The sequence below is a fragment of the Lycium barbarum genome, chromosome 10 (genome assembly GCF_019175385.1).
Source record: "Lycium barbarum isolate Lr01 chromosome 10, ASM1917538v2, whole genome shotgun sequence".
Taxonomy (NCBI): domain Eukaryota; kingdom Viridiplantae; phylum Streptophyta; class Magnoliopsida; order Solanales; family Solanaceae; genus Lycium; species Lycium barbarum.
Genome location: NC_083346.1, coordinates 112,087,854 through 112,149,007, shown reverse-complemented (window position 1 = coordinate 112,149,007; position 61,154 = coordinate 112,087,854). Strand labels below are relative to the sequence as shown.

The 61,154-nt window shown below is 35.5% G+C and overlaps 2 protein-coding genes across 3 annotated transcripts in view; one reads left to right on the top strand and one right to left on the bottom strand.

Annotated features, from left to right (window-relative positions):
* Nucleotides 1–1,204: 1,204 nt before the first annotated feature.
* Nucleotides 1,205–12,133, bottom strand: LOC132614027 (uncharacterized). The gene is made up of 14 exons (XM_060328369.1): nt 12,001–12,133; nt 11,810–11,911; nt 11,149–11,214; nt 10,951–11,015; nt 10,027–10,124; nt 9,877–9,928; nt 9,505–9,597; nt 4,964–5,074; nt 4,330–4,627; nt 3,606–4,063; nt 3,276–3,385; nt 2,436–2,494; nt 2,171–2,358; nt 1,205–1,572 (listed from the first exon to the last, which is right to left on the bottom strand). The coding sequence occupies exons 1-14, from the start codon at nt 12,050–12,052 to the stop codon at nt 1,384–1,386; spliced, it is 1,941 nt and encodes a 646-aa protein (XP_060184352.1). The 5' UTR covers nt 12,053–12,133; the 3' UTR covers nt 1,205–1,383.
* Nucleotides 12,134–60,564: 48,431 nt separating this feature from the next.
* The window catches only part of LOC132613953 (DNA-(apurinic or apyrimidinic site) endonuclease, chloroplastic-like), a 7,971-nt gene continuing 7,381 nt past the window's right edge, over nt 60,565–61,154 (top strand). For both annotated transcript variants that reach the window (XM_060328277.1, XM_060328276.1), the window contains exons 1-3: nt 60,565–60,721; nt 60,808–60,961; nt 61,065–61,153. In XM_060328277.1, coding sequence (XP_060184260.1) covers nt 60,672–60,721; nt 60,808–60,961; nt 61,065–61,153 — 293 coding nt within the window. In that variant the 5' untranslated portion in view covers nt 60,565–60,671. The remainder of the gene's footprint in view (nt 60,722–60,807; nt 60,962–61,064; nt 61,154) is intronic.

Below are 61,154 nucleotides of genomic sequence, written 5' to 3'. Positions count from 1 at the left end.
ATGGTTTGCTCATTTGTTAGATTGTATAAAAATTGAAAAAATCTGATAGTTTTCACAATTTGTGGATTTTCATGTTTATAAGAAAAATACAATTTAGGAAATATAAGTTACACGTTCAAACAAAACTTTCTAATGGGGACTTTTTTCCAAAATGTAAATGGAATTAGAGGGATCGAGTTAGGTAGAGAGGACAATGGAACACATGATAGATAGCGTAGACTTCAAAGTCAATTACACTAAATACTTCTATCTTGGATAGTAGTATTTCAAAGTCAAACACTTAACACTTCTAAAAAAGGACTGTCTGATGCACAAAACATTTCGTGTTAGCGAGGTGGAGTAATGGGCTCACCTCAAGGGCGTGATGTAGACAGTCTAATTTAATGCGAGCATTAGTGGCTACTTCCGCGGCTTGAATCTCTGACCCGTCACACTTATACTCTTAGGGGTCGTTTGATTTGAAGACACGTTATGGTGGGATTAGTTATGTCGAGATTAATTATGCTGAAATTAGTTATACTAGGGTTATTTCTTATTGATTGTTTGGTTTGTTATATAAAAAGTAACGTGTATTGCATAATTTCTAAGAAAAAATTATTTGTTTACAAAAACATCCTCCACCTTATTCAGTAGAAAAAAGATTTGAGGGACCTCAGGGCTACTTTTGACATTTTTGTTGTTTTATTGTAGGATAACTAATCCTGCAATTGTTATTTCACCCTCTGCTTGGGATAACTTATCCTGGTACTATTTTTAATCTTGGGATAACTTATCCCAATATTAGTAATCAAACAAGGGATAAGGCAGTATTAATTTTTAATCCCATAACTATTTTTCCTTACCCATCATACCAAACGACCCCTTGTACAATTAAAAAAAATATATATATTTCCACCCCTTACACCATATGAGGTATACTTGAAACTATAGCCAAACAATATTTGACAAATATTTTGAGAAACAGGGAAAAAAAATCTATCCAACCAGCTATATTGCAAGAGATGGTGCCCATAAAAGGTGTATAATCGTCCCTGAAGCAGGATGGGCTTATAGTATAATGTAAATTATAGAAATTTATGGAGAAAAACAAAGGCGGATCCAAGATTTTCTCACAATTGAACCCAATGCTCTTTTGCAATTATGGATTTAGGTATTTTCACATCTGTCTATGCTTTGTGCAAAAAATGATGGATTAGATCATATAGACAAGAATAGATTAGAATTTTGAAGAAATGAAAACTTCTGCTATGTTTCTCCTCAACTGTCAATAACAAACAGCATATATATACATTAATCCAAAGTTAATTCTCAAATTCCATTCTCAGAAATATTCACATTTTTTCATATTTATCAGATCAGTTTGCTCATGTTTTTATCTGTGCATTAGAGGGACTCTGCAAATTGAGGAGCTCCTAAGTCAAGCTCTTGTTTCATGACACAGTTCATAAACCAGTCACTGCTGAAAGTCCATATTCCCTTCTTTACTGCTGACAATGCTTCATCCATGTCTTCTTCACATGCGATGAATATGGTTTTAGATTCATCTTTCACTTGATCGAGTCCACATATAACCTGAGAATTTGATAAGAAATGCACGTCATAATATGGCAGAGGACTTTTTTTTTTTAATAAGGTAACATATTGCAGAGGAAATTAAACATGTCCATTGCGATAAATATTGTATATAACTAGAAGTGCCTATAAAAATAGATGCCCCATAAAGGGAAGTGTGATGCACTAAGCTCCCCCTATGCATGGTCCCGGGAGGGCCGGACCACATTGAGCCTTACGCACGCAACCTTACCTTGCATTTCTGCAAGAGACTGTTTCCATGACTTGAACATGTGACATCCTGGTCACAGTGGTCACAGGGACGCAACCTTTCCCCTTCTCCAATGGATGCTTAATGGAGCTATAAAATGTAAGGATGCCATAGAACAAAATTCTCCCAAGAAATTTGGCCAGTGTTCTTTCATTTCCTTTAGTTTCATTTTATCCTGCAGTGCTGGTGTTCTTTCAAGTTTGACATGATTTTGGAACATAAACATCATTTTTTACCAACTTTGTAAGTCCAGAACAAGTTGGGATCAGCTATATGAATCCAGAAAAAACATTTTGTATATTCTGAAAAATGCTATCTCATTAAGTAAATGTTAAGTTGTTAACTCACATTTCCTCCTGCAGATTTCACAATGGCTGATAAGGTACCAACTGGAGGAAGAACATGAGCTGCAAGACATATGTCATAACCCTTGAGTAGAGCTTGGGGATATGTTTTTGCTCTAGTAACTGCCCCTTTTAGCTCAGTTCTGTACTTCAGTTCATAGTCTTCATCCCTCAAAATAAATGGCATTTCATCTGAAAAAACCAGTGGGACTGATCAACAAATGTCAAAGGTATTCCAACTAAGGTCATAATTAGCAGTTTTGACTCACCTATAAATTTGCCAATCCGGAAGCTTTCTTTCAACCAACTTGGTGACAGTATCCAAGCTCTGATCACATTCTCACAAGACCAAGAACAAGAAAACAAGCAATCAAATTTAGAAGTCTAGCTACTTACAAGATACAAATTCGGGAAACCAAAAATAAAGCTGGAAGAACAAGAAATAGAAGTAAATAAATGAAGTATTGTCTATATATTAAAAAAAAGTAAAGACAGTAGGCCTGAGTTCAAAAATCCCAAGGACATTTGAATAGTATCTTAGCGTTTTGGCACCACTACGCCCCATTATTTCCAGCCATGATAATCAGATTTCACATAGGTTTGTATATGCATAAAATGCTCCCTAATTTCTTATTTGCATGTGCTGTGACAATTTTGTACACGCTCTTAAGATGTCCATCTTGGACAAAATATCCTTTTCATGAAGGAAAGCTGAAAGTAAACTTAAGAAAGAAATGCTCATCAATCAACCTGAAATAATCCAATAAATTACAATTTCATCTTTGATTTGATCGTTCCTCACTGACTGTAGTTCACATGGCCATGGCCAATATTGAGCTAGACTTAAAACCTGGACTTACTTCTGACTATTCTGAACTAGTACTTTAGCCTAATTAACAAAGCTCTATGCTTTTACCTTTCCTGGCTTTATTTTTCTTCCCCTCTCGATATTACTACTGATAAAGAAGGACAATAGGTGACCTAGCTGAAACAGTGGACAAAAGCAAAATAGGAAAACAACGAATCTCAATTTATAGATAGTCAAGAACTCAAGATAGATGAAAATGTCATTAAAGTTGCAGCAATCAGCATCTGGAGGAGAAACTGACCCTGAGCAGAGAGCAGAGCAAAAATTCAAGGTTTTCCTCACTTTGCCAGTGACTACGTGTGTGCTTAAACTTCCATCAGAAGTAACATCTCCACCAAGGTCGCCGATTATCTACATAAGCAGCATAAATGTGCATTAAAAGGAAGAATAAAACGAGAAAAATCCCTCAAATCAGTGACAAACATTGTTTACAAATTTATATTAGGAAAGAGGTTAAGCATCATCATCAAAAACATACCCAGTAAATTCCCACAAGTGTTGTCGGGGGAGGGTGGGGTGTACGTAGACCTTAGAACAGTACCCGGGAAAAAAGTCGGTAATTGGAGCATACCTTGTTTAAATTTGCCTTTTTACTATCATCAGCAATGTTCATCAGCATGATTCTGAAGTTTGTCCCTCTTGAAGAAATGCCTTTACTACAGTGACCTTCATTTGTCAAATTAACTGCTGTAGCTTCTTCAGCATTCTTTCCCAGAAAGTGGCTTGTCAAACTGTTGTTAGGAGTAATATCTACCTGACATTTGCTCTTAGAAACTGCACAAGAACTATTCCGCATAACACTTTCTAAACTAGTGTCATTAGCATGCAAGCGGCAGTCAGTTTGATGACCTCCCTTTATTTTTTTGGATTTAACAGAAGTGCATGAGGTTTCCCAAGTCCTCTTCTTTGATCCTGATGCTGAACAGGAACATCTCTTCAGAAAAGCTTGGCTTTCGCTTTCCTTGAAAGCCATGTGCCCGTGCTTGCTGCTCCCGACAGCACCATCTCCAGGTTGAAGGCCTTGGCAATCTTGAAAGAAATACAGAAATGAGAATAATGATACGCATGGATGGATTAGTCGTAATATTCTGTAGACTTAATTTCTATCTTTTAAATTCAAAAATTGCTAAAGCTAATGTTGATGTAGACAGAAATTTAAGGGTTATAAGATTACCAGTCACCATGGAGCTAGTAACTTGTTTTGATGTGTAACAAATAAGTAACAGTTGGAAGGATAAAAAAACTTGCCATGGAGTTGATACGGGATGAAAATTAAAGGTGATAGCTTCACTTACCATAGTAGTTAGATGTCGTGCTTTTAGTTGCCTGATTTCTGTGCTGGGAATGGTCATTTCCCTCAGACAGAGTATCCTTTTGCTCTTGGAGAACTGGAGATTGGCAATCCTCTTCTGAAGGCTTTAAGGGGAACTTCAGATTTAGATACACTGCAGATTTCTGTAAGTTATCCTTATTGAAATGAGAAATCATGAGATCTGAACCACCAGGGAAACACAATGCTTTCCGAATATCAGCCCTAATAGGGAGCCTGCGAGCTCGGCCTTTTGTGTCGACTTGACCAATAACTGAAAAGCCCTACACATATTGCTTAATATCATAAAGTGTAGTAACAACAGTGTAAGCATGTGCTCACCAGATGTGTAATTATTATCAGATGGCAGTACAGCCAGCATCTATGCACCTCTTTGATTTGTGTTATCACTTATCAGTATCAAACTATTCATGGGGAATGCAGAGGGATCTATCAGAGGGTAAATACCAGGATGCATTTTGATATATTTGGTTTCTGATTTGATAAAGTATCAAAAATATGAAACTTGTCTTATAAAGCATGCTTTTTGGGAGTCTTTTGTATTAAGAAAATACAAAAGATATTTCTCAATCTCATACAAGCATTCATTGAAGATTTACCTGCTTAAGCCAAAATCCTTCAGACTCCTTATCTCCCCAGCAAAGTATTGTTCGAACACCGACATGTTGCAATCTTTTCCTCAGCTCCAAATAGATTAAGTGACCAATCCCCTGCAAGCTCAAGGTGTTAATATTGTCCCAAGTTCCTATACCATTGAGCATTATCAATTATGGAATCAAAATTAATGCATGCAGTTGTTTAAAAGCATCAAAATGTTAAGGTTTTTGAACCTACAAAATAGTGCACCTTGTAAGAAATTCAGAATAGTTATGAAGGAATTCTTGAATGATGTATACGATGTTATCTAAAAGCTTAAACTGTTAATGATGGATAGTCTTATTTGGTTAATTTGGGTCTGTAATAGGCATCTCTCCTATAAAGGACAGAGAAGAGTAAATAAAGAAGAAAAAGTTTAACAAGTTTAAACAGAAAACTACATCTATGTTTGTCCCAAAGTTCACAGTTCTGACAGCAATATTTGCAATTTTGCATTCATAGCTCTTGAAAGCATGAGATAAATGACTACATTCTTAAGCCAGACTATGAATCAAAGCGACAATCACAAGTCAACATTAATCTATATATTATTAAAAGGAGAGGAAAAAGCCCTCTCCTTAAGCCAACTGGCATAACTATAAAAAGCCAAGAGGCATTATTAAGACAAAGCAAACTACCTTTCTAACTAATAAAACTTCTCAATTTTAAATTTTGAATTTTAAATTGATAACCTGGGAATTTAAATTAAAACATCTGAAAAAAAAACTACATAAACCATTTCGAGCGGTACACAAAATCGTGCATATAGTGACAGAAGCCCACCTTAAAATGTGGTAACTGTACTTAACCGTGCCTGCTTAAATGCCCTTTTCCAGAAGGACACGTCTAATTGTCTTTTAGTTTACTCAGTTGTCCTCTACATTTCACCATTGTAAGCTTCAAAAACTTCTTTTTCTTTGGTTATTCAACTTTATTTGCAGTCTTGCAGGAAATTGCATCCTTTTTGTTTGTGCAACAAAGTTAAGATTTTAAATCTCCTTAATACTTATTTGATTGCTTTCATACAATTTGACACCTTTTTGCTCCATGTTTTTGTCCATTCAGCAGATTATTGACGAATTGCCTTCCTTTTAGGACATCTTAGTTTCTTCCTAAAAATTTGAATTGGAAGAACAAAAAGAACTCAATGATAAGCATTATCCGGAATACACGGTAACAATATTACAATTATCTAGAAGATAAAAAAAAACTTAAAGCTGCTACGGCGCATTAGGGTTAGTATGATGAATGACAACCAAAATGGTTCCTTATCAAAATTTCATTATACGAGCCAGTGTACACATTTCCTTAACAAGAGAGACTTTAGTACTATATCCTTTCTAGTTCACATTCAGTAAAAGTAAAAATAGCTACCATTTCAAGCAGTTTATACGTATGTCTTATACATCATTACTAATCAAAGCACTCGCAACCATATAGACGTGACTATTAATTTCATTTACGCAATCTTTGTAGAAATATTATCAGTATGGATTTAGTTGTATGTTACTAAGAGAAAGGCTTCATATAATAGGTTTTAATGTTCCCCCAATTCAAATGCTACCCGACACTGTAATACCAGCTTGATGTGCTTGCCTTCTGCAGCACCATCGTCTGTATAGATAAAATGTTGGGCCATTTTGATTTGTTTAACCCTCTTTGTTTTGTAATACGTTAACGATCATCAACTTCTATTTGCAAGGAGGAAGTGCAGATATGTCCATTCGTCCTTCAAAATCATTCAAGGTGCAGTTTATATCTTTTCAGTTGAGGAGTTGAATTTTTTATTTTTTTTTGCGCCCTATGAGTCGTGCTTATTTTAATGGTCAACTTACTTGTATTAGCCGCTGGCAACACCTAACAAGGATGAAGTTTAGCCGCTGGCAACACCTAACAAGGATGAAGTATTTTCTTAAAAGTCGATGAAGGTGTTATTTGGGAAACAACTGAAAATCTTTTGATGGGAATGTCAATCTACCTGTTATCACATGGTACAAGTCTTTACGTTATCAAAACATAATATGGTTAACTTTTCTGTTCACAGCTACTAATTTCCGGCTGGAATCAAATTCACCCTGAATTCAAATCCAGATTTAAGTGTCCTATTATAGTGGAAGTATCCTATTATGGTGGAACCATACTTCCACAACATTCAGTTATTTCAATTTACATTTAAACAGGGATAAGATTTAAAAAAAAAAAAAAAAACTGATTTACAGATTTTTTACATTAACTTTTTAAACTTAAAAATAAGTTATAATTTTATGTAATTTGTGCGGTAGATGAAATCAGGGAGCCCTAGCCAGCAGTTGCTGGCAACACAATCAACAATTCAGGATTCGTTTACTAGGTGAATGAATGAAGGCAACTGATAAATGAAATTGCCGCTGCCAGTTCCCTTTCTTTTAGATCCAGAATTAAAAGGTTAAAAGTGATAAAACCTTATACTATCTACTAAAGTTGTTTGGCTTTAAATTTCCTCTTATTTTAACTGCATATTTTGTGGATTCTGCCTTCCTGAAATTTCTACTAGATGTGACCAGGTAAAGGCTCAGGACAACTTAGTGAAGCCTTTTCACTAGATGGTAGATTCTGTGCTGTCACTTCATTCTGTTTCTCAAGCATACTATTTGGAGACCCAAACTTAATTACCTGTATTCTTCTTACTTTAATTTTGTGTAGCTTTCAAGGAAGGACATGTAGCTACATCTAGAGGAAAGTTTGTTGATAGAATTGCATGTGAGAGCAGGATTCTTAATCCGTGTGCTTTGTTTACCATTAAACTATATCTGCGTGATTCGATGTTCCGTCTTTTTGCTGATTAGAATTGTTCCTTTGTTAGGCATGAGAGGAATTATCTGGTGAAAACATCTTGCAGATCAACTTCTTACTGCACCCAATCAACTTTCAATCCAGCAATAGGATATTATTGTTGCTATCCCGTCAACTGAGCTCTTATCAAGTAAAAAGTAGTGATGGTATGTTGAAAAATCAGAACATAAAATGTTTTCTTACAAGCTCCGGATCAGCATCCACGGAAGCCATGTGCACAGAATGAGAACCGGGGATACTGTAATCGACTGTGGAAGTTGGTTTGCTATGAGATAATATCTAATTTTTATACAGCATGGTCAAATTGTTCAAGAAAGATTCACGAGCTAGCTTTCTGGAAAAAGAAGTGGGAGTTCATCCAGCCAATGAGCTTAAGGGATTTAGAGACTGCAGTAAATTTGCAGGGAAGCAGAAGAGAGACACGACTACTTGGTCTGTACCGTTTGTGCATAGTTTAGATATTGGTGAAGTCTGAAAATTTCAATCTGTCCACCATGCATCCTTGGTAGCAGTTGAATTTAGTTTTTGAAAACTGTGCATAATTGGTAGCAGTTGAATTTAGTTTTTGAGAATACTGAAACTTGCGTAGAGACGCAAATGATTGTACTTTCATAAAGTGATATTTGATTCTAATACTTAACTGTGATCTTAGATAACTGTATGTGAACTTTTTGTGGACGGACATGTCTCCACACAGGGATATATTACCCAATTTTACTTGCTCACGTTGGGCCATTGAATGTGATCAATATATATGCTTTCTGAGTGTTAAGTGGGACAATATTATGTGGTATATGTTCACAAGTTCAAAAGTGATTAAGAGTTCTAAATTTGGTTTTGTTGAAATACACAACTAAACACAAACATGAATGAATAGGAGGTGGGAAAAGGTCTAATGTAAACTATGCTTCTTTTTGAACTATTGAGAAGAACGAAGGACAAAGAATAGAACTTGAAATCTGCATATGAATCATTTTTGCGTTTCGGAACTTTAGCTATTAAAATGCATATTGTTTACTCTTTCACACTTTTATGATCTATTTGGTTTTGTAATACTCAAGTTTGTATACTGTTACCCAATTATTTGGTATTGTTGTAAAGCAATTGTTGATAGAATACACCATAAGATATGTTGAAGATTAGTAAGGTATCATTTTGTATAAGTAAAGATCTTTTTTTCGTGACATAAACTTTTAATGCTATATAATTAAGATTTAAAACTAAAAGGTTTCCTTTTTAGAAGTTAAACTATAAGTCTTCATTTTCCTGATAACAATTGGTCTTTCCTTGCAAGATTTAAAATAAATGACTAATATTATTCCCAAGAAATTTTAATGTGATAGTGAAAAGAGATTAAGATCAAGAGCAGTATTCATATCTTTCTATTCAACAATCTGGATGAACTTTTTCTCTTATCCTGGTAAGTAATTTTATGGATTCATCAACATATATACTCTGACTATTAATTGCACATGGCACAGGATCTTACGACAATAAGAGGAGAAAATGGTTTCCTTCCAATCAATGATCATGGATCAAATGGTTTAAATTTTAAATAATATGATCAAGCAAATAAGATGATATTGTTTTATAATTTTTCTCTCTAACACTTTCCGCGTATCGCGCAGGTACTATACTAGTTCATATTAAAGCAAGGGAACAACTAGATGACCTTGAGTTGGTACACCGATTTAACAGCCGCAAGAGGAACCTCAGCAAATTGCATGTCAGCTGGGACTATTTGATAAGTGATTGCAGCAATGACCTTGACACAATGAAAAGAGAGAGAAAAAAAGATTAGATGTAGATTTCTGTTTAAGCAATGTGCAGTAGATCATAACTACTGATATAAGGGACAGACTATTGTATGAAACCAGCAAATCTTCACAAACACACTGACTTCTACACTAAAGTAGTAATGTTAGAACATAGAAATCATCTATATATATGCCATCAAGCTCGATGACCTGGAGGATGGAATTTTTTAATTCCATTTATCCCACCTAGCACATAAGTACAAGTGCAGCAATGCTTGAGTGTATACCTGCCCAGGGTCTATGTCATCCTTGGTTTTCAAAACTAGCGTGCAGTACTTCCTGCAAAAGCAATCAACATTCAAAATGCAGATTATAATTCGTCCTAAAATTTTGTGAAATCCAGCATACTTTGATAATTCTTATTGCAAAAATGATACCCATTTGATACACATCTTTCAAGGAATTGTGATTCTTTTCCTGTGTTTGCAGCATAGTTCATGGCTGGAAGTTCTTTTGAATAAAATTTCAATACTTCCTGCCACAACATAGACAGAAAACAAGTGAGGATTATAGAAGGAAAGAGCTCAGTGTAAGTAATTAGAATGGCCAATTTGTCTACAACTATTAAACTGGCTAAAAGACAAGCACAGCATCAGAGCAAGTAACACAACCTTCATCTGGCACACAACACATAATGTGCTATGTTCTTATTTTGTCAATCAATGGACATAGAAAGGGCAATTAATCGCAAAAGCACAGACATAACAGCTTTCCCCTATCACCCTATGCCACGCTTTTTCCCTATTACTGATGCATCTATTTGTCGATGCTCTACACAAACATATTAAATTATGGTCCGACGCACACTTAGAATGCCAGACACCATTTCCTGGCAGAACTCTGTTGAGACTTGAGTATTGACAGAGACAAGCAGGAAGTTATCTTCGCAATACAGAGCTAATATTAACCAAGCAATCATTTACTTCAGAGAATGGTACCACCAGATTTGCATAATGCTGGAAACAAAATTCCAATCAAATTCTTCTAATTCTTCTTATCAAATTACCATTTCATTTCTTAATTTACTCGACAAGTTCCAAGCACAAGAGCAAGACTCGTGAAAAAGTTGTGTCCAAGAACTAATCTAAAGGAAGTATCATACGTAGAACAATACACATTCACTACAAATAGTCTAATTATGGTGAACGAATCAAGCAAAACGAACGAAAAGAACTAATAAAACTAACCCGAACTAGGTTGGCATTAAGGATATTTAATTGAATTGAATATATAATTATACACTCCATACAAAATACCTATAAACAAACATAGGCATACACACACATAAAAGAAAGAATTACCTGAAGTAGAGACTTGGTTTTCCCATCATCATCTTTGGGATTAATGAGCACGAAACAGTAATTTCCTAATTGTCATGACCCCATAACCAAATTGATCATTTCACAAATCAAGAAAACCAGTAAATACAACAAACTCATTAAAAATGAAACAAAAAATGAAAGAAATTTATCCAAAGTAAAAGACTCCATGCTCCATACCATTTTCCTCATACCCAATATTTATAGGGCTTTTGGCTTCCTTTGAACAATTCCCATCATCCACAACTACAAACACATTAACATTAGCAACCACTCACTTTATAATACTACAGATACATTAAGGGTGTGTTGGGAATGACGGAAAATGTTCTCTTATTTTCTCTTGTTTGCTTGCACTAAATACCTCGGACAATGTTTTCCTCAAAATAGGAGAAAATGTTTCCTTAAAAATTTAAAAGAAAACATTTTTCGAATCAATAAAAACACGCCAATACATCCCCCAATCCACCTCCCGCACTATCCACCCCACCTGCACCTTTTCACCCACCCCCACAACCCCCCACCACCTCCCACCCCACCCCTTTCACCCACCTCCACCCACGACCCTGCAGCCTACCCCACTTCTCACCCTGCCTACTCCACCACCGGAAGTTGCACTCCAATTTCAAGAACCTCATCATGTTTTGCTTTGCTTTGAATATATACAAACGCTCTTAAAATGACATTTTTCTACCAAACACAAAGAAAAAGAGTTGGAAAATCACTTATTTCCCGAGAAAATATTTTTTTAGAAAACATTTTCGAGTCATACCAAACACACCCTAATTTAAGTATTACATCCAGATGGGTAGTAAACAAGAAGGAAAAAAAGGAATATTACCAGAGATTTTGATTTTGGAATTCTTTGACAAAGTGATAGTGAGACTATTTTCATTTAATTCTGAGGCAAACTTCCCAGATTCCACAACAACCTCACAATTTCCTTAAAATAACAAAAAAGAAAATGAAAATTAAAGATTTTATGAGAAAATAATTGAACTGTTTAACAGGATAATTTTGGTTCTTTCTTACCAATTGGAATGGGATTAGAAGATAAGCTAGAACATCGTTTTTTCGGTGCCATAGAAATATTTTTTAGCTAATCATTTGCCTTATTTTTTTTTTTTTATGAGTAATGGAGACAAATTATTGGTGGGAAATGCAAAGTTTCTATATTTATAAAAGGAGGAATTAAGCGGGAAAACAGAGTGATTTTTTAATTTTGTTCCCCATTTTATTTCTTTATCTGATTTTGACTTGACACGGATTTTTATAGCATGTTTGGAGCGAAAATAGAATGATGTTTCGTTGTTATAGTAAAAAAATGTATAAGATCAAGTTTTTCAGTTTTAATTACCAAATTTAAAGCTTAATCAAATTTTGTATAACGAAGGAAAAAAAAATTAATGATAAAAATACATATATTCGTATAATATTCTTAGTCATGAATAGTGTATTAAATGATCAAATATTTGATCAAAATCTCTACACTTATTATTGTAATCATAGATATTCTATTTTTATAAAGATGGTTAATTATTATATTACTAAAAAAGAAGATAACTGTTATATGGGGGTAATTTTACAAAGAGTATACTTTTATGAAGTTGGTTGTTGCTATTATATGTAAAATGTTATTATAGAAAAGTAAATTATAACATAAAAAATCGATTTCAAAAAAAACTTAGTTGTTATAGAGAGGTGATTGTTATATGCGGATGTAGTTATAGAGAGGTCTCACTGTCAGGGTGTATGTTGCCTTAAAGGTGGGGTTCAATTAAACCCCTAACTCTCGATGCAGAGCATAAATTTGTGTAAAAAATTATTAAAATTGTAATAAATTATTTTCTGAGAAAATATTTTCTAGCAAAACATTTTCCGTCATGCCAAACACACCCTTATTTTAAGTATTACATCCAAATGGATAGTAAACAAGAAAGAAAAAAAAAAAATATTACCAGAGATTTTGATTTTGGAATTCTTTGACAAAGTGATATTGAGGCTATTTTCATTTAATTCTGAGCTAAACTTCCCAGATTCCACAACAACCTCGTAATTTCCTTAAAATAACCAAAAAAAAAATGAAAATTAAAGAGTTTATGAGAAAATAATTGAACTGTTTAACAGAATAATTTTGGTTCTTTCTTACCAATTGGGATGCGATTAGAGGATAAGCTAGAACATGGTTTTTTCGGTGCCATAGAATATTTTTTAGCTTATTATTATTATTTGCTTTAGTTTTTTTTTTTTTTTTTTGAGAAATGAGAAAAATGGTGGGAAATGCAAAGTTTCTATATTTATAAAAAGGAGGAATTAAGCGGGAAAACAGAGTGATTTTTTAATTTCATTTTTACGTGGCACAGTTTGAATTTTAAAATTACCAGATTAATTTTGACGGTGAATTTGGGTACGAAATTTTTAAATTTCTTGAAAAAATTTAGAGATAAGGGTCAAAAGCATACCTTAACTTTCAGCTTTTTTTTTAGTTTCATACATAAACTATCATAAGGTTGAGAAAACTATCACTATCTAGTTTGCAAAACATACCTCAATTAAATATGTGAACTCAATCTCCAAAAGGCAAGTGAAGCTGAAATTTTCTCAAAAACAATTATCCACATGGCATAAGTAATGCTATAATAGCACCTATATGGAAATTAAAAAATAATATTTTTTTATGAAAAAACTATATATATATATATATATTTTTTAAAAGAATAAATTTGGATTTTAAAAAATGAAAAAAATTTATTTAAAAAGTGGAAAAGTTGATTCTTTTTTTTAAAAAAATGTGAAAGCTAAATAATCAGTTTTCTCATTATTTTTTTTTAAAATAGCTTTTCTATTTTTGAAACTATTTTTTTTATTTTCTATAATTCTTGTTATTTTTTTACAAATATTATTTTTCAGTTTGTTTTTAAAACAAATAGTTTTTTTTTATTTCCATGTAGGTGTCATTGTGACATTAGTTATCCATATGAACAACACTTGACAACATTTTTATATAAAATGGAGAGCGTAGATCACATGACATTCAAGAATAATTTGAGGTGTACTTTGCAAACCAGATAGTGATAGTTTAGGTAATTTTCTCAACTTTCTGATAGTTTAGATATAAAACTAATAAAAGGTGATAGTTAGGGTGTGTTTTTGACCCTTATCTCTAAAATTTACATATTTGGAAAATTGATAGAAAGTACTACTATAAGTGACACTAGTTAATAATTTAAGTTTTGTAAAGGGCATATGAATAAATCGCGATAAAAAAAAATTGACTCTCGAAAAATTTAAAATATTACATAAATTGGGACAAAGAAAATTGTATTTTTGGTCTCATGTTACTCGAATTTTAATTATACTTGTTGTGTATGAAGAAATACATTTATCCTTCAATTTATTAAAAATATGTTATATTTCGTCCCCTATTGGTTAGGCTTAGACTATTTTAAAATTATATTGGTCTCAATTTCAAATATGAAATTTAACAAGTAACACATTAACAGTCAAATGATGTAATAGCCTATTAAGTCATTATAGTTGTGAAGATTCATAAATAAGAGGAATTAAAAGTATATATATATTAATTAGTTAAAGATTAAAAGTGCCTAATTAGTAGATTGATTTATTACCAAAATTAGTTATTATAAAACAATAGAAAATTAGTTATCAGTTTTATCATATAACTAGTTTATGTGATTATTATAAAATCGGAAAAAGCCAAATATACCTCTATACTATTGAAAAAGGGCTAAATATACCCTTTGTTATATTTTAAATTCAAATATACTTTATTATTATATTATTAATTTAAGTATGTTCTTATTCCGTTAAAATTGTCCACCGAACATACTAAGGTGACAAAAATATTTAATGAAATGAATGCCCCGTGTCATTACCACTTCATCTTTAGGCCCTGCTTCCCTCTTCCCCCACTAGATTTCCACCTCCCTTACAGTCCTACAACCCTCAACCATCTTCTCCTTCTCCTTCATTTGAATCTCAGGGGCCTTACCAAAACCCAGTTCATTCTCAACCCCAACAGCCTTATTATCCAAGTCTAATTCTTTGTATCCTTCAGTTTATCCAATTTTTATAACCTTCGGACCTGACAGTTCATCATTTGAGCATTTAAATCAACTTCTTCCCCGAAGAAACATATCACTTGAAATTCATGCCACCCATAAAAAAAAAGACTTGAACAAGCAGGTCTTGAAATATGATGAGAAATAGGAAGGGAAATAAACTGATCAAGAACAGGGGAAGAAACCAGGGTATGTCCAGAACCCATTATTATGTGAAGCATAAGGAAGAACCTCATTACAAGAAGAACCCGAGGGATACAAACTAAAATTCCTTGTCATGTCAGCTGTATAATTTTGAGGAGATTGGATCAGGTTAAATAAATGGGTCGGGTGGGTTTCTAAAGAGGAACGGGTATTTTAAATTGGTGGCGGTGAAAAGGGGTGGAAATTTTAGCGGTGGAAGAGAGGAGAAATGACTTAGGGGTGATGGGGTTTGGCAGTATCACGTCACATTCACCTCATTAAATATCATTGTCAGTAAGATAGTATGTTCAAAGTGGACAATTTTAACGGAGAAATGATATATTTGAATCAATAGTATAACAGCAAAAATATATTTGAGCTCAAAGTATAATGAAGGGTATATTTAATTTTTTTTTCAATAGTATAGGGGAATATTTGACCCTTTTCCATTATAAAATTTGCTTGCATATGTCTTTCACCAATTAAGAGCCCGTTTGGATTGGTTTATAAGTTGCCTATAAGTTGTTTTAAGCTTTTTTGAGTGTTTGGCTGACCGGTTTAAAGTCATTTTGTGCATAAAATAAGCTCAAAAAAATAATTGGACCCTTTTGGCTTAGCTTATCTAAAGCAGCTCGTAAGCTGAAAACAGCTTATAAGTCCAAAAAAATAAGTTAGCCTACCTAATTTTTTTTTTTTAACTTATAAACTGCTTATTTTAAGCCCATTCAAACAAGCTCTAAGTAGTAGCATTCAACAATTACTGTACCCAAATCACTTGCCAGCATAAACACCAAAGCAAAAGAGGTGCCCAATAAATTCTAGGCAAAAGTGCAAATATAGCTTTTAAGTTTGTTATTTAGAGCAAATATACCATCATCGCACATATACAGTCAAGCCTCTCTATAATAGTATTGTTGGGTCCGAAATGGCTATTATAGAGATTGGATGTTATACACCTATAACAACATTGGCATTTAAATGATATTTGTTGTTATAGTAAAAAAAATGTGTAAAATCTAGTTTTGTAGTTTTAATTGTTAAATTCTAAACTTAATCACATTTTGTATAACGAAAAAAAATCTTTTTAATGATGAAAATACATATATTCATATAATATTCTTAGTCATAAATAGTGTATTAAATGATCAAATATTTGATGAAAATCTCTATACTTATTATTGTAATCATAGATATTCTATTTTTTATAAAGATAGTTAATTATTATATCACTAAAAAAAAAAGAAAATAACTATTATATGGGGTAATTTTACAAAGAGCATATTGTAATAAAGTTAGTTGTTACTATTATATGTAAAATGTTGTTATATAGATTAAAATATAACATAAATAATAGGTTCTGAAAAAACTTGATTGTTATAGAGAAGTGTTGTTATATGCGGATGCTGTTATAGAGAGGTCTGACTATATACCCCTGGCGTTACACAAGTGGCGCAAAAATACCTTTTCCGCTCACCTTTAAAAAAAAAAACGTTTAGCTTATTTGTTAATTAAAAAAATATCACGTGGCTTATAAAAAAAAAGCAGGGGAAAGGACATAAAGAGTTGTTCGACCCAAACTATTCCCACCGGATGGCCCAAGTTTCTCCAAACCTAAAGTGTAGCAAGCGCGACCTTTTGTGGCGACATTTATTTTTTTTACAAGAAAAAAAATAACTGTATCATTCTTGTATAGAAAGTGTATATATAATTCCAGCATATGTATATAAACTGTATCATTCTTGTATAGAAAGTGTATATAAACTGTATCATTCTTGTATAGAAAGTGTATATAAACTGTATCATTCTTGTATAGAAAGTGTATATATAATTCCAGCATATTTATATAAACTGTATCATTCTTATATAGAAAGTGTATATAAACTATATCATTCTTATATAGAAATTGTATATATAATTCAAGCATATGTATATAAACTGTATCATTCTTGTATAAAAAGTGTATTATACGTATAAAAATATATCATACACATATGTATACGTATAGAAACTATATCATTGTTGTATAGAATATGTATCGCTACTGTATATGTATAGAAAATGTATCATACGTATAGAAACTGCATAATTATTGTATAATATGTGTATAATAAATATATAATTAATGTATAATTAATGTATAATTTATGTTTAATAAATGTATAATTAATGTATACTTACTAATTTTATTGGTTTGTAGTTGATATATTTTAATTTGTTAAGTTTTCGATGATGGTTACTTTAGTATATAAAATGTATTATTGTTGTATAGAATATGTATCCCTATTGTATATGTATAGAAAATGTATCATAAGTATTATTATGCATGTTTTGAGATATTTCTCGAAGGCTCAATCAACGTATAAATATACACATATTATAAATGTTTTGAAATATTTTTTTAAAGTTCAATCACTGTATAAGTATACACATATTATACATGTTTCGAAACATTTGTTGAAGGTTCAATATGAACTTTAACTTTTAGTCGAGACTTTTTCAATTGCCACTTAAAAAAAAAGTTGATCTTTAGTGGTGATTACAGTCGCTAGAAATAGTCCCTTTGTTTTAAGCGGACTTTTAGTGGCGAAAGTCTTTTTTTTTTTAAGGCGTTTGGGCTGCTGGACTGGCCAGCAATTGGGAATAGTTTGGGCCGGCCAGCTCACAATATTAGGTCCAAATTTGGGCTAAATGTGGGATTACTTTAGCCTATTGGTCATTGTATGTCTTTTTCCTAAAAAAAAAACAAGTCTATCCATTTTTTAGTAGACTTATATTCTGAAAGACATGTGACAATAGTTTTTTAGTGGCGTCTGGTTCATTTAAAATGTTTTATCTTCATGCCTTTAAAAAAAATCTACTCATTTTTAAACGAACCAAACCTGATCCACAAAAAAAAAATTATCATGTGGCTATAAAAAAAATAAGTATACTAAAAAAATGAATAGACTTATTTCTTTAAAGTTACGTGACATTTTTTTAACGAGGGGTATACTGTTCTAAATTGCAAAATTGATGCGTATATTTGCACCTTTCTCTAAATTCTAAAATTGGGTTCACATAAAATACTTTTTAAAATTCAAATAATTCGAATCCTTCAAATTTATTAAGTGATTGTATTTTAAAATAAATACACTTAATATTTGAATTTACTATAACAATAACAACATATTCAATACAGTCTCATAAGTGAGGTATGAGGAAAGTGATGTTAAGGTAGAGGGACTATTTCTAATTGACTCTCGACTCAAGTAAAATATACCAGAATAAATCCCTAAAGTGAAATTAACACCTCTATTCTTTTCCCCCTCAAATATCCCTAACGAAAAATATTTAATTAAAGGCAGAAGAATCTTATTCACTCTGGTCCATTTTACTTGTCATTCTAATTAAAAATAGATGGTCTAAAATAGTTGTACATTTAAGGAATCAAGGTATAATTAGTAGTTGTTTGCGTTCATCTTACCCTTATTCAAATTATCCTCTAGTTAATATTTTTCCTAATAGATGTGAAAAAAAAATGACAAATAAAATGGACAGGAGAGAGTAATATTTATGGCCCACCTAAAGGCTGTGTTCGGTATGGAGGAATTTTTTTTCCTGGAAAACGTGTTCTTGTAAAATAAGTGAATTTTTACTTGTTTTCTCATGTTCGGTTGGGTAATGGAAATTAACTGAATTTCTTATTCATTTTTCTCATGTTCGGTTGGTTGGTAGCAAACATTTTTCGGAAAAATACCACCCATGCCCCACCCCAACCCCACAAGCCCATACCACACCAACCCCCACACCCACCACCCTCTAGTCACTTCATCTTCACCCGCCCTACCCCCACACCACCACCCTCCAACCACTTCATCTCCAACCACCCCTATCCCACACCATCACTTTATCTAACCCTCCCAAATTTTCTATTTCATATGTTTTATTTAACTTTTATAAAAGATGGGAAATTTTTTCTTATCCACTCCACCACCACGCACCCCCACTCCACACCAAATTTAACCACTCAAACTTTTCATTTTTTTACATTTTTTATAAAGGTAAAATTAAATATGAAGTAGAAAATTCGGGAGGGGTAAGGGGTGCTGGCTGGGGGTGAGGCTGTAGAAAATCAAAAAAGAATTTTTTTTCAAAACTTTTTTTTTTTGAAGGGCTGGTGGGGTAATAAGGGGGTGTCGTGGGGGTGGGTGGTGTAAAAAACCAACCAAAAAAACTTTTTAAAACTTTTTTTGAGATTTTTTTTTTTGGAGAGGGGTGGGGGGAGGGCAGTGTAGGAAACCCAAAAAAAAATGTTGGTGGTGGGGGAGGGGGGTTGGGGTTGGGGTTGGGGAGGTGCGTGGGATTGTGGGAGTTATTGGACTTTGGTGGTTGGAGGTGGGTTGGGTGGTAGTAGGGTGGTTAGTGAAATGTCAATTGTGGACTTGTTTTTCCTATTTTGATTAGAGAAATCATTTGCCCCATTTTGAAGGAGCTTGTTTTCCTAAATAAAATGTTTTTCAAAATTTTGACCAAACGAACATGAAAAAATTGAAAAACATTTTCCTTCGTACTGAGCACACCCACAGAGAAACAACTTTTCCAAAGAAGGCGACCTATTAAAACCAGGGACGATTGTGAGTTATTGGTCATATTTATGCTTGAGGAGTGCAATAGCTTGTTTAGCCAAGTTTTAAAATCAACATATTTTGAAAAATACTTTTTTAGAAATAATATATTTGGTCAGAACCAGTTTGACTAATTAATCTATATATAATATAAAGCTAGACATAGACAAGATGATGTGGCACATCTCTATGGCCTAGAAAACTATTTATCCTTTTTCTCCTCTTTTTGAATTTTTCCTCATTTTAAAATTAATAAAAGTGTTGTATATTAAATAATTCAAAAGCCACTCTCGAAATTCTCTTAATTACACCTCTTAATTTTCTTAATTACACATTTCCTCCCTGGTTTAATATCGGTACTTAAAATTACAGTTAGTGATGAACCTAATCAAGGTATAGGGTCAGTAAAATAAAGCTTAAAATTCGAGGGGCACGCTAAAATCCATCTTATGATAATTACCAATTTACCATCCATTATTATAATAATTTGTAATGCACTGAATATTACTCCTACAGATTATGTTACTAGCAATACCAAAAGTCACTTTCTTAATCTCCTAAATTACTCTTAATTACACTATTTCCACTCCATTTCTTTTCAATTTAATGTATATTGAATGTGGTATTCATCTGGAATGTGAAGTGCTTAATCTTTGTATATATTAACCAAACAAGACAACATGAATTGGGCATTCACTTTTGCAATTTTTTTTTGTTGTACCTTTGACAGTATTTGATCTTTTAGCTTTCTCAATTCCGACCTTTTTTAATTTCTTCTTGACATAATTGTGTTTCTTCATTAAAAGCCTTTATCTTGCTCAATCTCTATCGCCTTATTTTTGACTTCTCATATTACCTCAGTAATAATATTTGTAAATTTTCTTATCTAGGTGAATTTGAAGAAAGGCTAGTTGCTCGACACAACAACAACATTAGAAATGACTATGATTGGTACACAAGGTAAAAAGAGAATTGTAGCTTTAATTCTTTGTTTCCCAATTTCATTTTTCTTCTTATTTGTATTTTTTTCTTCCTACAAAGATTATTCTTTTGGAAGAATACAAGGAGGCTCCGATTAATGAAAAATGATGTGAGGTAATTTGATCTGACGGATTGCTTTTTCAATTCATTAGGTGTACATATGCTGGCATGCATTTTGTGTTCTTTGCATACGTTGTCTTTGTAAATGTGAATAGAATTTAACATTGAAATTCTAGTCTTGTATTTGCAGTTCTCTTTAAAATATTTTCTTACATTTTTCATCACTAATCATATATTTTTCTCACTCCTCCTTTTATAATATTTCATTTTACATACATTATTTACGTAAATATGAAAAGAATTTTTGTTATTATGTTTTAACTCTTACGAGATGAATAAAATTTAGTTTACTTCTACGTTATGTGTTTAGGTTTTGAAAAGAAATAATTTATGGAAAGTAAGGTGACACGGATGGTGAAAAAAACGGATGCAAAAAACTACTACTATTCTCGCGTGATTGTAATTTTAGGTTACATTACAGACGTCCAAAGTAACAAGTCTACCTAAATTGTATAAATCACGCCTTTCGGTTAGCGTATGTAACCATTATGCTAATCATGTTTATACAATAGTTCTGAGGGAAATTCGCTCTATATATCTTTAAAAATAACTAATGAATATATCCGTGCTTCGCGCGACTGAGAAGAAAAGTTACTCATATTGTTAAATAATCTATGTAATGAAGCAACTTTAATTTAAAAAAAGTTTTTCTTTCAAAAAGACTTCTTATTACACAAAGTGGTGAGTAAAACCATTTTTTTTTCTTGGTGACAAAAATGACAAGTAATCAAATAAGCAGAGCCTAATTGAGAAAAAAAATACACTAAGTTGTAAATTCATGATCTTGAGATTGAACATGTAATAGCACAACTTCCTAACAAATACTTAACTTTAATAGAAGAGTCGGTTGGAGCAAGGATCGTCGTCTGTCCTTGGAATCCGCGACTTAAGTAGTACAAAAAAAGAAAAGTTGAACCAAACTAGTACCGAAAAAAAAAGGATATTAATAGGTTTTACGCACGAATTTCGTGCGTGAAAGGACCAAACTGCAAAAATGCACATTTCACGCACGAAATTCGTGCGTGAAAGGAGTAACTTGCAAATATATAGTTGCCAGCTTTCAAAAATATACTTGGCACCTTTCACGCATGAAATTCGTGCGTGAAAGACCAAATACCATTTTTGCCATTCACGCACGAATTTAGTGCGTGAATGGGAGCAACATAAACCCGTCTCCTCCTTCCCCACCACAGAACCCGACAGTTCGCCCCACCCACCGCCATTAAAGCCGAATTTCGGTGGTCCCCAACCCCAAAAACGTTATTTTCTTGTTTTTTTCAATCCAAAACTCAATATTCTTGGTATATTGAAGTGTAGGACCAAGTTTCTAAGGTTAGATTTTGGAATAGAGCGGCGCAGAGGTCATTTTGAAAACTCAAAAAAACCTTCAATCTAGGTATTTCACTACAAACTTTTTATTACATTGCTAAATATATTATTACCCTAGCGATTGTGGAAGTGGATCTGGCGTTTTACACAATTTTTTTGTGCGTTTTTGGGCAGTGCCCACGCACTGTTGGGACTGCCCTTTATTTTTTATTTTTTTAATTTGTTTATGTATTGTTAATTAGTTAATTATTTAGTAATTGTTTATTTAGTATTTATTAATTGTTTGATTAGCGACTTAAGTATTTATTAATTGTTATACTAGCTATTTTAATTGTTAGACTAGCTAATTATTTATTGAGTTTTTGTTAAGCCAATTGTTTATTTGCTAATAAATTCTTAATTGTTTCATTAGTTAATTAATTGTTTATTTGTTAAATATATTATAATAATTTATTAATATTTTGATTAGTTTCTTAATTGTTTATTTATTAAATATATGATAATAACTTGTCAATTATTTGATTAGTTAGTTAATTGTTTATTTATTTATTTATTTATTTATTATTTACACTAATTGTACGCTAACTAATTGGTAATTATTTGACTTATTAATTTTTAATCTTTATATTTTAGGATTGAAAACCTTTAGTTTAGGATTTATAACCCGTATCTTAGGATTGAAAACCCTAAATATAATTTTCGATAAAAGATTACATAACTAATATTACTTGTTAGTGATTGATTTAAAATACGTAAAATAGATGGATCACCACCCTCTTGATCCGGGGCCTTTCGACCGAGAGTTACTGTATCTTCAGCCCGAGCATAGGTCGCAACATATATGGACATCCGACCTGCAGCCTGAGTCTCAGGTTCGTACCCGGTTAGGAGACTCAGCATGGGAGATCTTAGCTGCTCACCCCCCACATCCTCGTGTCCTAGATATACTACGTCGGCGCAGATGGTATGTTCATATTTTAGATCCACACGCTAGACCACATAGCTACTATTTTAGTCTTTTATTGTTAACTAGTTCAATTCTTTTTACATGCTTTTATATGGACGTCGTATGATCATATTTTGGATCATCTGTCGGCGTTTTGTAGGGCTGGTCAGCACATGTGGATGTCGCGGTGTCCATTGATACATATGGATATCGTTGAGTATCACGCGCCCGACCGCGTGTTACGGCAGTTTGGGTATGTACAAAATATACCCGCGACTACGGTTTGGGAGCATGACCACCATGCTAGGGACGAGCGTGCCGGCGTCGATGATGCATGGCGACTATATATGCAGCAGCAGGTCCAGAGTTGGGATGTGAGGATGACGAGCCTAGCGGTGGTTGGACATGACACTCCGTTGCTGCATTATTTGATCGCTTTAACACGACTTGTATTGCGCACCATTTTAATGCGCAATGTCAATTTCAAGTGCTCTATTTAACTTGAAGGCTTGACGAGTGAAAAACTCATCAACTTCTAAGTCTTACAAGTCATTAAAAAAAAATCAAACTTCATAGAAAAAATGTCTCAAAATGCTTCAACTGTTAAGGTTTCACTATTTTGGGATGGAGATATCATCGAGGACAATTACTCCATTCGTTATAGTATCAAACCAAAAGCCCATGTTAAATTTTCAACAACTTTAAATTATGAAACACTAGTTAGTTACATGCACAAAAGAATGAAAACTACACCCACTGAGTTTGGAATCTCAATAACTGGCAGATATCCACAAACAATATCAAACGGTGTAGTGCGTTATGGCATGCACAATATCAACGATGATGAATCTTTGAGTGATTATTTGAGATCGCCGGAAGAATATCGTGGTTTAGTATTCATTAATGTTCTTGAGATGTATGTTGAAAAGATACCTCGAGAAGAAGTCCCTCAAGTTCAGCCTATTCATGGTAACACTTATGGGGACTTTAGTTCTTATGGAGACATTTTGAGTGGTCAAGTGCCGCTGGAAAATCTAAGCCAGCAATTTAATCAAGCTTACAATGAAAATTGGTAAATATGAATTTTTCATATTATAGCACGTGTTTGTTGCATGAATTGGTCAATAACCAGTTTTCAAATCTTTATAGGAACTATTCTCAAAATTCTCCAGTGATACCAAATATGGATGTTGGTCAATTCTCTCAGTTCGGTGGAGTTGATCATTCTCCACACTATGACAGTGCTTGTGAACGACAATAAGTTCATCACCTTGATATTAAATTATCTGTATATATATATATATATGATGTTGGTATTTAAAATATGTTACTTTTCGTGTAGGAGGATGAATGCACTTGATAATGAAGATTTTCCTAATTATTATGAGTCATCATCAAGTGATGACGATGAAATAGCTAATAATGCAGAGGTAACTGATGATGAAGATGATGATGATGTTCAAGTTGGTATGACCAATAATATTCGTCAAAGCCAAAACCAACAAGAAACAATGCACCACCACGTACCACCACCGATGGCTGAAAACCCAACTTCTGAAAGCCCAATTCAGTGGTATTCTAACAATATCCCTTATCTTGACAGCCTGCAGGGTCGTGATGATGCATTTGTCTTCACAAGAGAATATGATGATAGTCGCCAAAAAACCTGGATTGAACCAAAGGATCTCAACAAAGATCGATGCTACCTTGCAAAGGGAATGTTGTTCGCATCCAAAAAGGCGTTGCAACGGGCTGTCAAAATTTATTGTTTTAAGGACATGATGGAGTTTAAGGTTGATCAGTCAAATACAAAGATATGGAGACTAGTTTGTAAACGACGGTATCAAGGCTGTGAGTGGTTGCTTCGGGGAATTGTTAAGCCTGATAGTATGTGGGCTATCACAAAATTCCGCGAAAGACATACTTGTGATATGGAAGAAAATCGAGCAGATCATTATAATTTAGATACAAACATGATTGCTCAAGTATTACTTAAAGACGTTGCTGAAACGCCAAGGTAACTTATCCTACCTAGTACATTATATGTCTTATATTGATTAAAAGATCGATTACTAAATGTTGTTTGTTTAAACTTGTGCAGGATCCCCATCAAATATTGTATTCGAAACGTTCAAACCGTATATAGTAAAACTATAAGCAACAGAAAGGGATTTCTCGGGTGTAGACGCGCTTTTGAGATGGTCTTTGGAAATTGGCATACTTTTTTTCAATCGCTGCCAAGGTATATGGCAGCTCTACAACATTTTAATAATGGTACTGTTGTAGAGTGGCGGCTTATAGAGGGTAAAATCTTCAACTTCGTATTTTGGACATTCAAACCATGCATTGATGGTTTTGCTCACTGCCGACCAGTGATATCCATAGATGGTACGCATGTATATGGTGCCTACGACATCAAGCTCCTAATTGCAATAGAAATGGATGCCAATGGGTCAATATTTCCTCTTGCTTTCGCAATTGCCGCTAACGAGAGCAACGACACATGGGGGATATTTTTGACCCATTTGAAAACTCATGTTATTAAGGATCGTACCGGAATATGCGTGTTGTCTGATCGTCATAAAGGCATATTGCACAATATGGCTAATTTACCGGGGTGGCAGCCTCCTTTTGTTTACCATCGCTATTGTTTAAGGCACTTGAAGGCAAATTTGCAATCAACGTTGCACAATGGCACTCTAAACAAATTAATGTGGGGGGCTGCGATGGAGCATCAACAACGAAAATGGGCTGCAAAAATGGATCTGATCAAGGCAGTGAGTGAACCCGCATATGTTTGGTTGATGAAGCTCGAAATGGACGCTTTATGCTGATGGAGGCAAAAGATGGGGCATGCTCACAACAAACAACTCAGAATTTTTCAATGGCTTGCTGAAATCTGCTCGAGGACTACCTGTCACCGCAATGGTGAGAATGACTTTCAAGCAGGTTGTGGAGCGATTTGTTGTTAGGACAAGGCAGGCTAGAGCGATATTAGCCGACGGCGGGACATGGATGCCAAAGCCCTTCAAAATTATGGAGCATTATAGAAAAAAATGTGAGCATTACCAAATGACCGAGTATGACCCAATTCAACATGTGTATGAAGTTAGGACGGGTTATCGCAACGGTAAGGGTGGAAACGTGCATACCGTTTATGAGGCAATTTTCGGATAATTTAAGGAAACATTTTCGGATGATCTGACTTCTAGGGGCAAAAACGGCATTATAAGTTTGGAATTTGGGAAAACCCCCAGAAATAAAAGTTGTAGATAATTGAATTAGCTTTCCAACCATAGGTCGTGGGCCCTCATACGATATCGGGATTAAGAGTTATGACCGTTTTACTGAACGAAGGTCCAGGCAGAAAAACAGTGCTAGCGCGAACGCGCCAGAAGGCAGCGCGAACGCGCTGAACACTTTTCCAGCTGCTTCTGACAGCTTCTAAAACGTAATAAAAAGGGGGAAACCCCCTCATTTTCAGTTGGAAACCCACGAAAAACACCCCAAAAATCCCAGAAAATTTCCCAACTTTCCACCACCAAATTTTAGCCCAAACCAGGTATAATTTTCCAATTTCAGTCCGGATAGCGTATAGTTTTCACTGCAGAATCGTATGGCAGTGCGTTGTGGCATAAAACTAAGGTGAAAAAGGGAAGATACAACAATATTATAAGGAGAAAGGTATGAATCTCTTCCTATTTGTGTTAATACTAGTTTATTTACGAAGAAGGCGCGATTAAATAATTTTATACTGAGTTAATTACTTATAAAAGTTGGAAAACAGTGTGTGGGCTGTTTTATGGAATATGTTGATATGGAAAAGGATATTATTGATGTTGGTATTGTTGTTGTGTTGTTGGTTGCTGAATTAAAAATTCGGGCTAGGCATATAAACAGGGGAGATGCTGCCCAAATTTTTGTAGAAAGGTGTTAACTTAAGATTCAATTCCTAAGGGCTTATAATTAATACTTGGTAATTGTGACCATTTGTAGATTTTGGAGAGTTTGGGATTTGAATTTGGAGTAGCGTAAGAAGCGGAAAAGGTATGTAAGGCTTTACTTTTCCTTCTTTTGGCATGTCTTAGACCTATTAGGTTTGGATACGAGCCTCGGGGGCGATCATATTCCTAGAAATCCGAGTTTGAATTTACCCCTTTTTTAATCAGTAGAATTGATCTAAGTTTGGCATATATTGATAAATCAATTGCGCAAACATCTATAATCTGCCCGAATGATACTAGAACTATTATAAGTGACTCCGTAAGGCTTAAGGTATGTAATTTGTGTACGCCACCTCGACTTGACCCGAGGCGGGCCCACAATCCTCGAGACTTATTTGTGTTGTTCTAGTTGACTCATTTCCATACAATAATTAAGGAAAACGTTTGGTTACTATTCCTAGTTGCTGTGATTCGCATATATCCTCTGAAATAAGTATCTAGAAACTCTGATACGAATATTCTGAGTTGAACATCCAGATACAGATAATCCGTTAGGAGTATCCTTTGAACCCTTCGATGTCTCGCTTTTCAGGTAATAGTATGTCCGATCATTTCATCGAACCTTGTAAACGTTTCACGATTAAGTAACGAGATAAGTAAGAAAATTGTGTTTCTAAAAGAATTTGGTAAGTCTTAATGTCCTTAACCTTCATGAAAATGTTATAATAGGAGTCTGTAAGTATAATAGCACGTTTGAAGATATGATATGATATGATAAGATATGATATGAGATGATATGACGGTATGTATATAATATGTATGGATCGGGCTGCACGTTCCGCAGCAATATGTTATTTTACTTATGGACCGGGCCGAACGTTCCTCGGCAGTGTACGTGGTATTATGGATCGGGCCGTACGTTCCACGGCAGTAAATGTTATATTATGGATCGGGCCGAACGTTCCTCGGCAGAGTATTCTATATTATGGATCGGGCCGAACGTTTCTCGGCAGAGTATTCTATATTATGGATCGGGCCGTACGTTCCACGGTAATATGGTATGTATATATGGATCGGGCCGTACGTTCCACGGCAGTATATAATATGTATATATATATGGATTGGTTGTATGGATATGTATATGGAGACATAGGACGCCAACACGTAAGGTTTGTGTTCGGGAAGTAATCATTTCGGTATTCTAGATGATTTATTCATTTTTGGTACTTTTCCAACTTTTCTTTTTTTATACTACTTAAGTCGCGGATTCCTGTCCTTACTACAACATTGGGTGTAGGTCCCACCTCAATTTCCTATGCACTTGCAAGATTTTTGAACTAACCAATTTACTTTTGTAAAAATGTGGGCCCACTAAATTTATTTAAATATTAATATGTCTTGGTTTTTCTTAATAAGCTTTTTGTTCAATTTATTGTTAATAGTATTTATTTAATTGAGTGAGAAAAGTTCTGTTCTATAGCTTTTTGTTATTTTTTAAAGTAGGAGCTCTATTTAATTATCAATATGTCATGGTTTTGCTTAATAAGCTTTTTGTTCAATTTACTATTAATAGTATTTATTTAACTGAGTGAGAAATTAGATAAAAAGAAGGATAAAAAGTTTTATAAGCATACAAATATAGTGACATATTTACAATTGCAAGTTTTAAAAATATTAAAAAACCACACACTCGAAATTTATACTTCTTTTACTAAATAAGGATTATCTTATATTATCAATTCAAAATCCGTTAAAAACTTAATCATTGATTTATCAATATTTTTACATGTGTTGGGACCATGCATAGCAAGGGATTTTTTATTTTATTATAACTAGAAACATGAGTTTCAAAAGTGGATCGTCGACATGACTGCTTGCACAGAGGGGCAGTTTTGGTATTTCATATTTTTTATTTTATTTTAGAGTATTGTACTCAATTGTTTATGTATGTACTTTTTCTATCTTGGACAATTAAGTGCCTACTAGGTGACTTTAGTGAAAGCGTGGGTCCGCCTTGGATTTCGAAGCCACGCGCTTTATTTGTACACTTCTCAAATGACTCTTTTGCATCATTTATACATTTAAGTGACAATCTGGATTTGCATCTTTTACTTCTTTCTTTCTCCATAGCTTTTTTAGTAAGTATATATCCTACCTATAGTTAATATGTTAAATAGGTAGAGAAACACCGGTTAGAATTATTTTATAAAATTAATTTTTAGTTTGAAATAAATATTTTGTTAACAAACTTAATTTTTAAAAGTTACAATTGGTTAAAAGGTGTGATGAATAAGGAATAATATATGAAAAAACAAGTATAATTAGGTGACAGGACTAACTGTAGTATTGTAATAAAACTAATTAAATATGTTTATGAAATAAATTACTATGTTCTTATTGCAATGTTTAATATTCCGAAAATAAACTAATATAAGTAGAAATTTTCCAATGTATTAAGTTTCTAATTATAAAGCATCAAAATAGCCAATATAATTTATTAGTAAATACATAATTATGATAGTTCGCGTAAAAATAAAGATTCAGAAAGTATCTTATACCACACATATAATTATATGTCTGTGTTATATCATACAATAGAGACATATAATTACCATACATATATGTAAAGTTTTAAAGATTATCACGTTTTAGTCTAGGTGTAGGGTTGTTAAAATGATGTTTACTGATTTTGAAAAGTAATTAAAATTCAATTAGTCTTGAAATGGTGGTTAAGATTTGATTAGCAGTTTAAAATGACGGTTTAAACTGATTATTAGCACATATCTTCCAAAAAAAAGTAAAAAAATAAGGTCACATAACTTGAAACAAAGAAAATATGCTATAACACAAATTATTGAACTCTTGCTCCTAAACTTTTATTTTTCCATATGTAATTTTCAAAAAACATCATAAAATATGTTGAAGGAGTTATTATTTCATAAAAATAAAATAATTAACATATATTGGGCCTGTGCTAGCACGGGTTCCAGTATCTAGTGAAAACTATAAATAGTAAAGCTACCTTAATTGTTATAAAGAAGATCGAAGTTATATTTAACCTCTTAACACTTCCACATTCGCAAACAAACAAAGTAATAAAGGATATTGAGAAATAGAGAAGATCATGCAAATAAACATTCAACAATGTTCAAATCCGCACATTCCATGGCAAAGTGAAGATATCTGTATTTGTAAGCAAAGTTAATTACATCTTAAATTGTAAAGAAATTTAAATGTAAACTATTAAGTAAGCAAAAATGAATAAGGAGATAATGGGGGACTATATCACGAAAAAACTATTATTATGAACAATATATTTAATTTAAACATCTATGTTGGAAATTGGATTTGGGCTACTCATGTGGTCTACCCGGATTCACATCCACATAAATAAATATCTAATGCGTTATCTATTATTATATGATTATAATAAAAGAAAAGAGGAAAAGACACAACTAGTAGAAATTTATTTCAACAGTTGTATCCTTTCATAATTAATAGAATATAAGTATGTTTCTATTGAAGAAACCAATAGATCTTTTTCCTCTAATGCACAAAAGACAAAAACTCTTTTCTTTGTAGAAAAGAACTTCTGTGAAAGATTCCAGCATTGTTCGTGGAGCGATGTTCTTTTTTGAAATTCAGGTACATCATAGACTGTGAAACTTTACGGTGTAATTTGTGTTCAATAAATATGTGATTACACCGTCCACTAGTGAAACAAATATTGAAGAATCTTGGGGGAACCATGTGTTCTTGTAGATTGTGTATTTTTCTTCATTGGCATCAGAGCAAGGTTTTATTTGTTTCCTAGTCACAATCTTCTTCCTTATAAAGCCAATGATGTGGGAGAAGTATTTGTTACTTTTTTTGTTATACGAAACCGCACAATTTTGCGATGTGCCGCAGAATTTAGACGCTGAAATTTGTACATCGTAGTGTTGTGTAAGACTGATCGATGGGCACCGTCTGACTATGTTGATTGCCTCCATGGCAAGTACCATTCTAATCCTCAATTAGTTTTTGGATGGACTAAGTTTCTGATTAAAATGTGATTTGGTGAATAAACCAAATACTATGATTTCTTTGGCTTTGATGTCTTTTAAATGAATCTCATGGTCTGATTGTCGTACAAAAATGTGTAGTTGACCGAATTTATAAACAAATGGCTGTTTTGCTTAAATCAGAAAATTTATTTTAAGACCCATGGAACAAGAGAAAATTAGTTTCTTTTAGTTTTACTAATTCAACGTATTGCTGGATCTATTGAAAAAAAAAAGAGTTTTTTTTTGGAAAGAAGGCACCGGTTACAAGGGGTATGAACACATTGGACTGAAGAGTCCATTAGTATTTAATCGTATGGCTTCAATTTGACAACATTTACACAGACAAGATCAAGTAGATTTTTTGTTTCCACTCCTGTGGACTTTTGTTTCTGGCATTTTTTCCCCCTTACTTTTGAAGTGTAGTGATGCACTCATTGTAAGTGTCAAATCACTCAAAATTCTAAAAAAAGTTTACTTTGGGAGTTAGATATATGCGACGAGAGTTCGTTGGTTTAATTTCTGGGTTCAAAGCAAATCGAGGATTATTTTGTCATCAAACTGTTGACTGGCTTCTGATTTTGATTAATGAGATTTATATATGGATCTTTTTTTTTATTTTTTTAAAACCCCTTCCCCTAGAGCTTCCCTTTTTTGTTCCCTTGGTGACCTAGAATTTCCTTATGCAAAAGTGAACCATAAAGAAAGCAAACGAATCTTGAAAACACAGCAGATATTGCTTATGGTAAAGTTTTGGTAAGGGGAAAAATTAATTCATTCACCTACTGATGAACATGAAAGCTTCTAAGCTTCTCGTTGCCCATAACTGAAGCTCCAGTCTTTAACATATTTTTAGCCTGGTAATAGGCTACTTAAATCCTACATTGCTTGTAATTCACTTCACTCTTCACTTGTTGACTGAGCTTTATGTGTTCTCCATTCAAAACGTCGACTTCAAATGTAAATAACTAGATTCTAAATTTAATATGTAAATAACTGGATTCTAAATTTAGTATGTGTATATAATTAAGAACTTTTTCTGTACTAATACACTATTTGAACAAAAAAAAAATTGAATTAAGCAAAATCCGCAGTCGGGCTTCCTCTAGAATCTATGTTAATAATGGACGAGAGTTCGTTGGTTTAATTTCTGGGTTCAAAGCAAGTCGAATATTATTTTTGTCCTCAAACCGTTGACTGGTTTCTGACTTTGATTAATGAGATTCATATATGGATCTCTTTTTTTTTTTTTTTGGTTTTAAACCCCTCCCCCAGAGCTCCCCCTTTATTCCCTTGGTGACTCGAACTCGCAACCTTCCGGTTGAAAGTGGAGGGCGTTTATCATCTGAGCAATCCCCTCTTATCATATATGGATCTTCCAATTCAGTCATCACAATTATTTTCTTGTTTTTCAATTCTGGCATTTTCTTTTGTATATGTTACAAAAATAAAATTATTAGGACAAGGTACATTGAATTACTTTCAAATTTTCCGCTAAAATTCTAACGTCACGATTATAACCTTAGTTCTAAGATACGGGATATAACACTAAATATAAAATCTACCTAAAATAAAGAAAGTAGGAAAAGAAGCAAAGAAAGAGCAGATAACAATAAACCACAATTCGAGAAAGCTGCAGACTTTTAAGAAAAATGGGAAATGGATCCGTAACTTTTACTTGAAGAGGGGAAGGTTATAACTTATCAGAGTTATAGTATTTGGGTCTGAAGGTTACAAAAGATATTTAATGTGTAATTACTTATGAATGAAAGGGGCAGCTGCTTAAAATAATAAGGCAACTGATGGGATTTCTGTTTTTAAAAATGAACGAGGCTCAAAATATAGACACCAAAAAAAAAAAAAAGATAAATAGGAATGGTCACCATAAAGAGGTGTCACATCACCTTATCTATGCCTAAATTTATATTATATATAGATGTCAGCACCTTCTTTATAAGGTCATGGTATCTTTTAAGAATTTAAGGACAAAAAATTTTCTGTCCATACTTTTGCCTTTTCAATTTCTACATTTCAAATCATTATACGAATGAATTGATTGTTTCATAATAATTATAATTAGTACATAATATTGCTATTTGTTATAAAATAAAGATTATAAAGTAAATACACCAAATAGAAGTATATAAAATGAGATTGATATATTATTCAACTTTTAACTTAAGAGAGATTTCATTATATAAAATCATATCTTACAAATGAACCTCTTATTTATAGGAGGAAAAATACTTGATGGCCAAGTAATTAGGGAAATGGCTTGTTGGCCAAGCTATCCTGGTGACCAAGCAATTGTCTTGTTCTCCAAGTTATCAAATGGACATACATAAATATTTACAACACTCCCTTTTGGATGTCCATTAATTAGATGATGTATATCGTTAAAACCTTATTAGGAAAAGCCCTGTGAAAAAAATCCTACTGAAGGAAAAAGAGTACGCATATCTAGTCATACGCTTTAAGAGATGCCTCATTAAAAACCTTATCGAGAAAACCAAATGGGATAAAATCTTGGTTAAGGGAAAAAGAGCACAAGACATATTTACTACCCCTGATTAAAGAATCATATAATTATTGAAGATGATGTACTCCAATCTTGTATATCAACTTATTATATTTTGAGGTTGGTAGAGCCTTGATCAGATCTGTCAAATGGTTATTTGACGAACTGGTTAATCATCTACATCTTCATTCCTGAGATAGAGTTGCATCATCACCACATAATATTGCTGCAATCACGCCAAATACATTCTTGACTTGCTTCATAATATGTTGTTGTATTTCTATGATTTGATTGTCATGTAAAACAACATGATATGACAGTAGTCCTTTGTGGAAATAATAACACATGTGAATCAAACTCTTATGTCAATCAGATGAATGTCCTATATAATCAAACACTTGACAATGTTTGTTACGATAAATACATTCATGTCAGGGATTCCATTTGCAATATGCAATTGATCTATTTCAGTATCTCCATGTAGGAGTAAAACTATATCATGCTCGTAGTTATAGCAAGATATATAAATGCGTCAATTGCATAAATATAGGGTACTTCAAGACCCATTCAATTTTCTCATGTGAACCTCTTTTAGCAGATAATTTAATGCGTTTGGAAACTCTTCAAGAGTTCCAATAATATACAAGTCATCAACTTGCACAATAATATGAACGATTATGATTATCATAAAGAGACAAGGGTAAACATGGTCATCTTTGTACCCTTCGTCAATGGATATTTACTAAGGTGATTAAATCTTATTCACCTTACCTGATTTAATACATATAAAGATTATAAACAAGTTCTCCAATAACTTGTTTCAGGCATTTTGAATCTTTTAGAAATTTTTGAATTTTATCAAGTAAGATATATAGACTCTGACAACATCCATTTAGTTGTTAAATGGTATGACATCATCTGATGTCTGGACTGCAAGTCAATAAGCTTTACGCTTACAAAGATGCATCATATCATTTGGTAATTATTTCTACGTCAGCATGCTTTAAGAAACGTCGAATTCAGATCCTCATAATCTTATACAATATTGCGCACTATATTGTATCAAAGATATCGTCGACAATATATTATTTTGTATCGGTTCACAATTCGACATAACTTACTGAGATCTCATCACTTCATTATTCTCAGGTACCTGAACCTCCTATATAGTTTCATGAAGTGTTATGTCGTAGGCTCTTCAAGAACACATTGCCTTCTTATTATGATCATTTTGGTAATTTTCTCCTCCCTCTTTTTTAAGAATTATTACATTTGGAACCGATTGTTCTACCATGCTCTATGCATGTTGTCGATGTAACAGCCCAGGCCACCGCTTGTAGAAATTGTTCGCTTTGGGGCCTTCGCCCCTCACGGTTTTAAAACGCGTCTACAAGGGAGAGGTATCCAAGCACTTATAAAGCACTCTTCGTTCTCCTTCCCAACCGATATGGGATTCGCCTAAACCGATGTGGGATTCGCCTAAGGCAAGCCTTACACTTACCTCCCCTTGGGACTCAGCGTCTTCGCTGAGGTTTGCCCCACTACCGGCTCTGATACCAATTGTAACAGCCCAGGCCACCGCTTGTAGAAATTGTCCGCTTTGGGGACTTCGCCCCTCACAGTTTTAAAACGCGTCTACAAGGGAGAGGTATCCAAGCACTTATAAAGCACTCTTCGTTCTCCTCCCCAACCGATGTGGGATTCGCCTAAACTGATGTGGGATTCGCCTAAGGCAAGCCTTACACTATTGTAACACCTCGTATCTTTAACGTAAGCTTTGACCATGATCCTAGACTTAGAAAATCAGATAAAGAATGTAGGAATTAGAATTTTCCTGTTCAGTTGTAAGATGGGGGTTTACGCCTATGAACAGTGACCGTATTTCAGTATACAGTCCGTAATTGAAGTCGTAAACTGGTACCAAGGATTTCTGAGCATTCTGAAATTTGGCATTTGGATGTCAAATGGTTAAATACGGACCGTATTTTAAAATATGGCCTGTATTTCAAAAGAAATTTAGAATTTGAGAAAACTTCCTTGATAAAAGTTGTAGATCTTTGAAATACCTTTCTAACGGTATATTATGGGGGTCAAACGGACATCTGTGCAAAGAGTTATGCCCATTTTACTGAAGAGACGCAGTGCAGTCCGTATTTCAAAATACGGCCAGTATTTAACTGGGGAAAAATTTAATTTTTTCAGAACAGTATATATTCGTCCGTATCAGTTCACATCATTTTTTTTCATTCCTTCAAGCCCTAGAACGACCTCCTACCCCCTTCCATCATCAAGAACACCAAGGTAAGCCTACTCTAATTATTCCAACTCAATTCTAACATATACCCTAATAATCTAAGCAAGAAATCATTGTTCATAAACTAGGATTTTCAAGAAAACCCATCTCAAGGTTCAAGAATTCAAGATTTTGGAAATCTTCTTCAAAGTTAAAATCTTTAATTCAAGTTTGGAGCATTACCAGGTATGTAGAGTTACTATCTACGTGTGGGAATATCATTGTTCTTCCCCACGCCTCATAATCCATAAATTATGATTCTTTACGAAAACTAGGGTTTCTATACCATGCTCATGATAACCCTAGGTCCATGTCCATGATTATATTTATCCATGAATTGTTATAATTCCATCATTGAGTTCTTAGTATTTATTTATGATTATTAAGAATCTGTCCGTAATCTATGAAAAACCCATATATCTCATTCCATGGGTTCATGCATGCTAGTTTATGATATATTATGCTATTTCAAGAAAATACTATACATGTTTTACAAGTTCATGCAAGCAAGCTATAGTTCATGATATCCATGTACAAGCAAGTTATATTCATGAAAACCATGGGCAGCAAGTGCCACTTATTTTACATATTCATATTTTTTGGAGTTGCTTTAATTACCGATGAGGGCTTCAGATAGCTTGAAACTACGTAGCTACCGTAGGATGAGGATCGCTCCACCCATGTCCCGGACGATCTCTCATAATGACTGGATCCTTTCATATTTTATTAAATCTCATGTTCCCTGGCAAGGACTGAGTATTCTGCTGGCGGGACGCAAGCACCAGACCATGGATCGGTTATAAGTTATGGCTCTCCCTACTTATGATATTTTTACCATGTTATATATATGTGTGTGTGTTCATGTTCATGACCAGGTTTCAGTTCCTATCATTATTACTTCATGTCCCATGTTATTTCTTTCAGTTGCTTTAGTTACCTGTACATTTAATGTGTTGACGTCCCCTTTTATTGCCCGGGGGCTTGTATTTCATGATGCAAGTACGGATTTACAGGACGACGCCTTTGCTCATTAGGATCTGCACGTACCATCTTATTGGTGAGCCCCATCTCATTCGGGGTTTAGACATTGTCTTTTTTTTATTTAGTTTTGCATCTAAAGGTATGCTGGGGGCCTTGTCCCAGCAAGTATGTTACGTGTTTCAGACTCATATTAGAGGTTTCATAGACAAGACAAGTGTTATGTTAGACTTCCAGGGTTGGTTAGCCGGTTTGGCTCATTTATAATATTGTCCGCATTCATGACTTAACCAAGTACTTATGTTTAATATTATGACTTACTATGTTTTATAAAACCTTATCATGCACTTCGCGTTATATTTCCGCTCATGTATGCCCCATGATGATTTAGCAAGCCATGTGGTTCGCTCGGTCATATGCAGTCAGGCACCGAGTGCCGTGTTACGCCCAGGCCATGATTCGGGGCGTGACAAAACTTGGTATCAGAGCCTAGGTTCAAGTGTCTTTAGGGAGTCTATGAAACCGTGTCTAGTGGGGTCACTTTTATATGTGTGAGGGCCCGATACATATACATAGTTGACCACTATGACATTCAAGATTGTCTCACTTCTTTCATACTCTAGATCGTGCAGTTAGAGCAGTACTTCAGGAATCCTTCTAACTCGTGCGAATTTCGTATTTCAGAAAATGCCTGCAAAAAGGAAGTACACCAGAAAAGCCACAGCCACCAGCCAAAGGGCTACTGCAGAGGCAACTCGTGAAGAGACTGTTCCGACTGAGAGAGCAGCCCCTACTGCTCCTACAGCTACACCTCCTAACACTTCGAACATGGATGTTAGAGGAGCCATCCAGCTGCTTACTCAGATCGTTTCCAACCAGGCGCAGCGACAAGGATTAGCCCCTAGCTTAGATGCTAGTGGTGGGTCAAACAGTTCAAGAACTCAGGAATTCGCGGATGAAATCTCCAACTATCACAGGGATTAAGGCTGAGGAGGATCCGCAGAACTATATTGATGGCCTACAGAAAGTGTTTTGTATTATGCATATCACTGAGACTGAGGCAGAAAAGTTTGGTGCTTTTCAGCTACAAGATGTTGCTCATATTTGGTGTGAGACATGGGAATAATCTCGAGGGGAGGATGCATCTTCTGCTACTTGGGACGAGTTCGTTGACGCTTTCCTTGGCCACTTCATGCCTATCGAGGTCCGGGAAGCAAAGGCTATGGAATTTGAGAGGTTGAGGCTGGGTGGCTTGATCGTTCAAGAGTACTATCTCAAATTTATTTCGTTGTCCAGATATGCTCCTCACATGGTTCCCGACATGAGGGCAACGGTTAGAAGATTTGTATTGGGGTTGAAACCCGAATTGTATAGAGATGCCAAGACTGCTGCTTAGAATGATAAGATGACTATCTCTAAGATCTTGGCATTTGTGCAAGGTAATGAAGCTGAACTGAAGGAAGAGGAAGCTCTGCAGAAACAAAAGGATAAAGAATTCAACAAGAGGGCTAAATCTTCAGGTAACTTTAGTCAGGGAAGAGGTAGGCAGTTCCTTAAGAACAGGTTAGCAGGACCCGCTCCATCTACAGGTAGTGCCCCAGTCCCTAATTTCAGAAATGATTAGAAGCAGAACTTTAGACCATCTAGTTCTTATTCTCAGGCTAGTGTGGGTCAGTCAGCCTATACTATTCTAGCTTGTAGCAAGTGTAGCAAGAGACACTTAAGTGAGTGTCGTATGGGTACAAATGCGTGCTATGGTTGCGGCCAGAAGGGCCACATTCAGAAGGACTGTCCATCAGCAAGACAAGATATCGGAGGTAATGTGACGCAGTCCATAAATTCAGCAGCTTCTCGTTACAATCAGGCCCAGCAGGGTCTGGCAATACAGGCGGTGGTCAGAACCGTTTGTATGCATTGATAGGTCGTCAAGATATAGAGTCTAGAGCAGATTTTGTCACAGGTACACTTACAGTTTTCACTTTTGAAGTATATGCCCTTATTGACCCAGGATCCACCTTATCTTATGTAACCCCTTTTGTTGCTAAAAAGTTTGGTATTGAACCTGAAAAATTGCATGAACCCTTTGAGGTATCCACCCCAGTTGGGGAATCAGTCATAGCTAGACGTATTTATAGGGGTTGTCCAGTTTTAGTCTATCACCGCAGAACCATAGTTGATTTAGCGGAATTAGAAATGGTAGACTTCGATGTGATCATGGGTATGGACTGGTTAGCTTCATCTTATGCCACAGTATGTTGTAGAACTAAAGTGGTAAGATTCGAGTTTCTTAATGAGCCAGTCATAGAATGGGAGGGTAATTCAGTAGTACCCAGGGATAGATTTGTTTATTATCTAAAAGCCAGAAAAATGATTTCCAAGGGTTATATCTATCACCTAGTTCGAGTTAAGGATTCAGATGCCCAGACTCCAACTCTCCAGTCCGTACCAGTTGTAAATGAATTTCCAGATGTCTTTCCCGAAGATCTTCCAGGAGTCCCTATTGACAGGGAGATTGAATTTGGAATTGATCTACTTTCCGATACTCAGCCGATATCTATTCCACCATACAGAATGGCTCCAACAGAGTTAAAAGAGTTAAAAGCCCAATTGAAAGATCTTCTTGACGAGAGGTTTATTAGGCCCAGTGTTTCGCCTTGGGGTGCGCCAGCCTTATTTGTCCGAAAGTAGGATGGTTCCTTACGTATGTGTATAGGCTACAGTCAGTTGAACAAGGTCACCATTAAGAACAGGTACCCTCTTCCTAGAATAGATGACTTATTCGAACAATTTCAGGGCGCCCAATGCTATTCCAAGATTGATCTTTGATCAGGCTATCATCAGTTAAAGAAAGGAAGTTGATATTCCGAAGACCGCTTTCAGAACCCATTATGGCCATTTTGAATTTCTTGTTATGTCATTTGGGTTGACAAATGCGCCAGCTGCTTTCATGGATCTTATGAATAGGGTCTTCAAACCTTATCTCAATTTATTCGTCATTGTCTTCATTGATGATATTTTGGTGTATTCCCGTAATGAGGCTGATCATGCCGAACATCTCAGAATAGTGTTGCAGACCCTTAAAGATCGCGAACTTTTTGCAAAATTCTCAAAGTGTGAGTTTTGGCTTAAGTCAGTTGCGTTCTTAGGCCATGTGATCTCAGGTGAAGGTGTTAAAGTTGATTCTTAGAAGATTGATGCCATAAGGAGTTGGCCCAGACCCACCTCAGTTTCTGATATAAGAAGTTTCTTGGGTCTGGCAGGCTATTATTGACGCTTCATAGAAGGATTTTCTTCTATCTCTGCTCCGTTGACTAAGTTGACTCAGAAGAAAGTTAAGTTGTAATGGTCAGATGTTTGTGAGCGAAGTTTTGAAGAGTTGAAGAAGAGATTGACTTCTGCCCCAGTTTTGACGCTACTAGAGGGAATCGAAGGGTTCGTAGTTTATTCTGATGATTCGGGAGTTGGTCTCGGATGTGTCTTAATGCAGCATGGCAAAGTTGTACCTTATGCATCTCGTCAGCTCAAGGTTGACGAAAAGAATTATTCGACTCATGACCTAGAGTTGGCAGCTGTAGTTTTTGCACTTAAGATATGGCGTCATTATTTGTATGGAGTGCATGTCGATATTTTCACTGATCATAAAAGCCTGCAGTATATCTTCAAGCAAAGGGAGCTAAATCTTAGGCAGATGAGATGGCTCGAATTGCTTAAAGATTATGATGTGGATATCCTCTATCATCCGGGAAAAGTGAATGTTGTAGCTGATGCTCTTAGTAGGCATTCCATGGGAAGTTTAGCCCACGTAGATTCAGATAAAAGAGTGATGACCAGGGAAGTTCACCGTTTGGCCAGTCTTGGAGTTCGACTTTTGGACTCCAAAGATGGTAGTATAGTTGTTCAGAATAGAGCTCTTTCCTCTTTAGTCGTTGAAGTTAAAGAGAAACAATATACGGATCCCTACTTGTTGCAGCTGAAGGAGGGGATTCACAAACATAAAATAACGGCTTTTGAACAAAGGGAAGATGATGGTATCTTGAGGTATCGAGGCAGATTATGTGTTCCAGATGTAGATGGGCTCAGAGAGCGAATCATGGCAGAAGCTCACAACTCCAGGTATTCCATTCACCCAGGTTCCACGAAGATGTACCATGATCTTAAGGAGATTTATTGGTGGAATGATATGAAGAGGAATGTAGCAGATTTTGTAGCTAAGTGTCCGAATTGTCAGCAAGTGAAAGCCGAACACCAGAGGCCTGGTGGCTTAGCTCAGAATATTGATATTCCTGTATGGAAATAGGAAATGATCAATATGGACTTTGTATCAGGTCTACCTCGTTCAGCCAGGAGACATGACTCTATTTGGGTGATCGTTGACATGCTTACTAAGTCGACACACTTTTTGCCAGTCAAGACCACAGATTCAGCAGAAGATTATGCCAAGCTGTATGTTAATGAGATTGTCAGATTGCATGAGACCCCAGTGTCCATTATTTCAGATCGTGGTGCTCAGTTCACAGCGAACTTCTGGAAATCCTTCCAGAAAGGATTGGGTACCAAGGTGAACCTTAGCACAGCTTTTCATCCGCAGACAGATGGCCAGGCAGAGCATACTATTCAGACTCTGGAGGACATGTTGAGAGCATGCGTCTTGGATTTCAAAAGTAATTGGGATGATCACTTGCCTCTTATCGAGTTGTCCTATAGTAACAGTTATCATGCTAGCATTGGGATGGCACCGTTTGAAGCTTTGTATGGGCGAAGGTGTAGATCACCAATTGGTTGGTTCGAAGTTGGTAAAGCAGAGTTGTTAGGACCAGATTTAGTTTATCAGGCTATGGAGAAAGTCAAGTTAATACAGGAGCATTTGAAAACGGCTCAGAGTCGCCAGAAGTCTTATACAGATGTGAGGCGAAGGCACTTAGAATTTTCAGTTGATGATTGAGTGTTCCTTAAAGTCTCACCCATGAAGGGTGTTATGAGATTTGGCAAGAAAGGGAAGCTAAGTCCTAGATATATTGGACCTTACAGAATTCTACGAAAGGTCGGTCTAATAGCTTATGAACTTGAGTTGCTACAAGATTTGGCTGCTGTATATCCCGTGTTTCATGTGTCCATGTTGAGGAAGTGTGTAGGAGACCCGTCGTTAGTTGTTCCTGCTGATACTATAACAGTTAAGGATGGGATGACTTATGAGGAGATCCTTATAGCCATTCTTGACCGTCAGGTTCGTAAGTTGAGAACTAAGGAAGTAGCCTCAGTGAAAGTCTTGTGGAGGAGCCAGAAGGTTGAGAAAGCTACATGGGAAGCCGAAGAGGATATGAAATCGAAGTACCCATTTTTGTTTGAACAGCAAGCAGAGAACTCTCAAGGTAACTTTTCATAGCCCATGTCATGTTATGTCTCATGTTTCACGCTCATGTCATGTATCCAGCGCTCATGTTTCATGTCTCATGCTCCAGTATCCATGTTTTCATGTAATCACATCCGTTCATGTCTCATGTTTCATGTCATGTTTTCTTCACATTCATGTATTCAAGCCATGCTCAGCCATATTCTTAACCATGACCCATCATTCGAGGACGAATGATCCTAAGGGGAAGATATTGTAACACCTCGTACCTTTAACGTAAGCTTTGACCATGATCTTAGACTTAGAAAATCAGATAAATAATGTGGGAATTGGAATTTCCCTGTTCAGTTGTAAGATGGGGGTTTACGCCCATGAACAGTGATTGTATTTCAGTATACAGTCCGTAATTGAAGTCGTAAACTGGTACCAAGGATTTCTGAGCATTCTGAAATTTGGCATTTGGATGTCAAATGGTTAAATACGGACCGTATTTTAAAATATGGCCTGTATTTCAAAAGAAATTTAGAATTTGAGAAAACTTCCTTGATAAAAGTTGTAGATCTTTGAAATACCTTTCTAACGGTATATTATGGGGGTCAAACGGACATCTGTGCAAAGAGTTATGCCCATTTTACTGAAGAGACGCAGTGCAGTCCGTATTTCAAAATACGGCCAGTATTTAACTGGGGAAAAATTTAATTTTTTCAGAACAGTATATATTCGTCCGTATCAGTTCACATCATTTTTTTTCATTCCTTCAAGCCCTAGAACGACCTCCTACCCCCTTCCATCATCAAGAACACCAAGGTAAGCCTACTCTAATTATTCCAACTCAATTCTAACATATACCCTAATAATCTAAGCAAGAAATCATTGTTCATAAACTAGGATTTTCAAGAAAACCCATCTCAAGGTTCAAGAATTCAAGATTTTGGAAATCTTCTTCAAAGTTAAAATCTTTAATTCAAGTTTGGAGCATTACCAGGTATGTAGAGTTACTATCTACGTGTGGGAATATCATTGTTCTTCCCCACGCCTCATAATCCATAAATTATGATTCTTTACGAAAACTAGGGTTTCTATACCATGCTCATGATAACCCTAGGTCCATGTCCATGATTATATTTATCCATGAATTGTTATAATTCCATCATTGAGTTCTTAGTATTTCTTTATGATTATTAAGAATCTGTCCGTAATCTATGAAAAAACCCATATATCTCATTCCATGGGTTCATGCATGCTAGTTTATGATATATTATACTATTTCAAGAAAATACTATACATGTTTTACAAGTTCATGCAAGCAAGCTATAATTCATGATATCCATGTACAAGCAAGTTATATTCATGAAAACCATGGGCAGCAAGTGCCACTTATGTTACATGTTCATGTTTTTGGGAGTTGCTTTAATTACCGATGAGGGCTTCAGATAGCCTGAAACTACGTAGCTACCGTAGGATGAGGATCGCTCCACCCATGTCCCGGACGATCTCTCATAATGACTGGATCCTTTCATATTTTATTAAATCTCATGTTCCCTGGCAAGGACTGAGTGTTCTGCTGGCGGGACGCAAGCACCAGACCATGGATCGGTTATAAGTTATGGCTCTCCCTACTTATGATATTTTTACCATGTTATATATATGTGTGTGTGTTCATGTTCATGACCAGGTTTCAGTTCCTATCATTATTACTTCATGTCCCATGTTATTTCTTTCAGTTGCTTTAGTTACCTGTACATTCAATGTGTTGACGTCCCCTTTTATTGCCCGGGGGCTTGTATTTCACGATGCAAGTACGGATTTACAGGACGACGCCTCTGCTCATTAGGATCTGCACGTACTAGCTTATTGGTGAGCCCCATCTCATTCGGGGTTTAGACATTGTCTTTCTTTATTTAGTTTTGCATCTAAAGGTATGCTGGGGGCCTTGTCCGAGCAAGTATGTCACGTGTTTCAGACTCATGTTCGAGGTTTCATAGACAAGACAAGTGTTATGTTAGACTTCCAGAGTTGGTTAGCCGGTTTGTCTCATTTATAATATTGTCCGCATTCATGACTTAACCAAGTACTTATGTTTAATATTATGACTTACTATGTTTTATAAAAGCTCATCATGCACTTCACGTTATATTTCTGCTCATTATGCCCCATGATGATTTAGTAAACCATGTGGTTCGCTCTGTCACATGCAATCAGGTACCGAGTGCCGTGTTACGCCCAGGCCATGGTTCGGGGCGTGACAGTCAACTCTGTCCTTCAGGGACATTAGGAGCATTTTATAGATGAAATGTGAAATAGTTGGGTCGGCAAATGCTTCCAGCATCTGACTTGAATTATCTGAGTAGCATAGTGATGATAATTCACAACATATTTCTTAGCTACATATTCTCTCCCCCTTATGTTAGAAAAACTAACATATCCTCATTTTCTTTGGAAAATTCATTCGTGTGCATCATGGTATATTCATTAATCATATACTACACATCAAAAGCTATAAGATGGAAATATCTAGTTCCTAACTCTGAACCAATTATGAGGGGAGAATTTATCATAATTTATTGGTCTGAAGCATACAAGTGTCGTTGTATGCAATATATTATACCTCAAACCAACATCTGAAGCTCTGTTCTCTTAAGCAATGGTTTAGCTATATTATAGAGGCATCCAATGCTAAACCAGCTTTGATATAAATGAGCATTATCAAGATGAATTGTCTTGGTTACATATTCTGAAAAATTGTGCTTCCAACTCAATTATTTTTTAGCAAACAACTTCGTAAATATCAAATTGCCAGTTGACAATAAACTTACATGTGACCGTCTTATAGATATATCTATTCAAGACATCAGATATGTAGGTGAAGGGCCCCACATTCACCTTTTATATTTTCCAGAATTTCGAGGATTCATGTCTCAACATTAGCTGGTGTTATCAACTTATCAAGAGAACAAGCAACACAAAGAAATTCTTGAAGAATCTTCTAGTTCTTCAAAATGTTTCGAATACTCAATTAGCACAACAGATTTAAATTAGGATGACCAAAATGGTCTTGTTAACTAATGAAATTATATGTACCTGTAAACTTCAAGTTTACCATGATGAGTGCTATTTATTTTAGTAAACTTCTTGATGCAAGCCCACTTGCCTCAAGGCCATTTACAAGGAGCCAAGCCCCGCCATTCATGAAGCGGGAGGCTCTTGAGTATACTTTTGATGAGCACCTTGGATCCCAAGTGCGTTTGTTGATGAAGATTGCTTGGGGAGAAGAAGAGGAAATGGGAAGTTACCACAATGGCTAGAAGATGAAGAGTTGGCTATTCTTGCAAAGGAGATTTCAAGATTTTGAAGAAAGAAGAATAGCCAAACAAGGTCCTTGTCTCATTAAGGGTGTTTATGTCATTTGGCTATTTTTTATTTCTAGCATAGTATAAATAGTTCTCTTCTTCTTCATGGAAGACTTAGACTATTTTGAATATTGATATTTGGTATTGTAAAACTCTTGAGAGTTGAGAGCTTGTGAAGCCTTGGATTGTGTACTTGTTGAGAGGAAAGGTTGCTTGGGGTTCAAATCCCTTGAGGTCTTCCTAGGAATTTGGTGTTTCCTTTGTTCTTAATTTAGAGGTCTTAGTTTTCTATAACTTTGGTTGCTAAATTAAGTCTTAAGTTGTGTCAAATTATCTATCCCTTTTGTTTCTTGCTTTTTATTTCTATTTTCGTTCTTAATCTTGCATCACTTCTGGTTTACTATTGCATGAGATTTTATGTCATAAAACTTTGGTTTGTTGTGACACATGATCCCATCATGCTCGGGTAACGTATCACATGCGAATTTCTTACACGGTAACTTAGAGATATTTAATCTTCCAATCACTTGTAGTCTCAATATGATAACCATTTGTCTCCATTGTAAACTTCAGGTTTAATACAACTTATTTTTCCATCATAACAATTACGATCTAGGATCAAGAGTGCTATCATATATAATCTCTTTGAGAGATTTTAGTTTCAGATATCTACTACTTCAGGAGTAGATTTCAAGAGTTCTACTACTTTGGGAGTAGAATTCAGAATCTTACTACTTCGGGGAGCAAGTTGGAAGCTTTCCTACTTCGGGAGTAAACTGCAGAGTAATTACTTCTTCAGAAGAAAATTTTAAAGCCTTACTATTTCAGGAGTAAAGCATAAAATATTCATAATATTTCTTTTCAAATATTCTACCTCTTCTAGAGGTGGGTCATGATATCTTTACAACGAAGTGCACGTCAGTATTGATAAGATTTATTATTATCACATTCACTTTGGGGAATAGATCTATATTTATAGCTTTTATCAAAAGCTCTCATTCTTCAAGAATGGAATACAATCATCTGAACGTGCCTTAAGCATATTAAATCGTGATAGCTTAGAACCTCTTTTAAGATATTGCTACTTCAGTAGAAAATCGAGGCATACATATGATGTAAATAATTTTCCTCTAACACATGATTAACTGTAATCACAACAAGCCTATGTAAATATTACAACTCTAGATAATTATTGGCATATTAGCAACAACAAGGAAATATTGTCACTTTTGATGACCACACATTTCTTACAAGTTCTTATTTAGCCATTAAGGGATATGAAATTAACATCATAATCCCTCTTAACAACATTGTTCTTTAGGAATAACTTTGAGGCATAAATGGTCTTGAACCAAGTAGGTTCCCTCAGATCCAATCAAAATGTGCTTGTGGAAGAATGACCATCTTTTAGGTGGTCATATCCATCTTCCAAATTATTCCATAGCATAAGAGGATCTTTAATAGTGAATTATTTCAATTTCAAGCCCTCGTCAAGGGGTGAGAAATATCACTGCTTTAGCACAATCTTGATTTGATGCCTGATTTTTATCTTTGATGGTGTTTGCAAGATCCATTACATCAAGATAAATTTTAGGATCAAGCCTTCAAGACATAAATTTTAGGATCAAGCCTTCAAGACGAGCTTTTGGCCCATATATATCCAGGCCAACAAATTCACATTTACTACTTCATGAACAAATCGAGGAATACATATAATGTAGAGATTTTTTCTCTAACATATCCTTTCTGTTATTAAATCTGTATTGCAAAAAATTCTTTGAAAGAGTAACAGGAAAAAACAGAAACTGGACAGATTCTGCAAACTGCAGAAAAGAAATTAGCAGAAACTTAAAAATACTATGAACAATATGTTAAATTTTATGGAAAAATGAAATCGAGCCTACTGAATTCACAGTGTGTCCTTAAGGGAATTATTCCCCTCAATGTATCCAAGGTATTGGAATCTTTCCTCCCAGGATAGAACAATTTATTCACCAAAATAGCGGTACAACAAATTCTGATGACTACGAACCACACGAAGGTAGTATATCACACGAAAGTTTTTAAGAAGTGCAGAGAAGAAAGAAGAAGAATATCAGAAAATTTCGTAAGTAAAAATTCTGAGGATCAACAGAAATATATAGCCTGTTAGGGAAAAGGTTTGCAACTTTTCAGAAAAGGTTTGCAATCTTTCAGAAAAATTCCGTTGAAAAACGGAAGGAAATTTTTTAAATTAATCCGAGAAAGAAAGAAACGGGTCGGGTCGCAAGTCAGGATCTTTAATTAATTAAATAATTAAATAATTAAAATTAAAGTAAATTTGGTCCAAAAAGATTAACAATCAATCAGATCATTTGACCAAATCCAAATCCAAATCCGAAGCCGAGCCGAGCGACGACGGCGGTGTGAGGGCAGACCCTCTTCTTGACCCTTTAGCAACAAGAAGGAGTGCTTCTACTTTTAAGTAGGAGAACGTTTCTTTCCATCACCTACGAGGGACAAATGCTTATTTCATAACGCAAGAGGGAACAACTCATTTTCCCTCCAATTCTTTTCCCTCCATTTCCCATTCAACCTATCAATTAAATCCAACACTTTCGAGTATACCTGGCTTCAAAGCAATTATTTCTTTAGGAGATAATACGAAGCACCGTGCTATATCCAATTTATAAAATTATTACAGAATAAATTTAACATATTGACAGACAGTAACCAAAATCATATCAACCATATTCTGATGCCTCATCACGTATGCTCTTCAGGAGCAATTAATGCTTTATCTTTATTCAAGCTTTGCCGGAATGCAAGAAACTTTGTTTCTGCTTATAATTAGAATAAAGGTATATAACTTGAAGAATTCAAAAGATATAAATAAGGTAAAAGTCTTACCTGATAAATACGGGCAGATGATAAAGTATCATGTCCAAGTGTGTCATTCGAAGGGCATGACTTTAGCTGGACACGTTCCAACAGTACAACAAAACAAGGCTAATTCAATTTCCAAGACACTCACTCCTAAACGAGAATCAAGTCATACATGGATCAAAATATCCATATTTAATCACTGCAGCATACTCATCCGTATGTTTGTTGAATACGTGAACTAAATTTAGAATACAAATATGACATATAAGCTTACCTAATAAATGTGTAACAACATAAAAGGTGTTTGACTTTTAGATATGGCGACCTGAAGATCTTGAAAAATTCAATATTCCATGACTAAAAGTGTGTTTCATCTTGAAGAGTATTACTTACCTGGAACTCTTGCATAAAGCCACGATATTATCAACACTTAAGCATGCTGCTGACAACATTTTATTATCTGATTAAAACTTCATGCTGATAACGCGTTATAAAATAATATTAAAAATACACGGCAATAAGAAATATAGCGAAAAAGTGTTATGGAATGAAAAAAATGAGAGAAAAAATTGAAGAGAGAATAAACAATAACTCTTTTTATTATTTCTTGAATTGTTTCTTGCATTGAAAAATAAAAGACTACATCTCTATTTATAGAGAAGTAAGAATAAAATAAAAATAAAATATACTATTTCCTTATTGATACTAAACTAGAAAGAAACTAAATATTCTATAATTAATGTAGTAACTAGACTTAAAAGGAACTAATGTTCTAGAATATTCCTAGCCAAAAAAGAAGTAAATATTTCTACCACTAATTAAATCATAAAACGGAAGATTCCCCCTCAAACTCAAGTTGATGTATCCAATTTGAATTTGAAGACTTGATTGTTCTAGAAAAACACACTCTTCCTTGATTCTGTTGCGGCAATCTAAACGAGTTGATCCTCCTCATCTTTTGTTTCTGTTGGTAATGCTTGTGAATTGTCTAGGGTATCTTTGAACTTACAAATTTTTGTAACATGACCGGCTTGTTTGCAATTTCCACATATTGCATCTGATCTCCACCAACAAAAAATTTCTAAGTGTGTTTTCTTTTTGCAATATCACTAAGGAGGATAGTTGACTTTTCCTTTTGGTGTTTTGCATAAAACCTACCTTTAACAACTTTAGCTTGTTTGAAAGCTCTTCTTTGCTCTTGTGTTTGAAGAACACTAATTAATTCTACAAGAGAGATAGTAGAGAGATCTTTAGACTCTTTTAGAGCGGAGATTTTAGACTCAAATCTCTTAGGAATAGTCACAAGAATATTTTCAACTATTCTGTTATCCTTGAAATTCTCGCCAAGCAACCTGATTCTACTGACAATCAAAGAAATTCTGTTACAATATTGAGTGATTGTCTCACTCTCTTGCATTCTAAGAGATTCAAAATCTCTTTTCAAATTCAAACTTTGATTTTGTCTGCTTCAAGTTTTTCCCAAGCTTCTTTTGTTGTTTCACATGTAATAATTTTAGAAAAAATTGAATCAGCAACAGAATTTTGAATCATAAGTTAGGTTTTATGGGTTTATCTTACTTTACAACTTCCCACAAATCATAAGCTTCAAGATAAGATTTCATCCTAACTAACCAAATTTGATAGTTTTCACCAGCGAAGTGTCACGCCCCGAACCATGGCCTGAGCGTAACACGACACTCGGTGCCTAACTGCATGTGACCGAGCGAACCACACGACTTGCTGAATCGTCATGAAGCATACATGAGCAGAAATATATCGTGAAATGCATGATGAGCTTTTGTAAAACATAGTAAGTCATAATATTAAACATAACTAATTGGTTAAGTCATGAATGCGGATAATATCATAAATGAGTCAAACCGGCTAACCAACTCTGGAAGTCTAGCATGACACTTGTCTTGTTTATGAAACCTCTAACATGAGTCTGAAACACATAACATACTTGCTGGGACAAGACCCTCAGTATACCTTTAGATGCAAAACTAAATAAAGAAAGACAATGCCTAAACCCCGAATGAGATGGAGTTCACCAATAGGCTGATACGTGCAGATCCTAATGAGCAGAGGCGTCGTCCTGTAAATCCGTACCTGCATCGTGAAATGCAGGCCCCCGGGCAATAAAAGGGATGTCAACACATTGAATGTACTGGTATGTAAAGCAACTGAAAGAAATAACATGGGATATGGAATAACATGATAAAAATTGAAACTGAAAACCTGGACATGAGCATGAGCATGGGTACATATATATATAACATAAGTAAAACATGATAAGTAGGGAGAGCATTTTATAAACCGACAACATGATATGACCACGTGGATACGTAGAGTCTGGTACCTCGCTGGACCAACAGAGCTCTCATACCTTGCCAGGGTATAAGGTGGTAACGTGCCTGATGGATCCATTCAGTGTAAAATTAACGAATCGTCCTACCTAGGCGGAGCGATCCTTGTCCTATGGTGGCTACATAGTTTCAAGCTATCTGAGCCTTCTCGGTAATTCGTGCAACTACCAAAAATATGAACATGATATAGTTGGCTAAGAAGCCTATGATTTTCGTGAATTAACTTATAAATGACTTGCAATCATGATTTTACTAAATAACTTGTAAACATGGTTTCATAAAATAACTTGTATTTAGCATGTATGTATCTTGAATCATGGTATTAAGATAATTATATAATACAATTGCAAAAAAACATGTAGACATGTAGGATATTCATAAAATAAGCATTTTTATTCAAAAATATGCATGCAACAACCTATGGAATACGAGATATGGGTTTTTTATGGATTACGAACAGATTCTCAATAATCAAAAGGAAATATCAAGAACACAATAATGAGATTATATCACAAAGCTTAATATAATATGGTACATGGACCTAGGGTTATCATGAACATGGCTAAAACCCTAGTTTCTAGAGAACTTGCGTATAGTCATGGAAGAACGTGGCGTGGGAAAGAACAAAGATGTTCCCACACGTGGATAGAAACTCTACATACCTGGTAATGCTCCAAACTTGAATTAAAGAATTTAAATTTGAAAAAGATTTCTAAAATCTTGAATCTTGAACCTTGAGATGGGTTTTCTTGAAAACCCTAGGCTAGGAATGATGATTTCTTGTTTAGATTACAAGGATATATATTAGAATTGATTTGGAATGATTAGAATAGGCTTACCTTGGTGTTCTTGATGATGGGAGAGAATAGAAGGTCGTTTTAGGGCTTGGGGGTGTGAAGAATGAAGTGAAAAAGCCTTAAAACGAAGTTTTAAAATTGCTGTCGGACCTGTTTTACGCCCTATTTTACGGCCTGTAAAAGTTTTACGGACCATATATCCCACCGTAAATCAATTACAGTGATTTGGGATTTCTGGACCAGTTTTACGGCCCAAATCTACGGCCCGTAGATTTCACCGTAAATCGGCAGAACACTGTTTTAGTAAGACGGACATAACATTTTGTACAGATGTCTGTTTGACCTCCATAATATACCGTTGGAAAGGTATTTCAAAAGATCTACAACTTTCAAGAAGGAAATTTCCCAAATTCATTACATATTTTTCCGTATACTCATTTTAATTGAGCATGGTGCAAACTCACTTGAAAACACGCTTCGTAGGGTAGCTTCCAACTTCCCTTTGCTCAAGGACTCTTCTCATGTCTTGATTGGGTTTCAAACACCATTTATACACTACTCAAATTGGGTTAATTATACCCCGGTCTTACGAGTCAAATCTTAGCCCGAATGCACGAGGTGTTACAATATCTTCCCCTTGGGATCATTCGTCCTCGAATGATGGGTCATGGTTAAGAATGCGGCTGGACATAACTTGAATATATGAACGTGAAGAAACATTACATGGAACATGGGAAACTGACATGACATGGTTTTATTAAAACATGAGTGTTAAAACCTGAGACATGAATAGAGAATACATGAACTTAAACGTGAAACGTGAGGCATGAATACATAAGGGGCATGACATGAATACTAAAGGTATTTACCTTGAAGTCTAGCTGCTTGCTCTTCAAAAAAGTGAGGATATCTGGATTTCATGTCTTCTTCGGCTTCCCACGTAGCCTCTTCAACTTTCTGGCTCCTCCATAGGACCTTTACTGAGACTACTTCCTTAGTTCTCAACCTGCGAACTTGACGATCAAGAATGGTTACAGGGATCTCCTCATAGGTGAGGCCATCCTTAACTGTTATAGTATCAGCAGGAACAACCAACGACTGGTCTCCTACACACTTCCTCAACATAGATACATGAAGCACTGGGTGAACAACAGCCAACTCTTGTGGCAACTCAAGTTCATAAGCTACTAGACCGACCTTTCGTAAAATTCTGTAAGGTCCAATATATCTGGGACTAAGCTTTCCTTTCTTCCTAAATCTCATAACACCCTTCATAGGTGAGACTTTAAGGAACACCCAATAGGAACACCCAATCATTAATTTGAAATTCGAAGTCCCTTCGCCTCACATCTGTGTAAGACTTCTGGCGACTCTGAGCCGTTTTCAAACGTTCTTGAATCAACTTGACTTTCTCCATCGCCTGATAGACCAAATCTGGCCATAACAATTCTACTTCTCCTACTTCAAACCAACTAATCGGTTACCTACACCTTCGCCCATACAAAGCTTCAAAAGGTGTCATCCCAATGCTAGCATGATAACTATTATTATAGGAAAACTCGATCAGGGGTAAGTGATCATCCCAATTACCTTTGAAATCTAGGACACATGCTCTCAATATATCCTTAAGAGTTTGAATAGTACGCTCTGCCTGGCCATCTGTCTGCGAATGAAAAGCTGTGCTGAGGTTCACCTTAGTACCCAATCCTTGCGGAAAGGATTTCCAGAAATCCGCTGTGAACTGAGCACCACGATCTGAAATAATAGATACTGGGATCCTATGTAATCTGACAATTTCATGAACATATAACTTGGCATAATCCTCTGCTAAATATGTGGTCTTGACTGGCAAAAAGTGTGCCGACTTAGTAAGCCGATCAACGATCACACAAATAGAGTCATGCCTCCTAGTTGAACGAGGTAGACCTGATACAAAGTCCATATTGATTATTTCCCATTTCCAGATAGGAATATCAATATTCTGAGCTAAACCACTAGGCCTCTGGTGTTCGGCTTTCACTTGCTGACAATTCAGACATTTAGCTACAAAATCTGCTACATTCTTCTTCATATCATTCCACCAATAAATCTCCTTAAGATCATGGTACATCTTAGTAGAACCTGGGTGAATGGAATACCTAGAGTTATGAGCTTCTGACATGATTCGCTCTCTGAGCCCATCTATATCTGGAACACATAATCTGCCTCGATATCTCAAGGTACCATTATCTCCCCCTTGTTCAAAAGTCGTCATTTTATGCTTGTGAATCCCCTCTCCCAGCTGCAACAAGTAGGGATCACTAAACTGTTTCTTTTTAACTTTAACCACTAAGGAGGAAAGGGCTCTATTCTAAACAACAACACCGCCATTATCGGAGTCCAAAAGTCGAACTCCAAGACTAGCCAAACGGTGAACTTCCTTGGTCATAACTCTCTTATCTGCATCAATGTGGGCTAAACTCCCCATGGAACGTCGACTACGAGCATCGACTACAACATTTGCTTTTCCCGGATGATAGAGAATATCCACATCATAATCCTTAAGCAATTCGAGCCATCTCCTCTGCCTAAGATTCAGCTCCCTTTGCTTGAATATATACTACAGGCTTTTATGATCTGTGAAAATATCAACATGCACTCCATACAAATAGTGACGCTATATCTTAAGTGCAAAAACTACAGCTGCTAACTCTAGGTCATGAGTCGGATAATTCTTTTCGTGAACCTTGAGCTGACGAGATGCATAAGCTACAACCATACCATGCTGCATTAAGACACATCCGAGACCAACTCCCGAAGCATCATAATAAACCACGAACCCTTCGGTTCCTTCTGGTAGCGTCAAAACTGGAGCAGAAGTCAATCTCTTCTTCAACTCTTCAAAGCTTCACTCACAAGCATCTGACCATTAGACTTAACTTTCTTCTGGGTCAACTTAGTCAACGGAGCAGAAATAGAGGAAAATCCTTCTACGAAATGTCTATAATAGCCTTCCAGACCCAAGAAACTTCTTATATCAGAAACTGAGGTGGGTCTGGGCTAACTCCTTACGGCATTAATCTTCTGATAATCAACTTTAACACCTTCTCCTGAGATCACATGGCCTAAGAATGCCAGGACTTAAGCCAAAACTCACACTTTGAGAATTTTGCAAAAAGTTCGCGAAGAGTCTGCAACACTATCTTGATATGTTCTCCATGATCAGCCTTATTATGGGAATACACCAAAATATCATCAATGAAGACAATGACGAATAAGTCGAGATAAGGCTTGAAGATCTGTTCATAAGATCCATGAAAGCAGCTGGCGCATTTGTCAACCCAAATGACATAACAAGAAATTCAAAATGGCTATAACAGGTTCTGAAAGCGGTCTTTGGAATATCAACTTCCTTAACCTTTAACTGATGATAGCCTGATCTGAGGTCAATCTTGGAATACATTGGGTGCCCTGAAGTTGGTCAAACAAGTCATCTATTCTAGGAAGAGGGTACCTATTCTTAATAGTGACCTTGTTCAACTGACGGTAGTATATACACATACGTAAGGAACCATCCTTCTTTTGGACAAATAAGACTGCCGAACCTAAGACGAAACACTGGGTCTAATAAACCCCCTGTCAAGAAGATCTTTCAACTGGGCTTTTAACTCTTTTAACTCTACTGGAGCTATTCTGTATGGCAAAATAGATATTGGCTGAGTATCGAGAAGTAGATCAATTCTAAATTCAATCTCCCTGTCAGGAGGGACTCCTGGAAGATCTTCGGGAAAGACTTCTGGAAATTTATTTACAACTGGGACGGACTAGAGAGTTGGAGTTTGGGAATTTAAATCCTTGACTCGAACTAGGTGGTAGATATAAACTTTGGAAATCATTTTTCTGGCTTTTAGGTAAGAAATAAATCTACCCCTCGGTACTATTGAATTACCCTCCCATTCTATGACTGGTCATTAGGAAACTCGAATCTTACAACTTTAGTTCTACAACATACTGTGGCATAACATGAAGCTAACCAGTCCATACCCATGATCACATCAAAGTCTATCATTTCTAATTCCGCTAAATCAGCTATGGTTCTGCGGTGATAGACTAAAGCTGGGCAACCCCTATAAATACGTCTAGCTATGACTAATTCCCCAACTGGGTGGACACCTCAAATGGTTCATAAAATTTTTCTGGTTCAATACCAAACTTTTTAGCAACAAAAGGAGTTACATAAGATAAGGTGGATTCGGGTCAATAAGGGCATATACTTCAAAAGTGAAAACTGTGAGTGTACCTGTGACAACATCTACTCTAGCCTCTGTATCCTGATGACCTGTCAATGCATACAAATGGTTCTGACCACTGCCTGTATTGCCAGACCTTGCCGTGCCACGCCCCTGCTGGGCCTAATTGTGACGAGGAGCTGCTGAATTTACGGACTGCGTCACATTACTTCCGGTACCCTGTATGGCTGATGGACATTTCTTCTTAAAATGACCCTTCTGACCATATCTAAAGCAAGCATCAGTACCCATACGACACTCATGTGAGTGTCTCTTGTTACACTTGCCGCATATTGGATAGGTATAAGTCGACTGACCCACATTGGCTTGAGAGTAAGAACTTGATGGCCTGAAATTCTGCTTCTTATCATTACGGAACTTGGGGACTGGGGCACTTGTTGTGGACAGAGCAGGTCCTGCTAACCTGTTTTTAAAGAATTTCCTGTTTCTGTTCCCGCTGAACTGTCCGGTAGACTTGACCCTCTTATTGAACTCCTTGTCTTTCTCTTTCTGCAAGGCTTCCTCCTCCTTTAGCCTTGTCTCATTACCCTGTACGAAAGCAACTATCTTAGAGATGGTCATTCCCTATTCTGTGCAGCAATATTGGCCCCATCATACAAATGGGAATCAGGTCCTCCAACAAACCTCTTCACTCTTGCCCTCATATCCATATATGGAGCATGCTTAGCCAGACTAACAAATTCCAAATAGTAGTCCTGAACTGACCTGCCATTCTGCTTAAGCTTCAGAAATTGCTCAGCGTTAGCCTCTCTGCCTTCTATTGGCATGAAGTGGTCCAGGAACGCGCTTCTAAATTCATCCCATGTAGCGTCAGGTGTATTCTCACCTCGGGATAATTCCCAAGATTCATACCAAGTGTTGGCAATGCCCTGTAGCTGATAAGCTTCAAAAGTAGCTGCTTCGATTTCTGTAACTGTCATAATCCTAAAGATTTTCTGAAGAGCATCAATGTAGTCCTGAGGGTCTTCGTCTTTCTTTGTCCCCGTGAAGACTGGGGGATTCATTATGAGAAACCCTTAGTCTTAGAAGACTCTCTATTATTTTTCGAATTTGACCTAGATTCCTGACGTTGGGCCTGAGCTGCTACCAGTTGTGTGAGCATGTTGACAACACTCCTAACATCCCCATCTGAATCAGTAGAAGGTGTAACTGTAGGAGCAGTTGGGGCTGCTGTCTGAGTCGGAACGGTCTCTTCGCGGGTTGGCTCTACAGTAGCCCCCCGGCTGGTGGCTGTGGCCTTTCTGATGTATTTCCTTTTCGCAGGCATTTTCTGAAAATACGTACATGCACGAATTAGAAAGGCATCCTGAAAGTACTGCTCTAACTGAACGATATAGAATATGAAGGAAGTGAGACAATCCTAAATGTCTTGGTGGTCAACTATTTATATGTATGGGGCCCTCACACATATAAAAGTGACCCCATTGGACACGGTTTCATAGACTCCCTAAAGACACTTGAACCTAGGCTCTGATACCAAGCTTTGTCACGCCTCGAACCATGGCCTGGGCGTAACATGGCACTCGGTGCCTGACTGCATGTGACTGAGCGAACCACATGACTTGCTGAATCGTCATGAAGCATACATGAGCAGAAATATATCGTGAAATACATGATGAGCTTTTGTAAAACATGGTAGGTCATAATATTAAACATAAGTAATTGGTTAAGTCATGAATACAGACAATATCATAAATGAGCCAAACCGGCTAACCAACTTTAGAAGGCTAGCATGACACTTGTCTTGTCTATGAAACCTCTAACACGAGTCTGAAACACGTAACATACTTGCTGGGACAAGGCTCCCAGCATATCTTTAGACGCAAAACTAAATAAGGAAAGACAATGCCTAAACTCCGAATGAGATGGGGCTCATCAATAAGCTGGTACGTGTAGATCCTAATGAGCAAAAGCGTCGTCCTGTAAATCCGTACCTGCATCGTGAAATGCAGGCCCCCGGACAATAGAAGGGGACGTCAGCATATTGAATGTACTGGTATGTAAAGCAACTGAAAGAAATAACATCGGACATGGAATAATATGATAATAACTGAAACTGAAAACTTGGACATGAACATGAGCATGGGTACATATGTATATAACATAAGTAAAACATGATAAGTAGGGAGAACATTTCATAAACCGACAACATGATATCACCACGTGGATATGTGGAGTCTGGCACCTCGTTCGGACCAGCAGAGCCCTCATACCTTGCCAAGGTATAAGGTGGTAACGTGCCTGATAGATCTATTCAGTGTAAAATTAACGAATCGTCCTAACTAGGCGGAGCGATCCTTGTCCTATGGTGGCTACGCAGTTTCAGGTTATCTGAGCCTTCTCGGTAATTCATGCAACTCTTTAAAACATGAACATGATATAGTTGGCTAAGAAGCCTATGATTTTCGTGAATTAACTTGTAAATGACTTGCAATCATGATTTCACGAAATAACTTGTAAATATGATTTCATGAAATAACTTGTATTTAGCATGTATGTATCTTGAATCATGGTATGAAGATAATTATATAATACAATTGCAAAAAAACTTGTAGACATGTAGGATATTCACGATATTAGCATTTTTATTCGAAAACATGCATGCAACAACCCATGGAATACGAGATATAGGTTTTTCATGGATTACGAATAGATTCTCAATAATTAAAAGGAAATATCAAGAACACAATAACGAGATTATATCACAAAGCTTAATATAATATAGTACATGGACCTGAGGTTATCATGAACATGGCTAAAACCCTAGTTTCTGGAGAACTTGCGTATAATCATGGAAGAATGTGGCGTGGGGAAGAATAAAGATATTCCCACAAGTGGATAGAAACTCTACATACCTGGTAATGCTCCAAACTTGAATAAAAAACTTTAACTTTGAAGAAGATTTCCAAAATCTTGAATCTTGAACCTTGAGATGGGTTTTCTTGAAAACCCTAGGTTAGGAATGATGATTTCTTGTTTAGATTACAAGGATATATATTAGAATTGACTTGGAATGATTAAAATAGGCTTACATTGGTGTTCTTGATGATGGGAGAGAATAGAAGGTCGTTCTAGGGCTTGGGGGTGTGAAGAATTGAGTGAAAAAGCCTTAAAACGAAGTTTTAAAATTATTGTTGGACCTGTTTTACGCCCTATTTTATGGCCTGTAAAATTTTTATGGACCATATATCCCACCGTAAATCAATTACAGTGATTTGGGCATTCTGGACCAGTTTTACGGCCCAAATCTACGGCCCGTAGATTCCACCGTAAATTGGCAGAACACTGTTTTAGTAAAACGGGCATAACTTTTTGTACAAATGTCTGTTTGACCTTCATAATATACCGTTGGAAAGGTATTTCAAAGATCTAAAACTTTCAAGAAGGAAATTTTCGTGAATTCGTTACAAATTTTTCTGTATACTCATTTTAATTAAGACATGGTGCAAACTCACTTGAAAATACGCTCCGTAGGGTAGCTTCCGACTTTCCTTTGCTGAAGGACTCTTCTCATGTCTTGATTGGGTTTCAAACATCATTTATACACTACTCAAATTGGGTTCATTATACCCCCGTCTTACGAGTTAAATCTTAGCCCGAATGCATGGGGTGTTACACGAAGGTTTGTGGGACATTGAAAGAGAGATTATTGCTTGCCATGATTTGAAATATGATTAACAATTGGGTTAAAAAAATGGTTAAAACTGGTTTAAAGTAGCCCTACGTTAAAAATAAAATCAAGTGTTAAAATTAGTTTAAAGTAGCCCCGCGTTAAAAATAAATGCAAGATTAAAATTTGGCTAAAAATGGATTAAAAGTGGTTGAAATTAGTTCTTCTTCTTCAATGAAATCACGAATCCATTGAGATGAATGGATCTGGCGCTGATACCACTATTACGGAATTAAAAAAATGCGAGAGAAAATTGAAGAGAGAATAAAATATAACTCTTTGTTGGTTCTTGAATTGTTTCTTACATTGAAAAATAAAAGACTATATCTCTATTTATTCAGAAGTAAAGAGAATAAAATAAAAAACATATTTACTATTTCCTTATAGATACTAAACTAAAACGAAACTAAATATTATATAATTAATGTAGTAACTATACTTAGAAAGAAACTAATGTTCTACAATATTCCTAACCAAAAAGGACATAAATATTTCTATCACTAATTAAATCGTGAAGTGGAAGGAAAGTAAATTTTAACAAAATATTAGGGCAGAGTGAGAGAGATTTTATTGATCTTTCAATTGATGTACAAATAAATTGAATTGACTTCCTATTTACAGAAGAAAAGAAGCAGCTGCGAGCTTTTCAGAAGCTGCTGACAAGCTGTCTGCTTGATTGCAAGGTTGTTCAGGGAATTGCTTGCAACCTGCCTGCATGAGCTACTTGAAAGTTGTTTGCTTAATTGTAAGTTTATCGAGAAAATCCTATATTTGAATACACATCCATAAATATGTACAGTGTATTTATAACAATTAATCTTTTGTTAGTTTTTTTTAAAGTGATTTTTGGTTGCCTAGTTCTTAACCACGTGGCTTTTAACTTCGCCTCCAAAATTCTCCTCCACCCCCACCCCCCGCAGCGGAAAACTCCACCACCCTACCCCACAAAAAGCAACTTTGTTTTCCTTCATAATATAGTGATCCTATTACAATCAATGTTACAATCTCTCAAGTTAGGCCTATACAATTTCATCACTCCCAATAGGTACTACCAGTATATACCATTTCTATTTTGTGTTCTTTCAATTGTTTTCTTGATTCTTTTTCTCCTGACTGTTACCTTTTTCTCAGTGTTGGAGTCATTTTAAGGAAACCCAAGTTTCAGGTTTTGGTTTCTGTGAATTTGACAATAATGGGGTCTAAAAAAAGACCCTTTTCAACCTCATCAGTTACTGCAAAATCAAATGAACCAATGAGTGTGTCAGCTGATAAGGGTGTTTCAAAGGTTGTTTCTTTTTGACCAGTGAATGTCTTTTTCAGCACTTGAGGATGGTTTAGTAGGAAAGATTGAGTTTTTTGTCTGTTTGAGTTTTTATTATTACATGTAGGAAAATGGTGGCAAGAGTGGGGAGATTCTTGTGGAGGATATGGAAACTGTAGAGAAAATGACAGTTCCACAGCTCAGGGTGAAACTTAGG

Bases quoted from the DNA above. Each gene is read 5' to 3' on its own strand.
- LOC132614027 (XM_060328369.1), bottom strand. From the start codon at position 12,052: ATGGCACCGAAAAAACGATGTTCTAGCTTATCTTCTAATCCCATTCCA. The intron at 11,912-12,000 runs GTAAGAAAGAAC...TGTTATTTTAAG, and splicing joins TTCTAATCCCATTCCAATTG to GAAATTGTGAGGTTGTTGTG. The intron at 11,215-11,809 runs GTAATATTCCTT...ATGTGTTTGTAG, and splicing joins TTCCAAAATCAAAATCTCTG to TTGTGGATGATGGGAATTGT.